The following is a 72,089-nucleotide window of genomic DNA, read 5'->3' as shown; positions in this document are numbered from 1 at the left end:
TCCTCACTTCTTCATGCTGATGTGTCCTTGGACAAGCCGCCAAATCCTCTTGGTAAGCTCCTTGCGTGGCAACTCTGCTGCCATTGTTGAGCAATTGTGTATGGATGCAAGACTTGTATCATATTTTGACCCCAACCATGATGGAGGGAAGCCAAACTTCCAGGTTCTACCTGAGTCCAACCAAGCAGCTCGCCACCTGCCCACACTACTGTGTTTGAAAGACGGCGGTCAGAACATATCAGATGATCCTGGATCCTGATTCTGGATTTGTCACAGCCCGTGGATTCAATACACCGGATTCCTTTGCTCACTCCACTGACCTACTCACCTGGCAATCGGGACCAGTCTGTAGAGAGTCACCCATTGCCATCTCTCTTAGCATCATGTCTATTAGCATAATCTGTCATTGTCGTCTTTGTAATCGACAGCCTCCCCTGTCCTTGTCCCTTGGGATGTGAGACATTCCAGCATTTCTTCTGTCTTCTCCTGCCCCCCTTGTCAGTTTGATATCTTGGACTTTTGCCTCACTAGCTAACTCACTCTTCCCCAGTTGTCTACTCCTGTCCGTTTTAGCCCTCAACCAATAAAAGACGGCGGCCGTCAAGCCACGAGTCCAGAATAATCGCATCATGTGACGGGAACTTCAGGGCTATGTTGCGCCCAGCGCTTGCTTGAAACTCCTTAGACTTTCCCATTTTGTTTTCACAGCTTATACAGGGAGATGACTGTCTTACTCTGACTGGGATTGCCAACCCTTGTCTGCAGTGCCTTTTCTGTTACTTGGTGTGTGTGTGAGTGTGTGGGAGGATTGAGTCTGTATATACAGTTAAAAGACATGTTTCTTCTTCCTCCTTCTGCACGGAGACAGGATAAAAATATCCCACACGATCTTGGGACGTACACATGATATCAAAGTGTCAGACAGCTCACTCTTGAGAGACTTGTTTTAGCGCAGGTTTATGTTTGTTTTGTACATTTACAAAAGACGGTTTGGTTATATAAAGTTAGAGCTACATGTTTTGACCCTTGGAGGTTGCACTGGAAAGTGCTTCTAACCAGACCGTAAACAGACTGTGTGACAATCAGGGGGGTTACATAACGAGGCGCGTACCGCCCAAACTTCCTTGAAGGACAATCTGAACCCGATGGAGATGTCCCATCATTCAGATGCAGAGAGGCTGTTCGGTGTCGCGTGATGGTGAAACTCGTTGGATATTGATGGGCGGCCTCAGGCGCTGTGGGGATGTCAGAGACTTCTGACGCTAATGCTCACTTTAGCTCTCAGCTATTCAAACACTGGAGGAGATCAGACTGTGACCAGACCAAGATGGGAAATGGATGATTTCGCAGGGACTCCAACTCCAGTGACCGACGGTGACTTTGTAGTTCTGTAGTTTGGCCACAGGGATATGAAATCCACAGTTCTAAACTGATTTATGACAGATTACACATAGTTTTAGGTGTCCAACATGCTAATTCCACAATTTTTCCTGGGCGGTATGGCGGTTCATGCTCGCTCCACACAGCAACAAGGATCCTGGTTGGATTCCCAATCCTTCTGTGAGATGTCTTCATGTGCAGCCAGTTAAGTCAGTCAAACTTTATTTATAGAATACAGACCAACTTTATGACAACTCCTATCACTCCCAAAACAAGTTAGTGCATTCACAATATGGTACCGTACGTACCGGTAGGTCTTACCGGTCTTTGCGCCCCTCCGTTGAAACAATGTTTCATAAAACGAAAGCACCAAGTAGGACCGCCTCTAAATTAATTGACATTCATGTTGCTAGCTAGCACTGTTGCCCTCATTCGAATAGTGACTCCAGAGACACTTCTACTTGCTGCTCTCTGTTCAACAAGCCACAGTTCAAGTTTGTCCTTTAACTGTAGCCATCTCGCTTTGTTCCCTCGGAAACTCTGTTTGGTCTTCTTTACTTGGCGCAGGTCATCTTATTGCTTCCTCCACTTCTGCACCATTTTCGTGTTGAATTCTCTTGCTGCTGCTCTATTCCCGTGTTCTACTGCATGACTGATCCCCTTGAGTTTAAACTCCGCGTCGTAAGCATGTCTCTTGAAAGGTGCCATTTGGGGTCTTTATAAACACACCAGGCTAAGTATTTAATGTCAAACCAGTTTTTATCTGCTGGTTTGGGTTTGTCACAGTGAGAGACAGAAATAGGCTGAGCAACATAGTAAAATTGTGGATGGGGATTGCGGGGATCCATCTGGTGGAGCTCTGTGTTCATAGAAGGCCAGAGCCACCAGGAAGGCAAAGGCTGTCCTCTGAATACCGGCTGCTGCCATCAAGTCATCGGTATGTGGTTCCAAAATGTACGACAATGTAGGACTATTGCGTGCAGCTGAATATGAGCCACATATGTGTACATACTGCATACAGACAAGTACTTAGGGTCAATAGTCCAGAGCTTAGGAGGGTGTGGAAAAGAGGTAAAGAAACAGGTTCAAGCAGGTTGGAATGGGTGGAGAAAAGGGACAGTGTCTACAAAAAGTGACAATGACCAAAAGACAGAAGGCAGAGTTGGAGGTTGCAGAGATGAAGATGTTGAGGTTCTCTTTTGGAGTGATAAGGACGAATAGGATCAGAAATGAGTCCATCAGAGGGACAGCACAAGTTAGATGTTTTGGAGAGAAGGTCAGAGAAGCCAGACTGAGATGGTTGGGTCATGTACAGTGGAGGGTTAGTGAATATATTGGTAGACGGATGCTGAAATTGGAGATGTGTACAAAAATAGTGGCCCCGAAAGACACAAATCTTTCATATCTCATATACGATTTTTTTAAGATGTGAAGCGCGATTCAGGCAAATATTATCCTGGAAATATGAATCCATGTCAAGATGACACGAGAGCAGGAAAATCAAAATTGTAAATTTGCGTGGTACATGCCAAGCGAGCTCCCACAACTCAAATATGTTTCATGACACTGCCGCATCTTCTGAATTTGTGCCACTTCCAGCATCCCTCGGCCGCTCGGCTAGTTGGTACAGTATGCACGTCTTGTGACGTGTTCATACCTTGTGTGGCATCATTTTATATCTTCAAGCTTATTTTGTGTATTTTTTTTGATCATCACTATGGGCTTTAAGAAAGGAAGTGGTGAACCCAGAAAGAAGACGTTTTTTATGGAAATTAAGCACAAGATAATAGTGAAGCACGAACATGGTTTACATGTGACCAATATCTCAAGTGAATGTAATCGCAATGCATTCACAATGTGTACCATTTTTTGAGTTTTGGGGGGTTGGAAATAATTATTTGGTTTCCTGTTATTTTGAATGGGGAAAAGTAATTGAAGATGTGATAAAAATCAACATACAAACCCACTTCTGGAATGAATTAAATTTGTATCTTAAGGAACCACTGTATATGATGCTGCTGTCTATAAGCCACAGGTGTCCACGTTGTAAATGTGAGGTATTACCGTATCTTCCAAACTATAAGGCGCACTGCATTATAAGGTGCATAGAATAGAAGCTACAGTAGTGGCTGGGGTTGCATTACGCATACACTAAATGGAGCTGCGCTGAAGGGAATGGCAACAAAACAGTCAGAGAAGTCAGTCAAACTTTATCAATAGAATACAAACCAACATTCTGACGACTCTGTCCACTCCCAAAACAAGTTGGTGCATTCACAATAAGGTACCATACGCACCGGTAGCTCTTACCCAATGACATGCAGTTAGTAGAGGCAGGGGAGGTCGGGCCTCACCTGACATCATGGAAAAAAGATGTAAAATAAAAAAGTAAATGAAATGGTTATATTTATTCAGTGATTTGTACTATAAAGTTATTTTCTACTTCACTTCACCATTTTTAGTTGTTTTTTCTTAAATTGCTGAAAAAAAATTCATATGTACCGTTAAAATATAAAGAAGAGACGTGCAGTGACAAAGCAACCAGCTGAGCCCACTATGGATGGTACAATGATTATTGCTTACTGTGCTGGCATGCTATGCACTGAGACCATATTGCTGTCTCTGTGTATCACACTATTAAAAAAACACTTTTAATATATGAACTCATTTTCCATAGTTTAGCTAATGCGTATAATATTTTTTGTCAACAACTGTAACATCTTTCTTGTGCTGAGCGATCCCAATCTCATTTTTCCCAATCTCATCGGGCTGTATAGGTCACGAACTGTGAGGGACGAATGTAAATCTCCTGGCAGCACAATTGATTCATTAGTGTTGAATTCTCTCGCTGCTGCTCCATTCCATGTTCTACTGCGTGACTGGTAGCCTTGAGTTTAAACTCTGCGTCGTAAGCATGTCACTTGAAAGGAGCCGTTAATGGGTCTTTGCACACACACACACACACACACACACACACACACACACTCACACACACACTCACACACACACACACACACACACACACACACACACACACACACACACACACACACACACACTCACACACACTCACACACACACACACACACACACACACACACACACACAGAAATGAAAATGCACGCTTCGCGCAGTCATATATCCAAGCATGCACTGCATGCTACTTCCTCTACAGGGGAAAATGGAGTTTGCGGCGGCTTCCTGTAGTTGCGAGACCTCTTGCGGCTCAATTTTGATCCATATATAAGGTGCACCGCATCACAAGGCGCACTGTCGGTTTTTGAGAAGATTGTAGTTTTCCGCCTTATAGTGCGGAAAATATAGTACACAGAAACTTTTTTTAAAATCCTGATAACATCCATTACTGGACGCAGTATGTTTGTCTTCTTCCTGCTCAATAAAACCATTAGTCGTCTTCTTCTGGATTTGGATTTGAACGGCCTCAGAATTTCACAGTCATTTCATCAGCCCAATGTGACGAAGCAAAATTTTTTCGTGGCATGAAGCTCGCTAGCCCAAAGAAATGCATAAATTAGCCGCATCATTGTTCAAGCTGCACTGTTCATAGCGTGTGGAAAAAAATAGTGGCTTTTAGTCTGGAAATTAATGCAGCCTCAGGGTGGCACTGGCCCGTGTCTCTCAAAGCCTGCCTTGGGGGGACACGGAGCAGTGTCTCCCTGTGCCGGTCCCAAGCCCGGATAAATGCAGAGGGTTGCGTCAGGAAGGGCATCCGGGGTAAAGCTTTTGCCAAAACCAAATATGCGAGACAACCAAAACTATACCATACCGGATCTGTCGCGGACCGGGTTAACAACGACCGCCATTGGTACTGATGACCTACAGGGTACTAATGGAAATTGGGCTACTGTGGGTCGAAGAACAAGAAGAAGAGGAGGAGTGCGTGTTCGGAAGCAGAGAGAGAGGAGGAAAGGAAAGAGCTTGGGACTGAGAGTAGGGACTTTGAATGTTGGGACTATGACAGGAAAAGGTAGAGAGTTGGTGGACATGATGCAGAGAAGGCAGGTGGATATACTGTGTGTCCAGGAGACTAGGTGGAAAGGTAGTAAGGCTAGAAGCTTAGGAGCAGGCTTTAAGTTGTACTATTATGGTACTGACAAGAAGAGAAATGGAGTAGGAGTTATCTTGAAGGAGTTTGTTAGGAACGTCCTAGAGGTGAAAAGAATGTCAGATAGACTTATGAGTCTGAAACTGGAAATCGAAGGTGTGATGCTCAATGTTGTTAGTGGCTATGCCCCGCAGGTGGGATGTGAATCTGAAGAGAAGGAGAAGTTCTGGAATGAGTTGGATGAAGTGATGCAGAATATTCCCAGAAATGAGAGAGTGGTCATTGGTGCAGACTTCAATGGACATGTCGGTGAAGGCAATAGAGGGGATGAAGAAGTGATGGGCAGATTTGGTATCCAGGATAGGAATGCCGAGGGACAGATGGTGGTAGATTTTGCAAAAAGGATGGAAATGGCTTTAGTGAACACCTTTTTCCAGAAAAAACAGGAACATAGGGAAACTTATAAGAGCGGAGGTAGGAGCACGCAGGTAGACTACATCTTGTATAGACGAGGTAACCTGAAAGAGATCAGTTACTGCAAAGTAGTTGTAGGTGAGAGTGTAGCCAGACAGCATAGGATGGTGGTTTGTAGGATGACTCTGGTGACAAGGAAGATGAAGAGGGCAAAGGCAGAGAAGAAGACAAAATGGTGGAAGCTGAAAAGGGAGGAGTGTTGCATGGTTTTCAGGGAGGAATTGAGAAAGGGTCTGGGTGGTCAGGGTGAGCTTCCAGATGATTGGACAACAACAGCTAGTGTTATCAGGGAGACAGGTAGAAGAGTACTTGGTGTGTCATCTGGAAGGAAAGTAGATAAGGAGACTTGGTGGTGTAATGAGGAAGTGCAGGAGTGTATACAGAGAAAGCGGTTAGCGAAAAAGAAGTGGGATACTGAGAGGACTGAAGAGAACAGACAGGAGTTCAGGGAGGTGTGGCGAAAGGTAAAGATAGAGGTAGCAAAGGCAAAACAAAGGGCTTATGATGACTTGTATGCTCGGTTGGATAGTAAGGAGGGTGAGAATGATCTATACAGGTTGGCGAAACAGAGAGATAAAGATGGAAAGGATGTACAACAGGTCCGGGTGATAAAGGACAAAGAGGGAAATGTATTGACAGATGCTAGAAGAGTGACGGGAAGATGGAAAGAGTACTTTGAAGAACTGATGAATGTGGAAAATGAAAGAGAGGCAAGGGTAGAAGAGGTGATTATCGTAGACCACAAAGTAGCAAAAATTAGTAAAAGTGAAGTGAGGAAGGCATTGAAGAGGATGAAGAGTGGAAAAGCAGTTGGTCCTGATGATGTACCTGTGGAGGTGTGGAAGTGTCTAGGAGAGGCAGCAGTAGATTTTCTGACTAGATTATTCAACAGGATCTTAGAGAGTGAGAAGATGCCTGAAGAATGGAGACAAAGTGTGATGGTGCCTATTTTTAAGAATAAAGGGGATGTGCAGAATTGTGGCAACTACAGAGGGATAAAATTGATGAGCCATACAATGAAGTTATGGGAAAGAGTAGTGGAAACTAGACTGAGAGCAGAAGTCAGCATTTGTGAACAGCAGTATGGCTTCATGCCTAGGAAGAGTACTACAGATGCAGTATTTGCGTTGAGAATGCTAATAGAAAAATACAGAGAAGGCCAAAGGGAGCTGCATTGTGTTTTTGTAGACCTAGAAAAAGCATATGACAGGGTGCCAAGAGAGGAGCTCCGGTATTGTATGAGGAAGTCTTGAGTGGCAGAGAAGTACGTTAGACTGGTGCAGGACATGTATGCTAGCTGTGAGACACTGGTACGGTGTGCTGTAGGGGTAACAGAGAGGTTCAAGGTGGAGGTGGGACTCCATCAGGGATCAGCTCTGAGCCCCTTCTTGTTTGCAATGGTGATGGATAGGCTGACAGATGAGGTTAGACAGGAATCCTCATGGACCATGATGTTTGCAGATGACATTGTGATCTGTAGTGAGAGCAGACAACAGGTAGAGGAAAATCTAGAGAGGTGGAGGTATGCTCTGGAAAGGAGAGGAATGAAAGTTAGTCGCAGCAAGACAGAATATATGTGTGTGAACGAGAGGAACTCGGGTGGAGCGGTGAGGCTACAGGGAGTGGAGATCAAGAAGCTGGAGGATTTCAGGTACTAAGGGTCAACAGTCCAGAGCAACGGAGAGTGCGGAAAAGAGGTGAAGAGACGGGTCCAAGCAGGTTGGAATGGGTGGAGAAAAGTGTCAGGGGTACTATGTGATAGAAGACTATCGGCCAGAATAAAAGGAACGGTGTACAAGACAGTGGTGAGACCAGCGATGATGTATGGACTAGAAACTGTTACAATGACCAAAAGACAGCAGGCAGAACTAGAGGTTGCAGAGATGAAGATGTTGAGGTTTGGGAGTGACCAGGATGGATAGGATCAGGAATGAGTCTATCAGAGGGACAGCACATGTTCGATGTTTTGGAGAGAAGGTCAGAGAAGCCAGACTGAGATGGTTCTGTCATGTACAGAGAAGAGATAGTGAATATATTGGTAGACGGATGCTGGAATTGGAGCTGCCAGGCAAGAGGTCTCGAGGAAGACCAAAGAGAAGATTTATGGATGTAGTGAGAGAGGATATGAAGGTAGTTGGTGTGAGAGAGGAAGATACAGAGAATAGGGTTAGATGGAGAAAGTTGACTCGCTGTGGCGACCCCTAACGGGAAAAGCCGAAAGAAGAAGAAGAAGAAGTCTGGAAATTGCGGTAGGTTCTGACACTCATTTATTACACGTGTCATGCCCTAACTCTGTTGTCTATTTATCCTTGTTGGATAAAAAATAGTATTAGTCGAATTATTGTTTAAGCCGCACTGTTCAAAGGGTGTGGAAAAAATAGCAGCTTTTAGTCTAGAATTTACAGTAGGTGCCAACACTCACATATCACATGTGTAATGCCCTAACTTTGTTGTCTATTTTATACTTGTTGGTATCAGCCCATTCGCATCCTGCTTATTTTTATTTATTAATTTTATTTTTGTCATTGTTACTGTCACTCTGTTTTTTATTGGTGTTTTGGTTGTCTATTTTCAACCTTGCTGTCTTTTCTTTTTCTATTCTGTTGTCCATTCTTATCATTAATATTGTTCTCTCTGCTGTCTAGGGATCTAAGAGCCATACCACTGCCATGCCCAGGCAAGTGTCGTCACTCCTCCCGGAACATTGCATTCACGATGCAGGAGCAAGCGACGCTGCTGGAGCCTCGGAGTTTCATCTGTCTTGCAGATACCATTAGCTCTTTTGGAAGATTTAATGTCTTTACTTGCATGAAATTCGGTTACCTTTCTCAGCCCTGCACTCCCCTCGGTCCCTCCAGGCCAGGCATTATGCTCTGCATCTCCAAATCAAAGTGTGTTTTGATGCACTGTCACATTATTTGTTTACTTTGAAAAAAAAGGAATTAAAAAAAAGTCCTCGCAGCTCCGGACCTGAGCGTTCAGTTGAGGAGCGAGGCCCCCGTGCAATATATCAGGTTTCGTAATTATGGCGGCCCACGCTCTGGTGATTTATGTTGGACCGAAGCGCTGAAAGTTGTAAGAAAATGCTGTTACGCAACACAAAAGGATGTCAAGGGAAAGAAATTGCAGTCGCAAAAAAAAAAAAAAAAAAAAAAAGAATGGGGGAAATGACAGGAAGTTAAAGGACAAGCAGACGGGTTCCAAACCAGCTCACCCCAAAACGAGGTGTCGTCAGTTATCGTAATTAAAGATGGTCTGGAATTTCAGATTGTTGGCTTTGAGAAATTCACCCCAACAAGATAGTTGAGAAAGGAGACCTTGGTGTTTGGTTTGGAGACACTGAGGAGAAGACAAGAGGAAGACCTGGAGCCAGCAGAGATGAAGATGGGGAAGTTCCTCTGGGAATGAGGAAGATGGAGAGGATCAGGAATGAGACCATCAGAGGGACAGCACATGCTAGATGTTCTGGAGATAAAGTCAGCCTGAGATGGTTGGGTATGGTAAAGATCTTGTTAGACGGATGCTGAGGTTGAAACTCTCAGGTAGGAGGTCTTAGGAAGACCACAGAGGTGGTTTATGGATGGAGGGAAAGTGACAGCAAGTTAGTAGGTCTCAGTTGGAGTTAGATGAAGGGAGCAGCCTGAAGGACAAAAAGATTACCTCCTCCTCCGAGCGCAAAAACTCATATATACTTTTATAATACACTTTTGGCTCTTCGTCTATCTGGCAGCGTTAATGGAATTCAAACCAGTAGTATCTTCAACACTAAACTGGAAGCAGACCTCCACCCCCAACCTCTCTTCCTAAGCCAAGGAGTTCTCAGGCTATTTGTTAGTGATGACTATTGGCCCGAAGATGAATGGAAGCTCCTCGCACATCCAGATGTTTTTTCTCCTGTGGCGGTGATGGGGTGGGGCCCTTGTCGGGCGGCAGCAAAGGTCCATTCTCTCATGTCTGCTTGACAGATAGCCCGACCCTTTGAAGCCAAATCCAACTTGGCATGGACACTTTCCGCATTGAATCCATCAATCCCCAAATAAACGAAAGATGGAAAAAAAAACTTCCTTGCTTGCCTGCATTTCTGGAGTTAAATGTGATTCCTATCTTCTGCACTCCTCCTCGGTTCTGTCGCTCTCTCTTTTTCCCTTTTTTTTGGAGCGATGAGATAATTTTTCACTCGTCTTTCAACACCCACGTGCGGACCATGTTTGCCTTTGCGTGCTCGGGGGACCCAAAGGCCTCCAGGCACTTCATCCTTCATTGTTTCATCTGCTATAATTAGCAGACTTCACCGGGAAGGACAAAAAAACAAAAGACAGAGAAGGGAGAACCGCCAGGAACCCAAGTTCCCCGGGCACTTGAAGCACTCCAAGTTGATCGGTATGCCTCGGGAAAAGTGTTAGCTTTCCTTTTTGCTGTTGATTCTCCCATTCTCAGGAGGTCTGGTCCACTTCCTGGTTGTGTGTGGACAGTCTCTCTCTATTTCTACCTCTGAGTTTTAATTATTCTGCCACTCTGGGGCATCACAGGCCTAATTAATGCACCCATTGTGAACGAAAAGTGGGTTTAAATTGGCTGATAGCATCTAGATGGTGCAATCTGTGTTCACACCAAAGAGTTGCCGCCGCAGAGAACCATGTATTTACTGCACGGGAACCCTTTCATTATGAAACTAAATTTACAAACCATCGATAAACGGCTTTGATTTACAGGGCACTTTCAAAACGGCTTTCAAAACGCTTTACACTGGATCACATTCAATCAATTACACATGCACTCGTACAGCTGCTATGCAAGGTGCTCCTACTCGGGGGTTCGCTATGTCCTTATATGAAGTGTCAATCAAAGAGTGCCTAGTTGTATGTCTCTGTACGTGAATGAGAGGGTGAATGTTGTCTGTTTCTATATGATGCGTGAATCGTGGGGTGAATGGTTTGATGTCTCTTTGTGTCAATGACGGGGTGAATGGTTGTATGTCTCAATATGTGAATGAGATGGTGGTGAATGGTTGCAGGTCCCTATATGAAGTGTCTATGACAGTGTGCATCATAGTATGTCTGTCTGTGAATGAGAGGGTGAACGTTTGTCTGTCTCTTTATGACATATGAATGAGAGGGTGAAAGGTTGTAGGTCTCTGCATGAAGTGTCCATGACAGAGTGCAAAGTTGTGCAGGTATGTCTCCATATAAAAATGAGAGGGTGAATGGTTGTCTGTTTCTATATGATGTGTTAATAATGATAATTATTGATCCCCGTGTGGAATGCAGCCTCAGGGTGGCACAAGCCGGCATCTCCCCAAGCCAGCCTCGGGGGGGCTTGAGCCAGTGTCTCCCTGAGCTGGTCCCAAGCCCAGATAAATGCAGAGGGTTGGGTCAGGAAGGGCATCTGTCGTAAAACTTTAGCCAAAACCAAACATCCGAATCAATCATAATAACAAGTTCATTCCGGATTGGTCAAGGCCCGGGTTAACAACGACCGCCATTGGTACCCATGACCTACAGGGAACCAATGGAAATTGGGCTACTGTAGGTCAAAGAAGAAGAGGAAGGCGTGTTTGGAAGCAGAGAGAGAAGAGAAAAGGCAAGAGTCTGGGACTGAGAGTAGGGACTTTGAATATGGGGACTATGACAGGAAAAGGTAGAGTTGTTCGACATGATGCAGAGAAGGAAAGTGGATATACTGTGTGTCCAGGAGACCAGGTGGAAAGGTAGTAAGGCCAGAAGCTTAGGAGCAAGCTTTAAATTGTACTATCATGGTACTGACAGGAAGAGAAATGGAGTGGGAGTTATCTTTGAGGAAGAGTTTGATAGGAACATTCTGGAGGTGAAAAGATAGACTTAAGAGTCCGAAACTGAAAACTAAGGGTGTGATAATCAATGTTATTTGTTTCTGTGCCCCGCAGATGGGATGTGAGTTTGAGGAGAAGGAAAAGTTCTTGAATGAGTTAGATGAAGTGATGCAGAATATCCCTAGAGATCAGAGACTGGTAATTGGAGCAAACTTCAATGGGCATGTTGGTGAAGACAGTTGAGGGATGAAGAGGTGATGGGAAGATTTGGTATACAGGATAGGAACGCAGGGACAGATGGTGGTAGATTTTGCAAAAGGATGGAAATGGCTTTAGTGAATACCTTTCTCCAGAAAAAACAGGAACATAGGGTAACTTATAAGAGCGGAGGTAGGAGCACGCAGGTAGATTACATCTTGTATAGACGAGGTAACCTGAAAGAGATCAGTTACTGCAAAGTACTCATAGGTGAGAGTTAGGGTTTGTAGGTTTGCTGGTTTGTAGGATGACTCTGGTGACAAGGAAGAGCAAGAGGACAAAGGCAGAGCAGAGGACAAAGTGGTGGAAGCTGAAAAAGAGAGGAGTGTTGTATGGTTTTCTGGGAGGAATTGAGAAAGGCTCTGGGTGGTCAGGGAGAGCTTCCAGATGACAGGATAACAATCGCTCGTGTTATCAGGAAGAGTAAGAGAGTACTTGATGCATCATCTGGAAGGAAAGTAGATAATGAGACTTGGTGGTGGAATGAGGAAGTGCAGGAGTATATACAGAGAAAGCAGTTAGCAAAGAAGTGGGATACTGAGAGGACTGAAGAGAACAGACAAGAGTTGGGGACATACAATGTAAGATAAAGATAGAGGTAGCAAAGGCAAAACAAAGGGGGTGCGATGACCTTTATGCTCGTTTAGATAGTAAGGAGGAAGACAATGACCTATACAGGTTGGTGAAACAGAGAGATAAAGATGGAAAGGATGTACAACAGGTCTGGTTGATTAAGGATAAAGAGGGAAATTTGTTGACAGATGCTAGAAGATTGATGTGACAATGGAAAGAGTACTTTGAAGAGCTGATGAGTGTAGAAAATGAAAACAGATGCAAGGGCAAGAGAGTTTACCACTTTTGACAACAAAGTAGCACAGCTTAGTAAAAGTGAAGTAAGGAAGGCATTGAAGAGGATGAAGAGTTAAAAGGCAGTGGGTCCCAATTATATACCTGTGGAGGAATGGATGTGTCTAGGAGAGGCAGCGGTAACATTTCTGACTGGACTTTCTGACTTATTCAACAGGATCTTCAAGGTGAGAAGATGTCTGAAGAATGGAGATGAAGTGTGATGGTGCCCATTTTTAAGAATGAGGGGGATGTGCAGAATTGCGTCAACTATAGAGAGATAAAGTTTATGAGCCACACAATGAAGTTATGGGAAAGAGTAGTGGACACTAGACTGAGGGCAGATGACAGCAGTATGGCTTCATGCCTAGAAAGAGTACTACAGATGCAGTTATTGCTTTGAGAATGCTACTAGAGAAGTACAATGAAGGCCAGAGGGAGGCGCATTGTGTTTTTATAGACCTAGAGAAGGCATATGACAGGATGCCAAGAGAGGAGCTCTGGTTTGTATGAAGAAATTTGGAATGGCAGAGAAGAATGTTAGACTGATGCAGGACATGTATGCTAGCTGTGAGACAGTGTCGTGGTGTGCTGTAGGGGTAACAGAGAAGTTCAAAGTGGTTGTGGGACTCCATCAGGGATCAGCTCTGAGCCCCTTCTTGTTTGCAATGGTGATGGACAGGCTGACATATGAGGTTGGACAGGAATCTCTATGGACCATGATGTTCGCAGATGACATTGTGATCTGTAGTGAGAGCAGAGAACAGGTCGAGGAAAATCTAGAGAGGTGGAGGTATGTGCTGGAAAGGAGAGGAATGAAAGTTAGTCGCAGCAAGACAGAATATATGTGTGTGAATGAGAGGAACTCTGTTGGAACGGTGAGGCTACAGGGAGTGGAGATCAAGATGCTGGAGCATTTCAGGTACTTGTGGTCAACAGTACAGAGCAACGGAGAGTGTGGAAAAGAGGTGAAGAGACAGGTTCAAGCAGGTTGGTATGGGTGGAGAAAAGTGTCAGGGGTACTATGCGATAGAAGACTATCAGCCAGAATGAAAGAAAAGGTGTACAAGACGTTGGTGAGACCAGCGACGCTGTATGGCCTAGAAGCAGTTACAATGATGAAAAGACAGGAGGCAGAGCTAGAGGTCGCAGAGATGAAGATGCTAAGGTTCTCTTTGGGAGTGACCAGGATGGATAGGATCAGGAATGAGTCTTTCAGAGGAACAGCACGTATTAGATGTTTTGGAGAGAAGGTCAGAAAAGCCAGACTGAAATGGTTCCATCACGTACAAAGGAGGGAAAGTGAATATATTGGTAGACGGATGCTGAAATAGGGGCTGCCAGGCAGGAGGTCTCGAGGGAGACCAAAGAGAAGATTTATGGACATAGTGAGAGAGGATGTGAGGGTAGTTAGTGTGAGAGAGGAGGATACAGAGAATAGTGTTCGATGGAGCAGGTTGATTCCCTGTTTCTAACCCTGAAGGAAAAAGCCGAAGGCAGAAAAATAATCCCCATGTGGAAATTTGTTCTCTGCCATTCACCCATCACGGACAAACACGAGCAGTAGTCTGCCGTCCACCAGTATCAGGGGAGCAGTTACAGGTTCGGTTTCTTGCTCAATAACACTTCAACACACTAAGCGGAGTGGGGAATTGAACCAGGAATATTCGATTCCAAAGACAATTGTTCTATCTCCTACACCAAGCTAACCTCAAGAGCGGGAGGCTGTGGCCCTGTGACTGGTCCAGGGAGAATCCTACCTCTAACCTAATGGAGCTGTGCACAGGAGGCGACACCATTCTGTCACCGTGCTTGTTATGAGTTGAGCTCAGCTCAGTGACGAGCACTACGATGGGAAAAAAAACCACCAAAAAACATAGCAATCATTAAATTTAATGAGATGCTTCATTTCCCAGGTCTGTTAAAAGACGGGCAGAGATATCTAATGAAATTAACTTCAGAAACCCACAATTCTCTGTCGGAAAAACTTAAGTGTAATTTCTGTTTTAATGAGCCTGGACGTAAAGCACTCCTCTGGGATGCCAGACGAGATCCGGGGTTTGATTGGAAAATGAAATGTGATGCCTAATCAAATTAGAAATTAAAAATTGCACATTTAAGGACAATGCGAAGGGTAGCATCACGAAAGTAGCCTGTCAATATGATAAAAATCAAAAATCGATATAATAAAAATCAAATAAGACAAAATTTGACAAAACGCGAGGCTTCTGTTCTCTACTTCCACCTGTCACAAGACACTTAGGGGAAGATATTCCAAATTCTGATCATTCCGAATATTTCATAACTTCATTTTCATAATCCTTGACATATATTGTTTCTTGTGTATATTACTTTCTGTCACATTTGTAAGTACTGCAGTCAGACATGGACATTGGGTCCATATCATTCATCTAGTCCATATATGTCAAACTCATACAAAGAGTACTACAGATGCAGGATTGGGTTGGAGAATGCTATTAGAGAAGTACAGTGAAGGCCAGAGGGAGCTGCCTTGTGTTTTTGTAGACCTAGAAAAAGCATATGACAGGGTGCAGAGAGAGGAACTCCGCTATTGTATGAGCTATTGTATGGAGTAGCAGAGAAGTATGCTAGACTGGTGCAGGACATGTATGCAAGCTGTGAAACAGTGGTGAGGTGTGCTGTAGGGGTAACAGAGAAGTTCAAGGTGGAGCTGGGACTTCATCAGGGATCAGATCTGAGCCGCTTCTTGTTTGCAGTGGTGATGGAAAGGCTGACAGATGAGGTTAGGAATCTCCATTGACCATGATGTTTGCAGATGACATTGGGATCTCTGGAGAGCAGAAAACATGTAGAGGAAAATCTAGAGAGGCGAAGGTATGCGCTGGAAAGGAGAGGAATGAAGGTTAGTCGCAGCGAGACAGAGTATATGTGTGTGAATGAGAGAAACAAGAGTAGAACGGTGAGGCTACAGAGAGTGGAGATCAAGAAGACGGGGAATATCAGGTACTTAGGGTCAACAGTCCAGTGTAGTGGAGAGTGTAGAAAAGAGGTGAAGAGACAGGCTCAAGCAGGTTGGATTAGGTGGAGAAAAGTGTCAGGGGTACTATGAGAAAGAAGACTATCACCCAGAAGGAATGGAAAGGTGGACAAGAAAGTGATGCTGTATGGCCTCGAAAAAGTAACAATGACCAAAAGACAGGAGGCAGAGCTAGAGGTCGCATGATGCTGAGGTTGTCTTTGGGAGTGACCAGGATGGATAGCTTCAGGACTGAGTCTATCAGAGGGAGAGCACATGTTAGATGTTTTGGAGAGAAGGGTGGACTTTGAAAACAGGGGGTTGGAGGTGGGAGGCAGAGTATATTTTGTGGGGTGAGCAGCGTCACTCCTGATATTGCACAGCTGTGGATTTTTATCTGTCGAGCGGACTCAGATGTGTGTTGTAACAGAGGAACTTTTAATGTTAAGAGGAGTACATGGCACAATGACGGCAAATTAGGTCTTTGAAGCAGTATGCGTACATGAAATGGGCCCACCTTGGAATGAACTTGGAGCACTAACAACAGATGGAGCACCAGCAATATGCTGTCAAGGGTGGACTGGTGGGCATGATACGAGAGAAAATGTGCTAGGAATTCCTCAGCAAAAGCTTCTTTTTGCAGCTCATTCTCTTCCCGATGCGTCAGTCGCCTCACCAATGTCGAAGGCTTTCTTTTGTGTCACATTCTGATGCATTTCTCATCATTTTTCGACGGACCCAGCGCGTCAAATGTACATCGACACTTGTATTTCTCTCTAGACCGAAATAAAATAAAAGTGGAGTTGGTATTTTGCTAATTTTTGTGTTCTAAAGGAGAAATCGCGTCACTCCACTGACGAGAAAGGGGGCCAGAATGTGGAATGTGGCCAGGATGTGGCCAGGAATGTGAAGTTGAAAAATAAAAATTATACGCTTCTCCGGATTCATCAAAAATGACAAAAAAGGGGCACCAAATGCACCAGTATGTGACATAAAGGGAAGCTTCACAATTCATCAGGTGGTTGACACATTGGCATGTGGATTTGTTGTTTATAGAGCCATAACAAATACACACAACATATTTTTCTTGTGTTTAATGTTTAATGTTTAATGTTTAATGTTTAATGTTTATAGGCAAGAACTTATAGGAGTTGTGAGGTCAAGGTTCTGGCTTCAGAGAGCAGAAAACTAAGCTGTAATTCTTTCCTTTTTGCCCTTTTTTCTTGTTACAAGGCATGTTGGATTTTTCTATAAAGAAAATTCTTTTTTGGCTTTGGAAAAATAGTTTAAGGGACAACACGTCTTCAAGTGAAGAAATTCATGACAAGAAGATTTTGACAAGAATACAACTTTTCACTCTTTGATTCTCGCGCCATATTTGAATCCAACCAGGAACCTTATTGTGAGGCAGATGGGCTAACTACTACCACCACCCATGAAATGACGATGAATTTTGATAAACAACTGCTGGCTGACAGCTCGCCAATATACATACATCAGCTGGTTGCTAGCTAGCATTGTGACTGTTAGCTTGCACATCCATCCAAGAACAACATGGTGTTTATTTAAGGTTTTGTGTCTGATCTGCTGAATTAAAAAGTGAAAAAAAGGAAGGCGTCTGACGAGAAGTTGTCTCAATCTTGCATTCTGAAACTGAAACTTGTTTGAACGTCCAGCCGAGGTGTCGTTGTGACTGATCACCACAGATGATGGGCTTTTTTTCCGTCAGGAAACACTGCAGGACCTGTTATGTAAGAAAGTGCATACTTCCACAGACACAACAGGGAAATTTGTTTCATCAAGCAGTTCTGGCTTCATTAGAGAAGGTTGAACTGACGTGAGCGAGGCTTCGTTCCTGCTCCTCCATCGTCCTTCAAAGTTTCTGAAGATCCGGCCCTGATGCAACGTTCCACCATTTTTTTGTAGGCTCTGAAAACATTTGAGTCACATCGAGGAGACAAGAAATCCAACAGAGGCGTCGGTTAATTAAGGAGAGATGAGATGGAGAAGCTGGAGACGAGGATCCCAGACAAAAGCTTCTGCAGTGGTCAGCAGAATAACAACAAAAAAGAAAAAGGGGAAAGGAAAGACGGCTGTTGGATCAAAGAAGGTAAGGAAAGGTAAGGAGGATGAGAAGCATTTCCCCGCATCAAAGAGACGCAGCGTTTAGGGAAATAATAGAAGGGACGGACTTGTGGGTTCCTTTTTGATCGAAGGTTGAAGAAAAGACGATTACAAAAGAGGAAATAATACATCTTATTCCCTTTTCATTGAAAGTGAGCTATAATAGGCAGTTTATTGTACCATATTTTTCGGACCATAAGTCGCAGTTTTTTGTCATAGTTTTGCCGGGGGTGTGACTTATACTCTGGAGCGACTTATGTGTGAAATAATTGAGCTCTCTTGCTCTGATATGTGTGCGTCTGTGTCTGCGTGTGTGTCTTTAATATAACAGCGATCCTCACACACACACGCCAACCAATCAAAATTCAGCGGGGGTGGGTCATGGCAGAAGCGTGTTGTGAAAAAAGATGCTACCAGCGACTTCTGTACCTATGAAAATTGATCATTTCAACATTCGCGCTAACTTATAAAAACAACTGAGAAGGGCTGAACAAAAATGGCACCGAAAAGAAAATCATATTCTGCAGGTCACAAGCTGGAAGTAGTGAAATATGCAGCCGAAAATGGCGATCGAGCAGCAGAGAGAAAGTTTAAGGTTAGTGAGAAACTTGTAAGGGACTGGCGAAAAGCGGAGGTTTTTTTCAGGCCTGAGGGTTCCACACTGCAATTCTCTATTACTGAAATGAAGAAAACTAAAAAAGCTTATCGCGGGCTAAAAGCTAGCTGGCCACGGCTAGAGGAACGAGTTCACGCTTGGGTGCTTGAACAACGTGCTGCCGGGAGAGGCTTGTCAACAGTACAGTTGCGTCTGCCAAGGAGATGAATAGAAATGACTCTGCGGGGGGACCTTCCTGGTGTTACCGCTTCAATTGCCTCTCTATCAGAGCAAGGACACCATCCTGTCGGGATCCAAAAAGGCTGGAATAATTGGAACTGCAAACGACGATGACTCTGACGTAAACGACGTACCGGTAGATGAGGAAGCGGCGCACTGTCTACCTTCGGAGCTGGCAGAGTTGTTCAGAAATGACACAGAAGAAGAAGATTTCGTTGGATTTAGTGATTAAGAGTGACACCGATTGTTTGGTTGAAGCATGTGCTATATGCTATCGTTATTTGAATGACTCGTACCGTAATATGTTACGTTAACATAGCCTACCAGGCACATTCTCAGTTCATTGTTTATGCATTATACAGGCTATACTTGTTCAAGCCTGTTGTTCTCTATTCTATTTTCATTTTAAATTGCCTTTCAAGATGAAATGTCTATTCTTGCTGTTGGATTTTATTAAATAAATTTCCCTCCCAAAAATGCGACTTATACTCCAGTGCGACTTATATATGTTTTCTTCGTTCTTATGGAATTTTGGCTGGTGCGACTTATAATCCGGATCGACCTATAGTCCGAAAAATACGGTACGTGCCATTTGATTATTTGGAACACCTGAAACTCAGGAGTTAGGAACTATGGGAGACAGTTAAGAGACTTGGTTAACAGAGTCGGTAGTCTTGATGGACAGAGTTGGGTGCCTTGGTTGACAGAGTGGGGAACCTCGTTGGACAGAGTTGGGAACCTCAATGAACGGAGTTAGGAATATTGGTGGACAGAGTTGGGTGTCTTGGACAGATTTGGAGCCAGGGTGGACTGTTTGGATACCTGTTGTACCCATTGAACGAGTGTCTTCTTTCGATCTTCGTATCAAAGATGTCACCAGGACCTTCATCCTTCTCAGAAACATCTCTAAGACCAAGCTTGTCTTGGCTTTAAAGGAAACAGAGATCCCAGCCAATGCATTTGTGACCTCACTGGATTATTATAAGGTCGGGATGGCCTCGATTCCTGGCTCCTCGCGGCTCCGAAGTGTTGTTGAGCAAGACACTGAACCCCTAACTGCTCCCCTGGAGCTGGTGGAGGGCAGCATCATGCCATCTGCTCATGGTTCATCCGTGATGGGTTAATTGCAGAGAACGAATTTCCCCACGGGGACTAATAAGGGGTAAATTATTAAATTACTGTTATTATTATTGTCAAGAGGGAGCAGCTGAGGCCTGCAAATTGTCAAGAATGTGACAGCACATGTTCTGACAAGTGCATTAGAACATGTGACTCAGGAGACACCAGCTTCCTGTTTGTTTGAGAACAGACTTTCAGGTGTTGCTCCACACCAAAACAAGAATAAATGTCTTTCTGCCTTGGTGAACACATACATGCCTGGAAATACATTCCACTCCAGGGGTTACAGACTTTTGTGTCCCCAAAGTCTTGTGAGGGACTCTTGGCAAAAATACCTTTTCTTCTTATGCATCAACTCTGTGGAACAGTCTGACACTTGACATCAGGCAGGCCTGCTCTGTGCATACAGGTCATGAGTGCTGCAGTGGCTGGCACTTTCAGCTCACAGCCAGAGGGTCCCATGTTGGATTTCCACAGGGGGCCTTTCAGTGTGGAGTGTCCAAGTTCTCCCCATGTCTGTTTGGGGTTCCTCAGGGTTCTCTGGTTTTCTTCCTACAGACCTAACAGTTGTAGGAGGTTCATTGTAGACCCTACATTGCCCATACGTGTGAGTGAGAGAGTGTACGGTTGTATGTCTCTAAATGTGGTGTGAATCAGGGTCAATAGTTGTATGCCTCTGTATGATTTGGGAATGAGAGGGTGAATGGTTCCTCCTACAGTCCAAACACATGCAGGAGATTCACTGAAAACCCTACATTGTCCATTGTGTGTCTATTTTAAGGTATGGATGAGGGGGTGAATGAGGGGGAGGTGGTCGTACGATAGACCGGTCCAGGGTGAACCTCCTCCTATCTCTTCTTCTTTGCACAGCACTTTGATGGAAAATGCTCTATAAATATATTAATTCTTATAATCATCAAGCCAATGCTTGCTCATTATCCATGGCTTCCTGTCAGATGTCCTTTGCCTCCGCGTTCTCTTTTTTACTCGCTTTTTTACCTGCACTCCCATGTTCTCCCACTCATTTCATCAACGCGAGCGACACAAAAATAAAAAAAAAATACGATTCAGCTTCTAACACGGGAACATCTCAGAGGACCAGCCTTGGGTTTATGATTCGCAGAATTGCAGTGTGGAACCCTCAGGCCAAGTCGCACATGAAAGATACTTGGGGAGAGGGAGAAAGGTGGGAAGCAAACTGGTAATTCAGAACCAGCCGTTTTAATTATTCATCCTGCTCTTAACTGTTTGGCAAATCAGCTCGGAAGGCATACGAGGCCTGGCGGTGACCCACTAAGACCCACCAAGACCTTAAAACACTTTATAGCCTTAACTTTGACACTTAATATTTTATTCGTATGTCTTATTCTCCCTCCTTCCTACTATTATCTATTATTGTCATGTTTTCCTTGAAACTCTGGCACAACAATTTCCTTCGGGATAAATAAAGTTGTTCTTATTCTTATTCTTATTCATATTCTGAAGAATACCCGGTCAGATCAGGACCAGAACAAGAACACAGCATGTAAACTGGGGTAATTAAATCACTCTCTGGAGGCTTTGTTTATTCCCTACCGACTGACTGACCTGAGGTGGGGAAAGGTTTTTGGGGTGTTTCCTTTAGTCCAAAGATAAATATTGGGAGATTTGTCCGTCACATCTTTAATTTTAACACCCAGATAAGCTTGTTGTTTATTTGGCTTACAAACATTACAGTTGCTACAACCCAGACAGAGAGCTTGTGACTTCAGATTTCGTAGTATCGCCAGAAAACACTCAAACCACTGACGGGGAATGGCCGCTTTGTTTGTAACATTTTGTGTTGCTATGGCGATGCGATCGTGCTGCTCTATAATTCACAAGAGAGGAGGTGGCGATGCAGTGATGGAGGTCATGTACTACATTTTAGATTATTTTAATGAATGAATGAGAGCATGGATCTCCGGATTTGCCAACATCTTCTGGTGTGATTCACCTCCTGTATGATCTGGAGAAGATCCAGAACTTCTTTAAAAGGGACGCCGTCATGTCCTCCGCTTGGATATTCACCTCTAGTCCTTCATTTTAGTAACATGATGACATCTGATTGTAAACATCTACAAACTGTCCTTGAAAGCTGCAGATAAGTTATCGATAAAACATAAATCATGTTTACAAATACTGCATCTGAAAAGAAGTCCCTCCGAGTCTATGAGAAGAAAGTAAACCAACCACTAAGCTAAAAATCAAAGAATTCCATTAGCGGCTACATTTTACCATCGTTGACTTCTACTCTGGCAGCCATTGCCTGCCATTTTTCCATCTTTGGCCAAGTCATTGTTTCACCCGCCCCTACCTGTGATCTAGCAAGGACAGCACAAGTGTTAGCGCTACTATTGGTTGCAGTGGGGAGCACATGGCTCGCATTTTACAAGAAAGTCAAAATGGTTTTTTGACCAGCATGAAGAGAAAGTGTCTCCTGATTTAATCAGGACAGCAGGAAAGGTACAGCACCTGGCCCAGCAGGTCCCTAAAACAAAAGTAAGGGTCATACATGTTCAGTGCAAATACTTCTTGCAATCATCCAAAAAGAGTGAAATTACCAAATCCAATTCATCAATTTGTGATAGGAAATAGTCTCCACTAACTTCACGCTAGATTCTTCTCACCCATTTGCTGGTCGATGACGGCGGGGTTGCAATGAACTGTACGAACCAAACTATCGGGAACAGACAGAGCTTCAGTGTCTTGCCAAAGGACAGATCAGCATGCAGACAAGAGGAACTGCTAACCTTCCAATTGGAGGAGTGCCTTCTCTTCCTATTCCTTCTCCAACTGAGCCACAGCCCCCCTCAAACTCTTTTAAGTCAAGAAGACACCACAAGAGCTTCAAAGAGACCATAACTGTGATCTGAAGCTCCCCCTTGAGGCCCAAACCTCAACCCCTACCAGCACTCCCATGCAGTGTTTCCTCTAGCATCGCCTCAGCTCAGGTTGTGAGCAGGATCTGGAAGGAGTTTTGAGAGTCAGAGATCACCTTTACCACTTCATCTGGCCGCTCTGTGTCTAACTAGGTTGCCAGCTGCGCTACGGAATTTTCTCTTAGATTTAATGGATAATGCTCAAGCTTAAAGTGACACTGCAGTTATCTCCCGGGGCAGTGGCCGCCCTGGGTTTTGGAAAAAAATTTATTACAGCCGAGAGAGGACGGCATTTATTCCGCTCAGCAGTCTTCCTCCATTGTTATCAGTTACGAGTGATGAAAAGCTTGAAATGAATCAGAGAGTAATCTCCCCGTACCCAAGGGGGCAAAATGACAAAAGCGAAATTTTAATCTTTAATAATGGCAGTATAGTTTAGATGGTGGATATTTTTAAAGGAGCCCGCAGACAGTGTGCAAAGGGGACCGCCATCCTCGTTTAACAACAGACTACATCAAGGTTCATTTCCAATTAGAGGGAAACAGGAAAATTTGCTTTTCTGTACTGGGAACAGTTTTGGAACGGCACACTGGATCCATAAATCACATGATTGTGACAAACACTGCGGATAAATCTTCGGTAGTGGTGAGAAAAAAGGGCCATTTTCAGTGTCCACTGGTCACCCGCACCAACCATCTCCCCCTAACCAGCATTGATCTGCAGATGAGGGGACTCGCAGCGCTTACAGGGCCGATGAATTTATCGGGTATTGCGGGCAGAGGAGCTGAATAGTGGATGAATTGTTTGGCTTTGCTGCGGCATGGAGGACGACAATGACTGGGTATAACAAAGCAAATACTCCCAGGAGAAGGCAGAGACGATGGGCAGTGTTGGCGAGGGGTGGCGGAGACAAGGGGCAGCATTAATGGCATGATTTCCACAATCTTGTCAAAATCTTCTTGTCTTGGCAATTCAACTTGACTTTCTTCACCTGAAGACATTTCATTCCTCATCTGAGAGGCTTCTTCAGTTCTAATGACCTATGGGGAGTTTCCAAATATAACTGCCAGGTTTTTGGCCTGGATGACTAAGAACCTCCACAGACAGAATTCCACGATTATGTTGTGAAGCAATGAGTTCCAGGAAAAAAGGTTCAGCCCCTTGTGCAAGGACACTTCGGTCTGCACAGCTGGGGGATCCTCTGCACACTTTACCAAATGAGTCGCAAGCCATATTAGCTGAAATATGATAATTTCAGTCTTGTTTTTCTGAAACCAGAATGTCTTTATTGACAAATGAACACAGGAATTCATCGTGGAAATGCTGAGTAAGCAATAAATAAAACAAAAATATACACAATGAGAAGGATAGCTTTTTTGTGACCGTTGGGGGATGGTGGACATACTTTTGGTATGGTAGGTGAGTCGAATTGCTTTCCTGCCATGGCCTTCTTGAAAACCTTCTAGGGAAGCTGCGTTGCTCTTCCGAAGGCCCGCCCAACCTCTGCCCAGGGCAGTTTGACGGCACCAGCTCTTCAAAATGCTGCTGATCTCAAAGAAAATCCGGCTTCATCCACCCATTAGCTCCGAACTGCGGCGAAAGTGAGTTCCAGGATCAATATCTCTGGGTGGTGTTTTGGCCACGTCTCGCTTTTCAATCAGAGCCCTATTTTGAAAGTATTGCCTTCGAAAGAATTGTACTTATGAAGTAATGACATCAATCCCGACACACAAAGAAGGTCTTATTGTCGGTGTTGAAGGACATCTACTTCCATGAACAACAGAAATGCAGAAATTCTACAGTGCATTCAATATCCAAACCCTATACAGATTCTGTGATTTTTAAGGTATTTAAGAGAATATTTGATTTCGGTATCTTGATTAAATTTTCCTTTTATTAGATCAGCCCTTCTCTGTAAATTTAATGAGTTTTGCCGTAACTAAGACTTTTAAGTAAAGACCAACACGCATCCTTTCAATTACAATTTTAGGCCTGGAACAAACCCAGAAGAAAGTTTCATGGTCAATAAATCTTTCAGTGGAACAGTACTAAGTCATTATACGGCAGTGTGTCTTCTCATCCTACTTAATTCATTCAATTTCTGGGAGATTGATCATAGTTGTCACGAGGACGTGGGGTCGGACTCGGGCAGGGAACCACACCTCAGAGCAGGAATCTGGGTTGAAGCGCTTTATTGAGTAGAACGGCAGGTAGGGTGTTGCTGGTAAGCCCCTGGCCCCAAGACAGAGTTGCACAGGGCTGGGTCTCACCAGGACAGGCCCCAGGCGGGGTGAAGGCAGGGCCAGAGGTTGGGCAGGGCAGGGCAGGGCAGGGCAGGGCAGGGCAGGGCAGGGCAGGGCAGGGCAGGGCAGGGCAGGGCAGGGCAGGGCAGGGCAGGGCAGGGCAGGGGTCTGGGACATCCACAATCCCCCGGCCCCAGGCATAGCGTGCCGCTGCCCTTTATAGGGCTCTTGATTAGCGGCAGCTGCTGCATCTGGCGCCGATTGCGAATTAATCCCAGCCGTGTCTACTCTCGGCTGCCGAGAGGAGATCCTGACAATAGTTTCCTTACACGTTTTTGGCAGCAGATTCACAGACCCCCGCTAAATTCATTCATTCATTCATTCATTCATTCACCTGCTTATCCTGTAATAAGCAGGTCAGGTAATAAGCCAGGGTTGCCAAGGTGGCTGGAGCCCATCCTAGAGGTTCGCCCTGGACCGGTCTGTCATACAACCAGCTGCCACCAGCCATTTATCTCATCATTTATACCTTAAAATACAAAAATAATGGATAATGTAGGGTCTCCGGTGAACCTCCTGTGGTGTCTACTCTGTGGAGGTCCTCAGTCACCCAGGTGGTGAATTCTTGTCAAAACCTTCTTGTCATGGTAACTGGACTGGACTTTCTTCATCTGAGACATATCACCAATGTTCCCTCTAAGCTGCGCAATTGCGCAATGCTCGCACACTCAATGCTCGCACACAAGAAAACCTATCCAGCGCAGTGAGCGCACTGCAAATGATTAGATATATAATTGTTTTTCCTGTATCATTTGTTGTGTAATTCAGTGAGCGACAGGTGTCCAGCCAATCGTATGACACGATGCAATTAAGCTACACAGCCAATCACAGCATTAACAGTACTTGCACATGTGCTCTGCCCATACACGCTATATAACAATGATAACAGTGTGGTGGAGTTTAGTGACGCAAATGCTAACCCCTTATTATGGTCAAATGAGCAGTGAATGTGATACGTCCACTCACCAAACCAAAGTAAAAAAGAAATGTCATTCTTTTAAGTTGGAATGACTGTTGGAGTATGTGCAAATAGAAGAACAAGCGGTGAAACTGGGTTAGATTTTTTCTTTTGCAAGTGAAAAGGGTCTGCTCTGTAAAACAGTGAAGCTAGTGAAGCTAAAGTAGTAAGCAAAGATTTCTGATGGAAAAATATGGACTAAATGGAAGCTATGATCCTAGGTGTGATACTGATGTAGGGCCACAGCGTGCATATCTAATGTTGCCCACAGTGGTCCTCAGTGTGCTCAGGGAGGTTGTCTGTATGCCCAGACATATGAAAAATTAGACGGAACATTGCATGTCACCCTGATCCCAGAGACTTCTTCACTGCTGATGAACTGTGGGGAGTTTCCAGGGTTGTGGGTGGGTCTAGGTTATGTTGGCCTGTTGAGAAAATGTAGGAGTTGATGGGCAGAAACTAGGTCTAAAAAGCTTGCTATGCTAAAGGGAGTGTCCTTCATTGGAGACAGAGGAGCAACTTTTGGGGATTACCTGGACTTGAATGTGAAAAGGTGAAGTGAAACAAAGGAGTGAAACCTGTTAGATCACATGGACTGAGGCTGAAGTGGATGTGACCGGGGGTTGCTTTTGGTTGTGGATCCTTCCGGGTTGTTTAGGGGGTGCAGAAAAAGGTCCTGGTCTGCGTGTGCGAATCCGTCTTGATATTGATCCCTGTACAGCGTTCTAGGTCTGTGAAAGATTGTGTCTGAGGCACACCTCGTCTGTTCAGATAAAATTTTTCTGTTTTGACAAAAAATGTTTCTTTGACGTTTCTGGAGCTACCTATCTTCTCTGGCCAGAATACAGACATTACTGCCTTCAAAACAATAAAACCTTGTCCTTCAGGTATTTGGACCATGGGAGGAACCATTAACCCTTCTTCTTCTTTTCCTTTTGGCCTCAACATCTTCATCTTTGCGACCTCCAGCTCTGCCTCCTGTCTTTTGATTATTGTCACTGTTTGGAGACCATACTGCATCGCTGGTCTCACCACTGTCTTGTCCACCATTCCTTTCATTCTGGCTTCTATTCTAGTCTTCTATTGCATAATGTGAGGAACTATTCACCCTATTCACAAACCATTTTAAGGCATGCAATTATTGATCCATACTCACACCTCAAATAGAGGCATACAACCATTCACTCTCTCTTTCAAATGTTTGGACAATGTAGAGTCTCCAATGAGCCTCCTGCATGTGTTTGGACTGTGGAAGGAACCAAGAGAACCCTGAAGAACCCAACACAGACACGGGCAGAACATTCAGACCCCACACAGAAAGGACTCCTACGGGAATCCACCCAGGGACCTTCTGGTTATGAGGTGAAAGCACCAACCGCTGTGCCACTGCCACGATAATTCCATGCCATGATACATGGTATATCGTATTTTTCCATATTTCCAAGGGAAATACACTTCATTCTTTTTTGTTGTAAACGTTTGAGATGATGATATAGCATGGTGTACAGAGGTCTCAAGGCCAGAGTGTGTGTTCGGTCCTCATACTGACAAAAACAGGATTGATGAGAATCTGCTGAGATGTCTAGTTTGTTTAACATCAAACGTAGAAATAAAGATTTTTCGTTTTCCTCCCTTGCACTTTATCCCCTGACCTACATATCAAAAAAAATCTCTTGAAAATAAATGGAGCAAGTAAATACAGTCACGGTGGAGTGTCTTTTCGAAGGGCCATTACAGCAGTGAGACGCTCTTGGGCTTCATTAAATCAATTTCACTGAGGACCACATGACAGGAAGTGAGGAAAACTTGAGCTGTTTCGGTTGCCTTCCTTCTGTGCCAAGCGAGAGTTCTCGCTGGCACACATGCACCTGTATCACTGTGCCATCTTGACAGTAACCACTCCGACGGGGTAATCTGGAATCAGTATTCCAGCTTCCCCTTTTTGGCCCCTCTTTATTGGGGAGATGATGGCAGGAAATGCAAAGACACGAGGCTGGAAATTGCACTTGACATCAAGGCAGAGCCTTTCCTGTTAGATTGTGACTCAAAATGAAGTAAGAAAGAAAGGGGAGGGGAAAAAAAAGTGATTGGTGAGGTGCTGGGGGGAATATCCCAGGTCCCGGCGTTGTCGTAATGGACTTCCTGACATTGGAGCCACGGCAGTGGGCCTTGCATTATGTATTATTTGGGGCCATCTGCACAGCTCTCTGCTTTGATGCACTGCTCATTATGCTGCGGGAGTCCTGGACACTTGTCACAGTGAGTGTGTGTGTTGGGACGGTGAAAGCACTGATCTAATATTACATTAGATATTACAATATTGCAAGTCTTTACAAAGTTTGCTCACGTGCCAAATGGGGCTACACCGCGGGCGACCGCTGCCAGGAGATGCCTGAGTGTGGACGTGATGATACTGGCTGATGCGAAGCTTCAAGCTCTCTGGCTTGTAGGGAGGTGACGGCAGATCGCCATAGTCCTCACCCCATTTTATTTTTAATGTAGTACATTGCAAAGGCAACGCTGCGCTAATCTGTATTATGAGTCCCATGGACACACCACTGCATCCTGGCGCCGCAGTAACTAGAAGCTGCACTTGTGAACTGGACCCAGTCCAGAAGTCAGACACGCCGCTTTGCCTTAATCACGTTAAACTGCAGTTTCTTGGCTGGAAAAGCAATTAGCCAATGGGGCACTGGAGGGATTAGCCAATCAGCGCCACGGGGCAAAGGTTTGATGTGTCGCCATGATGGTGCTGAGCAAGGCGGTGTTGATGCTAATACTCCCCAGTGGACCCCCCTTGATTGGTCTTCTGGCCAAATAGGAGTCCAATCACAAGTCTAGTCCGGGAAAGTGTCCTACCTCCTATAACTTTAATTCGTCACTTTGAAACCATCATTAGCATTTTGCTGGCAGCGCGGTTAGCCCTTCCTCCTCACAGCCAAAAGGTGCCTGCTTGGATTCCAACAGGAGGCTTTTCTTTATGGAGTCTACATGTTTTCCCCGTGTCTGCATGGATTTCCTCAGGGGTCTCCGGGTTCCTCCCACAGTCCAAACACATGCAGGAGGTTCACAGATGACTGTGAATTGTCCAAATGTGTGAATGAGAGTGAATTGTAGGATGAATGAACAAATGAATGTTTTTTCCCCAAATTAAACATGTTTAAGCTGGAGAGAGAATGAATGAATGAATCAATCAATCAATGGATGAAGGATTTTTCCAAAAACTAAATGGTGTAGAGAATGAATGAAGACAAAAAAGAATGAATTAATGAATTTCCTAAAACTACACATTTGAGCAGTGTAGCAAATGAATAAATGGATGGTTTGTACCAAAACTACACGTTTGAGGGGTGTGGAGAATGGATGAGTGAATGGGTTATCCTGAAATTAAATATTTTTGAGGGGTCCAGAGAATGAAGTATTTTTCCACCACTGAGCAGATCAGCAATGTATGATCAATCCAGATCCTCAGTCTTGTGATTAATCAAACTGTTTCACTGTTTCCTTCAGTCATTGTCACAGGTGTACATCTTTAGATAATGCACAAGCAATTAATTGGACTAATAAATCATATGGCATGGGGTCTGCACACATGAATGCATGATGATTATTAAGCCTACGCATCCAACCAACCTGTGTCAGGATCTCCTCTCGGCAGCCGAGAGGAGACACGGCTGGGCTCAATTCGTAATCAGCGCCAGCTGCAGCAGCGGCCGCTAATCCAGAGCCCTATAAAGGGCAGCGGCACGCTCTGCCTGGCGCCGGGGGATTGTCCCTGACCACTGCGGAGCCCCGCCCCGCCCCGCCCCGCCCTACCCCTACCCCCACCCCCACCCCCCCCCCCACCCCCCACCCCCCACCCCCCACCCCCCACCCCCACCCCCACCCTGCCTGGGGGCCCGTCCTAGTGAGACCCAGCCCTGTGCGACTCTGTCTCGGGGCCAGGGACTTGCCGGCGACACCCTACCTGCCTGTCTACCCAAATAAAGCGCTTCAACCCTGATTCCTACCTCCAAGGTGTGGCTCCCTGCTCGAGTGCGCCCCGTGACAACCTGAACCCTCCATTTGCGAAAAAAAAACTAAACCAATAAGAAACCCCTCAGGGGTTGCAACAAGTTAGTTAAAACTCAAGGAAATTAACAGCAGAGGAACGGGAATAGTATAGTCAATGACGGGAGGGGAATATTAGCGAGGCTGCACCACGGAGACGCATTAATATTTCAAACCAGTGTTTGCATATACATATACAGAATATATGTGTGTGAATGAGAGGAGTCCGGATGTACCTGTGAGCCTAAAGGGAGGGGAGATCAAGAAGTAGGAGGATTTCAAGTACTTAGGATCAACAGTCCAGAGTGTAGGAGAGTGTGCTGAAGAAGTGGAGAAACAGGTTCGAGCAGGTTGGAAAGAAAAATGTCAGGGGTACCATGAGATAAACGGCTATCAGCCAGAATGAAAGGAAAATTGGTGGAGACAGTGGTGAGACCACCCATGCTGTATGGTCTCCAAACAGTGACAATGACCCAAAGACAGGAGGCAGAGCAGGAGGTTACAGAGATGAAGATGTTGAGGTTCTCTTTGGGAATGACCAGAATAGATAGGATCAGGAATGAGTACATCAGACAGATAGCACATATTAGATGTTTTGGAGTGAAGGTTAGAGAAGCCAGACTGAGATGGTTGAGTCATATACAGAAGACAGATAGTGAATATATTTGTAGATAGGTGCTGGAATTCTAGGTCTAGAGGAGGACGAAAGAGAAGATTTATGGATGTAGTGAGAGAGGATATGAAATCAGTTGTCAGAGAGAAGGATACAGAGAATAGGGTTGGATGGAGAAGGTTGATTTGACCCCTGAGGGGAAAAGCCCAAAGGAGAAAAAGAAGGGGTTGACTACCCTGCCTACATGATGAGCCAGAAAATACAGCGCACCCTTACAAAGAGCCATGCCACCAGATGGTACAGTAACTTGGGACAGCCTGTTATCTTGCATTTTCTGAATGAAAAGAAAAAGAAGGTAGCATACATATATATACATCTGTATATACACATATATATACACAAAAATATATATCCCTTTGTTTACTTTGAAAGAATCTCCAGGTGATTTATCACCACCAATGGGAGTCCGCCACTGCCCCACGAACGAGTAAAGCTGCAGGGGAGTTGCCAGAGTCCAAACAGACTCGTCTGGATTTATCTGGTTCAGGCAATAAAATCAGGAGATGCAGAACGCAGGGGAAAGAAGCCCATGCCCATCACCCAGGGGGAGTTTAGGCCGTTCTCCCCATATATTCTCTTTTTTATGGTACAGTCCGGCTGGTGCTCTTTGTAGTAACAGGCATTTTCCAAACAAAAGTACACATTGCAGAACCTGCTTTCTGAGCTCTGCTTCCAATCATTACGAATTCCCTCTCGTTCTGTTCAAGGATTCAAAATATGTACTTTCATATTCAGGGTTTCCCTGCAAAATGAAATTCTTACTTTGCTTTCCGCAGGGAATTCGAGGTACTGTCGTATAAGTGCAACATAAATAGGTAAAAGTACCCGATAAAAGGCAGCATATAGAAGGTACAGCAGAAGTGTTCACAATGCAGAAATGAAAACAATCCAGATTGGGCTACGCATCACTTTCTCCACAAATGCCAGGGTAAGCAGCGTTTGTGTATATTTAACTGGCTCCACTTCATTCATTCATTCATTCATTTATTCATTCATTCATTATCTACACTGCTTATCCTGCGCCCAGGGTTGCAGGTTGCAGATAGACGGCTGGAATCTATCCCCACTGTCAGTGGGTGAGAGGCGAGTCTACCCTGGAACCAGTCCATCCCTCACAGGGCCAAATATGGAGACATACAACCATTCACCCTCTTATTCACACCTCATATAGAGCATACAACTACTGATCCTCATTGACGTCATATAGAGGCAGACAACCATTCGCCCTCTGATTCACCCCGCGCAGAGAACATGGAGACTCACAAAGAAAGGCCCCCGGTGGGAATCTAACCAGGGACCTTCTTGCTGTGAGGAGGAAGCACTGACCACCGTGCTGCCCGGGCGCCAATTGAATTGTGCTAATTGAAAAGCTAACAAGTCAAGTGCAGACAGTCGGTGGGAGTAATTCGGGGATGTGTTGGCGAGCTTGACCGTTGCCATGTGCCTTCAGCAGAGAGTGTGCCGATTTCAATGTCTGTTGTTGTGCATTTAGGCAGAATCTGAGTGGAGTCAAAGAAAAGCAATTGCTTGACTGATTGGTTAGAAAGAAAGATCTTCGGTAAGAACCAAAGTCAATTTGTCCCGGCACTCTTTAGTTGATTGCCAATGTGTTGACTGCTGCAAATTTGCTGCAAAGACTTGTAGGAAGTCAGAGCTTTGAACAAAGTAATTCCCATCAATTACTTTGGCTGCATCACCACTGGTGGAGTAAGCATCCCCTCCAATCGAGCATTTAGCGATTCAATCCCGGCTTCACACCAAAGTATCCTTGGGCAAGATGCTAAGCTCCCAGTTGCTCCCAGTGGTCCGGTTAGCACCTTTCAGAGATGAGTAGGAGGAAGTTCTCAGGATCAAGATCAGTCCATCAAAGGGACAGCATGTGTTAGATGGTCTGGAGATAAAGTCACACTGAGACAGTTTGGTCATGGACAGAGGACGGATGGAGAAGATCTAGGTAGGAGGATGCTGAGGTTGGAGCTGAGAAAGGGGTTTATGGATGAAGGGAAGTATGACAGGATGATAGCTGGTATGAGAGTAGAGGGTTAGACATTTGGCTGTGGAGATTCCTGAAGTGAACAGCCCCAAGGGGAAGAAGAGGAACTGACTTGTATGAGTTTCTGGATGGGGTGAAGTCCGCAGCCAGAGTGGAGACCAGATGTACGATTTTTATACGATTTAATAAATCCACCTCAAAGCAGACAGAAGGTTCCTCAATGTTTTCTGGGGAACATCAATGTAGGACATGTTTAGAAGTTCGACCAAAGCAGGATGAACAGCTGACAGGTTCTCCTTTCATCTCAAAGCTCATTGACGCCTCTGACTGAAGCGGATCTGAAGCAGATAAACAGATCCTACAATCACCACACCCATCAGAAAGCAGTATTGCCTTTAAAACTGTGATTGTTTGTCACTTTCATTTCTGCTGCCTGATAAAAGTTCCTCTTGGTGTGATGGAGGCAGACAGGATCCAGGGTGATGGGACCAGCAGGCCTTTGAACTCAGCAACTGATGAATGAGAGCTTCAGTTTAACCTCTTTTACTGCCACGCATAGACGGACAAGCATTCACCCTCTCATTCAAGTCATAAAGACATACAACATTCTCTCCCGCATTCACATGTCATATAAAGAATGCATGCAGTCACCATCTCATTTAAGTCATATAAAAACAGTCACTCACAAAGTCACTTGTCATATAAAGACATACAACCATTCAGCCTCTCATTCACAATACATTTAGACCTACAACCTTTTACCCTTTCATTTAAGTCACATAGAGACACCCATTCACTCGCAAATTCATGTCATATAAAGACATACAACCATTCACCCTTTCATCCAAGTCATGTAGAGACATTCACCCATTCACTCCCACGTTTATATCATATATAGACATACAGTGGAGAAAGGGTCAACCGTTTTTTCCGCTCATGCCGAAAAACAATCGTGGCCGATCCTCCTGTCAGTAGGGGCTGCGGGAGCGGCCTGCTGATTTCATTATGCCGAAAATGGAAAAGCGTTAAACAAAGCTATGTTTTTGTTGTGTTTTTTTTTCGGTTATCTCAATGGCCCAAGCCTGGGGTGATTAGCGGCATGTCGTTGGATTTCCCAGCCATGGCCCACAACAAACGAATTAATGACTTCTACTAGGACTTAGCAAATGGCTGCTGTCGAGGAACAGCAGCCAAGGAGTGTGTGTTTGTATGTAACGGTGAATTTGCGCCATTAATCACTTGACAATTTTTAATTGAAGGACTGCAAGATTACCTCAGGTGGAGTAAAACTCAGTGACACTTCATTTCAAGCCATGCTGTTTCACCGATATCAAAATGAGTCCCCCTCCCGAGAAGATGTGGAGGAAGTTGATGAAAATTGACATCCTTCATCTTCTCCGTTGTGAACAAGTGTTTCTGTCACAAGGACAATTTTTCTGGAGCCACTTGCAGCTCGGATCTTTCTTTCTCAGTTAGCGGATTTAAGCAGACAGACATAGACAGTTGGTGAAGTCCAAACAGGAGAGAAGTGGAGTTACCAGGAGAGCCAGAAGTCTGAGAGATCTGTGGGAAGAGAGGAGTGGGAAAGGCATCCTGATCTCCAGGATCAGAAGCAGGAGATCAAGGTGGAGAATACTGGAAGGTCTTGCATCACAGGGAACAAGGAACTAAGCTGGCCATGGGTTCAAGCAAGGGGAGTTAGGGAAAGTGGTATCTCAGGGGAATGTGGAACTCATCTGGAAATGATAAAGACAAAGTCAACAAGATGATGCAGATAGGCGATGACGCTAACAGAGATGACAGTTTTGCACAGCAAAGTTTTTTTGGTGAAGACGCAAAACTTCATCTCATCTTGGCTGTCCGTCGTTCACACAGAAAATGGGGTCTCCGGAGTATATGGGTGAGGAAATGCCTCATGGAGATGGGGAAATGCAGCACTTTTTGATAATGGGTCATGCACTAGGGTGATAGTCAACTGCCTTGTGTGGGTTTTGTCAGCGATAAAAACAATTCCAGATGCCAGAGTACTTGGGGGTACTCCAGAGTACTTGGACAACCATGACTCCCAGTCTGCATTCTTCTGGAACTGACCATCCTTGTAGTTCAGAGTCTTCAATCAGGTACTCCAGTTCCATTTCAGTATGTACAAACATTTTACTGCTCGCCATTGTTGAAGTTCCCACATTGATTGCTGTGCTGAAACAGAAAGTGTGTCCTCTAGGCATCCAAGTTTAAGCACATGAAAACATCATAGCACCAACTAAAGGCCTGACATGGGTACTACAGTCATTCTACTGTTTCCCGTTTCTAATTAGCACCACTTGCAGGTGGACCTGTTTTGAAAACAACAACTGAAAACAAAACAACACCATTTATTACAATTTACTCATTTACACCATATAGAAGACTATCAGCTAGAGTGAAAGGAATGTGGTACAAGAAAGTGGTGAGACCAGCCATGCTGTATAATCTACAAATAGTGACAATGACCAAAAGACAGGAGATAGAGCTGCAGGTCACAGAGAAGAGGATGTTGTCCTTTGGAAGTGACCAGAATGGATAGGATCAGGAATGAGTACATCAGAAGGATAGCATACGCTAGATGTTTCGGAGTGAAGGTTAGAGAAGCCAGACTGAGATGGTTGAGTCATATACAGAAGACGGATAGTAATATATTTGTAGATAGGTGCTGGAATGGGAGGTCTAGAGGAAAACCAAAGAGAACATTTATGGACGCAGTGAGAGAGGATATGAAATCAGTTGTTGTGAGAGAGAAGGATACAGAGAATAGGGTTAGATGGAGAAGGTTGATTTGCTGTGGAGACCCCTGAAAGAAAAGCCAAAGGAAAAGAAGAAGACATCATATACTCAATAGGTCTTTCCCATCCTGCAAATTTCCTGTGAAAATCATAAGTGGTTCTCATGTCATGAAAGGTTGACATTTCAAATCTTTACAGAGGATATTGTCCATACTTCTGATATGTTCCTTTTTATTTTTGTATACCGGACAAACCCGCTGCCATTCTATTGCTCTTTTATTTCAAGCTCAGATGCAGCCTTGTTGCAAGAGCTCTGACAAACCTCTGACAGAACTGACCGTTCCAGTTCGGAGCTTTGGTGAATTAGCCGAACCATGCTCGGGTTTCTGTGTTGCAGGACATCCAGGAGATGACTGTTTTGGCCTGTAACAAGTGGACCAGGAGCGGATTTGGGCTTCTCTGTGTCTCTGCACAGGGAGTGAAAAACAACCGCGAACCGCAGGGCTGAATAATTGGTGTTGACATGCAGTTTTCAGATCCGCTGCCTTTGCCGGTGACAAGACAGAATCTGAAAACATGAACGCCGGCCTGGGTGCTCCGGCCGGTCCTGGGGCCTCAAGCTAGTCCCAGGTACTGCTGAGTCACCACAAACAGGAACATGACTCAGGCTTCACCACGCGTAAATAATGCGATCCGTCAGATTTGGAGTCTCCGTCAGCTGGACAGATTATGAGTGGATTGCTTTTCTGCCGGGCGATCCGCCGCCTCTCTCGGCCCTTGAACTTGCCATCTGGTCATGAAGGGCATTCAGATCCTGTCGATGGCAGAGTGGAGCGTCTCCCAGACCTCCTTGTGCAGGTATCTGTGCATCCAGTTGCGTTCCGGGGCTTTTTTTTTTCCACCCTGCTGTCAATATGTCCTGTTCCATCCTGGGTCAATACGTTTATGGGACTTACCATGGCTCAGTGAGCATTGCAGCAGGCTGGTAATTGGAAGGTTCTGGTTCAATTCCTACTCCCATGAGACCTTCTTGGTGTATCTTGGTGGATAAATACCATTTCTTTGCTCAGAGGTTATCCTTGATTGCGGCTTACAAGGCAGAAATGGCGGAACAGATTTGTAAAATCGAGTTAAAGTGTGCAGGGCATGGACTCGTATTGATGCGTCTGTGACCTTTGACCCAGAGAGGGTCTTCAGACGCTCTGTCCATGAGTTCACAAACCTTTGTGTTGGAGTTTGGTCAAGCAAGATGCTAAGTGGCTCCTGGAGTGAGATTGGATTGGTTCCAATGACATTATGTCATGTTGAGAAGCTCCAATACGTTGTCAACATGGTTTTAAAGGTTGCGCAATAACCTTTGTGTTACGCGCTTTGCCATGGATTGCTGTCTGGCTTGTTCTAACTCTCGGCTTGCCTTCAACGCCCACCACTGTCCGAATCCCTGGGCGCTCTGGCAGCTGAGGAGATTTGCTGCCTGTGTGATATCCAGGCTGGTCGTAGGTGGTTCCGGGGATCTGCTGACAAATTAGCCATTCTCATACTGTAATCTTTCAAGTGCTCCATTCCAACAAGTGTTCAGCCCGAATTTGTAACTAGCCTCCTCGAGGGGAAACCTGTGGCTTTGCATTTGCACATGCGGTGAAGGACTGTGATAGGGTAAGGTGTGACGTGCACCTTCAGCTCCATACACAAAAACAAACCTTCAAAGATGAAGTAGAAGGTGGACATGGACAACATGGAAGTGGAAGCTGTCACAGCATTCATAGAATAACAGACTATCAGAGGGATGAATTGTTGTTATTTTTTCCCTGCAATGTGAAGAACCCTGCAAGCCATTAGCACTCTGCACTAATTCTGGTCCAAAATGTTGATGTTCCTCTGCGAGACCTGCAAACCCCTCCAGAGGTGTAGCGGGCCAGAAGAGCTTGGACCTCTTTGCTGCTCCACTTCTTTCTACTTCTGTCCATTTTGTCCTAAAAGAGCATCTTGGCAGTGACCACAGTATTTTTTACTATGTTCCTATGGAACAGTAAAAACCTCCTGCCTTGGAGCAGGAGTTCTCGGAGCCAAGGTCCAGGGTCTCTGAAGGCACCAAGAAACCACCTCGTTCTTGAAAAAGCTCTTAGAACTGTGACACGTTCCTGCAGTGAGAAAGGAGCTGATGTTAAGGCAAACAAACTCCACCATGGCCACCATCCCTCTTTCTCCAGGTGCAAAGGTGACTCTGGTTCCTGCGTTACCCCTTGTCAGTGTTTGGCTGATAATCCCCTCCGCGTCCCAAGCCTCCAACTTGAGCTGTATTTTCACCTTTGCTCCTCACCTTTTCTTCTCAAGCTTGGTGCAAAGACATCCTCCTTATCGTGTCAGAGAACAAGAGGTTTTGGGCAACCATGTGGAGAAGCCCTCAAGGGCCCGTTTTTTTTTTTTTTTTTAAATCCGAGGTATCTGGCTTTGTACATCAAACCGACTGGATAATGGTGAACAGCTGTTCCTGGCCCGCCTTACTGAAGAGCCTATGCACGCCTTTTAACCAGTAGGAGGGCGCCGTGACAGCTGATGTCCCACATGCCGCGGATGACATGAATAAATAAAAATCTTACATGTTGTGTGGGACAAAAAAAACTCCCATTCCCCGGTGAATGAAGGCCTAAACCACCGCGCTGAAAATGCCATATCAACATCGTACATCCATGGTGAGACAGATTTTTATTTCCCACGCTGTGATTCTTCCCCCGTCCCCGCCAAGGCAAAACCTAATTGATTTAGTTCGGTGAGGAGATGACTCGCTTTGCTTTGCAGCCTCTGAGATTGCGCAATGGGAACCTACACGTGCATGTTTTTTTTTCTTCTGCTTCCCAGTCTTTTTGGCAATGCTGCCTCAGGGTGGCACTGGCCCGTGTCTCCCCAAGCCTGCCTTTGGGGGGGCACGGAGCAGTGTCTCCCTGAGCCGGTCCCAAGCCCATATAAATGCAGAGGGTTGCGTCAGGAAGGGCATCCGCCGTAAAACTTTTGCCAAAACCAAACATGCGAGTCAACCATAATAACCAGATCATACTGGATCGGTCAAGGACTGGGTTAACAACGACCGCAATTGGTGCTGATGACCAACAGGGTACCAGTGGAAATTGGGCTTCTGTGGGTCGAAAAAGAAGAGGAGGAGGAGAGTGTGTTCAGAAGCAGAGAGAAAGGAGGAAAGGAGAGAGCCTGGGACTGAGAATAGGGACTTTAAATAGTGGGATAATGACAAGAAAAGGTAGGGAGTTGGTCGACATGATAAAGAGAAGGAAGGTGGATATACTGTGTGTCTGGGAGACCAGATGTAAAGGTAGTAAGGCTAGAAGCTTAGGAGCAGGCTTTAAGTTGTACTATTGTGTAACTGTCAAGAAGAGAAATGAAGTAGGTGTTATCTTGAAGGAGGAGTTTGTTAGGAATGTTCTGGAGGTGTCAGATAGACTTATGAGTCTGAAGCTGGAAATTGAAGGTGTGACGCTCAATGTTGTTAGTGGCTATGCCCTGCAGGTGGGATGTGAAGAGAAGGAGAAGTCCTGGAATGAGTTACATGAAGTGATGAAGAATATTCCCAGAAATGAGAGTGGTAATTGGTGCAGACTTGAATGGACATGTTGGTGAAGGCAATAGAGGGGATGAAGAAGTGATGAGAAGATTTGGTATACAGGATAGGAATGCAGGGGGACAGATAGTAGTAGATTTTCCAAAAAGGATGGAAATGGCTGTTGTGAACACCTTTTTCCAGAAAAGACAGGAACATAGGGTAACTTATAAGAGCGGAGGTAGGCGCACGCAGGTAGACAACATCTTGCATAGACGAGGTAACCTGAAAGAAATCAGTGACTGTAAAGTAACCCGTAGGTGAGAGTGTAGCCAGACAGCATAGGTTGGTGGTTTGTAGAATGACTCCGGTGACAAGGAAGATCAAGAGGACAAAGGCAGAGCAGAGGACAAAGTGGTGGAAGCTGAAAAGGGAGGGGTATTGTATGGTTTTCAGGGAAGAGTTAAAAAAGGGTCTGGGTGGTCAGGGTGAGCTTCCAGATGACAGGACAACAACAGCTAGTGTTATCAGAGAGAAAGGTAGAAGAGTACTTGGTGTGTCATCTGGAAGGAAAGTAGATAAGGAGACTTGGTGGTGGAATGAGGAAGTGCAGGAGTATGTACAGAGAAAGCGGTTAGCAAAGAAGTGGGATACTGAGAGGACTGAAGAGAACTGACAGGAGTTCAGGGAGATACAACGTAAGGTAAAGATACAGGTAGCAAAGGCAAAACAAAGGGCGCACGATGACTTGTATGGTGGATTGCATAGTATGGAGGGAAAGAATGAGCTCTACAGGTTGGCGTAACACAGAGATAATGATGGTAGGGATGTAAAACAATTCCGGGTGATTAAGGATGGAGAGGGAAATCTATCGACGGATGCTAGTAGAGTGATGGGAAGATGGAAAGAGTACTTTGAAGAGCTTATGAAAGTGGAAAATGAGAGAGGAGAGGGTAGAAGACGGGACGACTGTAGATCACAAAGTAGCACAAATAAGAAAAAGTGAAGTGAGGTAGGTGTGAAGAGGATGAAGAGTGGAAAAGCAGGTGGTCCAGATGATATACCTGTGAAGGTGTGGAAGTGTCTGGGAGAGGCAGCAGTAGATTTTCTGACCATTATTCAATTATTTTCTATTCGATTATTCAACAGGATCTGGGAGAGTGATAAGATGCCTGAAGAATGGAGACAAAGTTTGATGGTGCCTATTTTTAAGAATAAAGGGGATGTGATGAATTGCGGCAACTAGGGAGGGATAAAGTTGATGAGCCACACAATGAAGTTATGGGAGAGAGTAGTGAAAACTAGTCTGAGACCAGAAGTCAGCAATTGTGAACAGCAGTATGGCATGATGCCTAGAAAGAGTACTACAGATGCAGTCTTTGCTTTGAGAATGGTAATAGAGAAGTACAGAGAAGGGCAGAGGGAGCTGCATTTTGTTTTGTAGACCTTTTATAGAAAAGCATATGACAGGGTGCCAAAAGAGGAGCTCTGGTATTGTATGAGGAAGTCTGGAGTGGCAGAGAAGTGTGTTAAACTGGTACAGGACATGTATGTTAGCTGTGACACAGTGGTAAGGTGTGCCGTAGGGGTAACAAAGAAGTTCAAGGTGGAGGTGGGATTCCATCAGTGATCAGCTCTGAGCCCCTTCTTGTTCGCAATGGTGATGGATAGGCTGACAGATGAGGTTAGACAGGAATCCCAATGGACCATGACGTTTGCGGATGACGTGATCTGTAGCGAGAGCAGAAAACAGGTGGAGAAAATTCTGGAGAGGTGGAGGTATGCGCTGGAAAGGAGAGGAATGAAGGTTAGTCGGGTAGGAACTCGGGTGGAACGGTGAGGCTCCAGGGAGTGGAGATCAAGAAGTTGGAGGATTTCAGGTACTTGGGGTCAACAGTCCAGAGCAACGGAGAGTGTGGAAAAGAGGCGAAGAGGCTGGTCCAAGCAGGTTGGAATGGGTGGAGAAAGGTGTAAGGGTTACTATGTGATAGAAGACTATCGGCCACAATGAAAGGAAAGGTGCACAAGACAGTGGTGAGACCAGCGATGCTGTATGGCCGAGAAACTGTTACAATGACGAAAAGACAGGAGGCAGAACTAGAGGTTGCAGGGATGAAGATGTTGAGGTTCTCTTTGGGAGTGACCAGGATGGATAGGATCAGGAATGAGTCTATCAGAGGAACAGCACATATTAAATGTTTTGGAGAGAAGGTCAGGGAAGCCAGACTGAGATGGTTTGGTCAAAGGAGGGATAGTGAATATATTGGTAGACGGATGCTGGAATTGGAGCTGCCAGGCAGGAGGTCTTGAGGAAGACCAAAGAGAAGATTCATGGACGTAGTGAGAGAGGATATGAAGGTCCCTGGTGTGAGAGAGGAGGATACAGACAATAGGGTAAGATTGAGAAAGTTGATTCGCTGTGGCAACCCCTGAAGGAAAAGCCGAAAGGAGAAGAAGAATAACATCCTCGTCTGTTCGTCATTTGCTCAATCATGTGGCAGGAGCAGGGTTTCGCTTCTTGGTGCTGCTACCCTGGAGCAGCTAGCACCCTGTCGGAAACAAGAAACTGCCGTTTTAATGACCACATTTAATTGTTGCAGTTCAAAGGATGGTCAATCCCCAATTTTGTTCCTGGATATACCCTTAGTTCCTGGATGTACCCTCCTTGTCACGAGTTCCTATGGAAGCATAAAAATAACCTACTGAGAGTAGGAGCTAAGATGGTTCTAGCAGTTCCAATGTACTGTGAAATGGCCTCATCCCTGAGAGGGTTCCGGGAAAGTTCCCCCCCTTCAACAGTTTCCTGTCAAACAGGACTCAGAACTGTCCAATTTCATATTTGGTTCCAGGAACTACCCTTCAGTTTCCTCAGTATGGAGGCATAAGAAGAACCTGCTGAGAGAAGGAGCTAAGATGGTTCCAGCAGCTGAGGTCCAAGGCCCCTGGTTCCTCTACTGTCCAAGTGCAAAGAGTAACAGCTTCGTCCCTGAGAATGTTCTGGGACCTCAGAAAGTTTCTGCATTTAATTGTTTCCTGCCAAGTTGCCCTAAGAACTGTCTATCTTAAATTTGGCTCCAGGATATACCCTCCTTGTCACAAGTTCCCATGGAACTGCAGAAACACCCTGCTAAGAGTAGGAGCCAACACAGATCTAGGAGCTGGAGGTCCATGGTCCCTGGTTCCTCTGCTGTTCCAGTGCACGGAGAAACAATCAGGCTCCTGAAAAGGTTCCAGGACCTGCTCTCCAGTTCCTCTAGAGTCAAAAAGGCTGACACCTGCTCAGTCACCGTCACCCATCAAAGCAGCTCCTCCCTGAAAACCCCAGCTTTGAGCGGCGGATGGGAAACCCTCCGCTTTTTGCTGAACCCCTTCGCTCCAACCTGCTGAGACAAGCAAAGGCAAACTGAATTTCTGAGCATTGCATTATGGTAAGTGAGACACGAGCAACCGGAGGGAGGACAGCGGGTGGGGGGTCAGTCTAACTTTTCTTTTCATTTTATTATCGTTTTTATTCTAAGCAGAACTGCTTTATATTTATTGCATCTCTCACAAAACCCCTCCTCACTCGCGAGAATACTCCAGTGAAATACGGCTGTTTAAATTCATGTATGCAGATTGGGACTTGACTCTATCGCCAGTAACTGTGGCACAGAATCGGTCAAAGCTATCCTTCAACTCCTGCTATGTATTCAAGTGTGTGTTAGTGTGTGAAGGGGGGAGGTCAACACACAGACACTTCTTAGACATTTGCCTTACGTCCTACTTTACATGCTGGCCACATGGAAAACAAAGACCACCCCATTGAAGACGTGTTGAAATACCACTGGGCCGCTAGCTAAACTGGGCGATCCACACACCGAGGGGGTTGCAGAGAGGTATCCATTTTCTCTCAAACACACACGGCTTTGTGTGTGTGTCTTTGTGTGTGTGTGTGTCTCAATCTGCAGCCATTGTGGACGCCGTCAGGAGTTGAATTACAATGTGGCGGTCTGGGACGTGGCAGAAAAATGAAATTTGAAATGTGCTAGGAGAGATATGGTGCAAGCAGAATGCACATACACATACACATACACGCACACACACACACACACACACACACACACACACACACACACACACCAGATGGATTGGCCCCTGACGTTCACAGACGTGAGGTGGTGCAGATGGCAAGGAGCAAGGAACAGCTATGGCGAGGGACTGGTTGCAGTCAGTTGCAAGGATGGAGCGGCAAGGCCTCCTCTGGTTGACCTCGCTCCAAGACTGGAGTTAATTCTCCCCATTACCGCCCACACACAACCACACACTTACAGCACATTATTTCTACCTTTCATCCATTTTTAACAGTCCATTAAATCTGTAAACTCCAGCTAATCACCAAATTAAGTCCACCTCTCTCTGACATGATACATGTTTGGGAATTGTTGCTCTAAGATTAAAAAAAAAACAACACAATTATGGAGATTAAAACAACAGCAGCGATAATACCAGGGCGTTGTTTGGTCTCAGAGAACCACCCCCGCCCTGGCAAACTCTCTCTATCCACTCTGTTGTTTTGCATTGTTTAATCTTGCGTTGTTTTCCTCCTCCTTAATCCCGGCACCTTTGGGATTTGTTTTGTATCTGTCAAAACATTACAAAGGAGAAGTACACTGGCAACAACTTTGACCACTATTATGGCCCAGCAACAAGTTGAGGACTATAGTGCACTGGCAACGTGTTGGGCCACCATTGAGCATTGGCAACGAGTTACATGACTATAGCACACTGTCCAGTAGTTTGACCATTATTGTACACCGGCAACTAGTTTGGCAACGAAGGTAAGCTGACAACAAGTCCAACTACTTTTTTAGCGCCAGCAATGGGTTCGACAATGATAGTACAGTGGCAATTAATCTGACCCCTATTGTATGCTGAGAACTAGTTTGACCACTGTTGCACACTGGCAAGGACTTTGACTACTATAGTACAATGGTGATAATATTAAAAATAATAATACATTTTATTTCAGGGAAACTGTACAGACATATACATTTACACAAGACTCAGATTTAAAAGAACCAAAAAGATAAAGATATGAAAGTGACGGAGCAGTTGGAATCAGATGTGCTTCAATACAAGTCTGATAATGGCAATGAGTTTCATGACTATTGTACACTCACAACTAATTGGACCATTATAGTGTGATGGCAACAAGTTTGGCCACTTTTGTACACTGGCAACCAGTTTCCCACTGTAGTATACTGTCAACAAGGTTGACCCCTATAGTATACTGGGAAGTAATTTCATGACTATTGCACGTTGACTACTACTGCAGCTTGACCTCTACTGTTCACTCGCAACAAGTTTGACCATAATTGTAGAATAGCAACAAGTTTTTCACCATGTTGTACAAAGGCAGTGATTTTTCTTCAATGGCAAACTAAACATGCAAGTTGGAATGTAAACAGCAGTGTAGCTTCTACCATTGCAGTGTCATAATTGCGGTGTTTGTGTCATAACTGTTTCCCCACACAACAAGCCTTTCCCAGTCTGACTCATTGAAGTTACCCTGAGAATTACTGTTGTCTAGAAGAAACATCTGCTGCACAACATCACTTTATTTAGTGACCAAAATGCTGCAACAGAGGACATACCTGGGCAGTCTGGGGGGTAATTATTCCATTCTATTAAAAGCTTACTGTGGCGTCTTGGCGTCTCCAGGGATGCTTAATGGGAATTTGGCGGCGGGGGGGACAAGGACTGACGAAGATCCGCCTCCCTGGTGGAGGATGGAACTGATACCTCTATGCTTTGCTAACAACGGGTTGACCAACCCTGTTAGCATCTGTTACAACGTGAACAAAGCGCCTGTTTTTCTGCTTTCTCCTTCAGGGATAGACGCTACCGCTTGGGCTTCTGGAACCCCCTTGAAGCTGTCCCAAATTCAAGTTCGCTCCCAGTTTCCCGTCAGTTCAGAGCAGGAATCTCTGATTGCTTTTTCCCAAGTTTTCAAAAACTTACAGTTTTGATGAGTGACTCTGGTGCATGACACTCAAGTTTGAACTGTCAAACTGATTCAGCTCTCTCTATGACTTTCAAAGGGAGATTGGAACAGCTGAAAGGGACCCGGCCTAAATATATCATCAAGGCCGATCAATCCACATTGGCGCTGGCAGCAGACAAACGGCTCCAGGAACAGCTCCGCCGCTGGCTGGTCCCCCTCCGAGTTTGTGGTCTGCGCTGCCATCTCCAAAGAGCGACGTGGGACCGAATGGGAGCTCCAGGCTACTGGAGGCTGAGATGAAATTTGAGACCACCAGACTTGTCCCGTTGCCAGGCAACATATCAGTCAGATTGAGCCGCGAGCGGCGCCCACAGGACCGGAAGCCACGTCAGAGGATGGATAAGTGGAGACTTAGTCCCAGGCTCAGAGGGCCGTCTATCCTCTGAGCTTAGGACTTGAAAAGGTCGAGATGTCAAATCAATTAGCTGGGTTGGGAGAAGGAAGAGAACAGAAGTTGCGGGCCAGATTCCTCTGCCTTCAAACAGCCTAATTGCATCAGGGCACCTCTGCAGCCACACAGAACGCACTACAGCTGCGCAGCTGCAAGGACCCCGACATTCAATCCACATCAGATGCGCCACACAAACACACACACACACACTGACTGTGCACGCCGGGATATAACATGTCTTTGTTGCAGCAGATTCATGTCAGTGGTGGTTTTCCCAGTCTGCCCTGACACAGCGAGCGCAGCCTCATACATACTTTCATGAATATTACTCCCAGGTGCTCATATTGACTTGCTAAAATGAGATATGTCCTCCATGCTGCAATAAAGCTGCCTCTTTTTTTTGTTTGTTTGTTTTACACACATGGCTTCACACACACACGCACACACACACACACACACACACACACACACACACACACACACACACACACAGGCCTAACTGAATGTAATTTACCAGCTGCTTTCTAATGGGGCTTCATCTTTCAATATAAATGTTAATAATCTATGATTACACTCAGTGCCGCTGCAACACATGGGGGCTGAGGGTTTCTTTCATGTGTTTGTATAAGTTTCTTGTTCTTTCTCTCTCTCTCTCTCTCTCTCTCTCTCTCTCTCTCTCTCTCTCTCTCTTTCTCTCTCTCTCTCTCTCTCCCTCCCTTTTTTATTGCAAATATAGACATCAAGAGAAAAATGTTCTTCTTTTTGTTTTCAGCAGCGCATAACTGGGATCACACCTCGGCGCACTGTTAACCTCCACCCTTCCGACTTAATGTTGCTTTTATTGCCTTGTCTCTTGTTTTTTTGATTTTGGGCAAACTGGGAAAAGAAATAACAGATGCGGTAAAGAAATCGGGGAAGAAGAAATGTTCAGACCCAGTGCTATTAATCGCAGCCGTTACACTCATAATTAGACATTTGCTCACCAGCCCTGGCGTTTCTCGGCAGCTCATCAACCCATCATGTGCTAATCCGCCCCGCCACCGAGGTCATTCTACGTTGATGAAGCCGTGTTGCGGCAAAACACGCAAGAGTCAAAAACAGTCACAAGTGCAATTTTTCCGGCTTAAGGACCACAGCATCTTTCTTTTTCAGTCTTTTATAGGTTGGCAGTACAGGTGGATATGAGTCAGCAGCCGGTGAAGTCTTAACAGGAAGTAATGAGTTAGCAATACCCTCCTTGTAGTTCAAGGTCATTTTAAGAAGAACCTCATCGTTCAAAAAGTTCACTGCTCGCCATTGTTGAAGTTTCCACTCCGGGGAGCTCCAGACTTTGTGATAGCACGACGAGGGTCTTTTAGTTAATCATATAATCACAGCCCCAATGACTGGCCAAGCATGGGTACTGCAGCCTTTCTAGTGCCTCCTTCAGTCTGATGGTCTGCATTTGGAACTGTTTGAAAGTGTTGCAATCCATTGGCAATGGCGGACTCCAGAGTTCTGTTTGCAGATGACATTGTGATGTGTAGCAACAGCAGGATACAGGTTGAGGAAAATCTAGAGAGGTGGAGGTATGCTCTGTAAAGGAGAGGAATGAAGGTTAGTTTCAGCAAGACCGAATATATGTGTGTGAATGAGAGGAACCCGGGTGGAACGGTGAGGCTACAAGGAGTGGAGCTCAAGAAGTTGGAGGATTTCAAGTACTTAGAGTCAACAGTCCAGAGCGCAGGAGAGTGTGGAAAAGACGTAAAGAAACTGGTTCAAGCAGGTCAGAATGGGTGGAGAAAAGAGTCGGGGTACTATGAGATAAAAGACTATCAGCCAGAATGAAAAGAGAGGTGGAGCAAACTGTATGCTCTACAAATGGTTACAATGACCAAAAGATAGGTGGCATAGCAGGAGGTCACGGAGATGAGAATGTTGAGGTTCTCTTTGGGAGTGAGGATGATGGAGTCCGTCAAAGGGACAGCACATATTACATGTTTTGGTAAGAAGGTAGAGATAGTGAAAGATAATGAATATACTGGTAGCTGGAATTGGAGGTCTAGAGGAAGACCAAGGAGAAGATATAGGGATGTAGTGAGAGAGGATATGAAGTTAGTTGGTGTGAGAGAGGAGGATACAGAGAATAGGGTTAGATGGAGAAGGTTGATTTGCTGTGGCGACCCCTGAAGAGAAAAGCCCGAAGGAAAGAAGAGGACTCCAGAGTTCTGCTCATGCTGTTGAAGCCTGTTGGATGAGAGGAGGAACATCTTCAAGGAAGAGATGTCCAGTTGCTACCGCAAGATCTAACAAGGACTACTTACCAGATGTTTAACGTCCTTATTTTTCATCCACTCTGCTGTTAGTGACCCACCCTTCTTCTCAGGGCGAGCAAACCGGGTCACGTTTTGTACCTTCGATATGTTGTGATGAATTCTGTGAAACTTTTCCAAGTCTGTATTTGGGTCTAATATCAGCCACTTTTAGAAATGGTAACCCAGGTTAAACAAGGACAGGGTGTTTTTGGGAGCACCGTACCTCAGGGACAACCCCCTCAGAATTCTTCCGCTATTTCACTCTCTGTGACAAATTGGCTCAGAGGTCAAAGTCATTGGATGCATTAAACATATTTTTGGGGCCCAGAACTCAACAATTCACATGCTAATCGTGAAGCAATGGAGGCTAATGTCCAAAAGGTCCTGGGTCAATGTCTAAATATTCCCAGAAATGCTTTTCTGGGAATTTGATTGACCATCTCATTTAAAAGATTCAGGGGAATGTTCAGTATCTCCATCGGTTATCCAGCAGTCGGGGTCATGGGATTGTCTCCGCATTTGGAGAAACAACTGTTCACTCGCTCATTCACAAGTCAGATAAATAGTTAGATAAATACTTGCAACCATTCACTCTTCACACATCACAGAGACATGCAATACAGTCATTTCTGGACAAGCCGCTACTTTGAACACTGCAGCTTAAACAACAATGCGGCCAATTTATGGATTTTGTTTTGGGCTAACAAGCTTTACGCCACGAAACATTTAGTCCTGTCACATCAGACCAATAAAAGTTCCATGAAATTCCGAGACTGTTCAATTCTGTAGTAGGAGTAGGACAAAGCAGGGACAGAAAATGAATGATGGATGGACTTTTCCATGTGTTATTTATTATTCATGTTTTTCATCAGCCGTATTGGAGACCCTGTTCGGAAAAAGCATTTCCAGTATCTGTTTGTGGATGTTACTGGTATGTATTTGATTATAAGTTAAAAAAATGTTTCTGTGTCAATTTTCATGTTAAAACTTTCATGTTACAATGTGGGCACCCTATACACAAGTGCGGCCTGCATATGTACACATGGATTTATTGAGTTATTTTTAGCCCGTACAGCTTATATTCAGGTGCACTCAGTACTCCAAAAATTACAGTTATTCACCTGGGTCTCACACGCCAAATAGAGATGTTCAACCATTCTTCCTGTCATGGACAATTTAGGGTCTCCAGTGAACCTTCTGTATATGTTTGGACTGAGGGAGGAACCGGGAGGAACCCCACACAGACATGGGGAGAACATAAAGATTTGAACCAAGAACTTTCTGGTTGTGATGGACTGAGCTCTGTGTCATGATGCCACTGTCATGTTCAACTCCAACAGCACTTAAAGCTAAACCCCCTTAAAGCAAGTGATCGAACTAACTGCCGTGACACGGTGAAGACCTTCTCCTAACGCCTTGGCTGAGGCCTTTAGAGAACTTAAAAAAAAAAAAAAAACGCAGGATAAACCCGTCTGTCCCTGCCATGGAGCCAATATGTAGCCTATCTCCATCTCATTTATTTTCCATTTGTCAGTGTCTGAGTGAAGTTATAATGGCTCTGTAAAGAGCCACATTAGTGGGCTGCAGCGCTGCGGCGCTATGGATTAACGCTCTCTGATCCCTCGCTGTCACGCCTGTTAAAAATGTGCGCAATTTGGTTTTTCTTTATCTCCGCAGCACCATGCTTTCCCGCCTCCTCCTGGCATCGGAGGGGGTTATTAAAATTAAAGAGAATATACATTTCCAATGTATCTGTGGCTCATTTGCGGTGGGTTATGAGTCACCCTTCCACCCTCCTCTTCCTCTCCTCTGGTACAAACTGGAGATAAAACATGCCCATCACTCCGCTGTGCCTGTCAATCACCATTCACTGCAGAATTTATCCCCCTGCTACTGTCATTGGGCCCTTTTTGCCAGGCAGGTATTCTGCTCCTGTCGGCACAACATTTCTGTCCCTCGCCTATATTTTCTCCCTCCAAACAAGCTGTTGTTGAGGACTTCGCACCCAAATAAGGCGGTATTGATTTCGCATATTGCCGGGGTCTGCACACAGCATGTTTAATTTTTTTTTTGTTACAGCAAAATACTATTTGAAGCGTCTCGGACCGCCGTCAGATTCCTGCTGGCATGGATATGAGTGGCTTTTAAAGAACCCTGATTTCGTTCAGTCGGCCCGACCGGATCCTCTGGACTTTGGCGTGGGAATGATGAGAACCCACCCTCGGCATTGGAACAGTGTGATTGCATTCCTGAGCACTTTTTGTCAGCACTGAAGCCCCTGCATTATCAAAATGCAGGAAGAGAATCAAGAGGGTTTCTTCTTCTTCTTCTTCTTTGTCTTCCCTTTTCAGCGGCTCCCTTTAAGGGGTCACCACAGCCAGTCACCTGCCTCCATCTCACCCACCAACTAACTTCCTGTCTTCTGTCACTCCATCTATAAACCACCTCTCTGGTCTTCCTCTAGACCTCCTGCCTAGAAGCTGCAACCTCAGCCCCATTCAACCCAGATCTTCACCATCCCTTCTCTGTCCACATCCATGAGCCTCTCCATCCTCCTCACTCCTAAGGAGGAACCTCCACACCTTCATCTCTGCTGCCTCTTGTCTTCTCCTCAGTGTCTCCCAACCAGACAGAATTGCTGCTCTTGAATTGGGAGATGGAGTGGCTGGTAGAGATTTCAGATGGTAGAGGTACTCTACCTCCAATCTGGAGGTTGGCTCCTTGTGCCTGCCGAAGTGTCCTTCTGGCAGGACACCTGTGTGAGGGAAATCAAATTTGGCAAAATGAAACGGGATTCCTGCAGAAGCAGGTGTTTGACCAATTAGATCTCTGTTTGTCGTTAGCGACTTCCTGCTCCCACTTAGAGGATTGTTAGCTTGTCAGAGAGAAAGCAAACACCAAAAGCCGTTGGGCAAACACGGGGGTGGTGTCCACAATATATACATATGAGGGGATGCTAAGGTAACATTAGCCGAGAGCGGCGTTCCCAGATAAGGGAGGCTAGCGCAAGCTTTGGATCTTCTCCACCTCTGCCAAAGGACAAGCTCAAACATAATTTAATCCTGATATATTTCCAATATATTTTCAAGACAGCTCACATCCTTGCACTTTGTAAAAGCAAATTTGTTGAAATTTTACCATTCTTATTGATCAGTGTGGCTGTAGCCCGCTGCCACTTCCACCAATCCTCGGGTCATTAATTAGAAGATCACAATAAATAGATAAAAATTATGTAAAAAAAAATAAAAAAGCCGATAGTCGATAGCAAAGGGTAGCCATAAAAGGCTACCCTTTGTCATCCTTTCCTTTCATAACCATTCTGGACAGAACTTGTAGGTGCTGCCGGGGTTCGTTAGCCTCAGGATCAGGTCCTGCTCTTTGCAGATGATTCTCTTGGCTGCGTCTGGTTGTCTGAAACCACTGGAATCAGAATCAGCAGCTCCAAAGCCGAGGCTGTGGTCCTCAGCTTGAAGAAGGTGGAATATCGTCTCTGCGGGGTAGGGATCCTGCCCCAAGTGGAGGAGCTCAAGTCAGTGTCTTGAGTGGAAGACTGGAGCTGGAGATTGATGATTCCTCAACAGTCTGTTGCATCGTCAAAGGAGCAGAGCTGAGAGAAGAAGCTCTCCATCTCCTGGTAGATCTATATCCCCAACCTCATCTCTGGCCAGAAGCTGTGGGCAGTGACCTGAATAACAGGATCACAGATGCAAGTGGCCGAAATGAGCTTCTTACTCAGGGTGTCCTGTTTGCCCTTAGAGATAGGGTGAGGAGCTCCGTCATACAGGAGGAGCTCAGAGGAGACCCACTGCTCCTCCTAATCCAGAGGTGCCAGATGAGGAGGCTCCATCTGGTCAGGATGTCCAACTAAGAACGAGGCCCATTAAGGACTACGTCGCCGAACTAGACTGGGAACGCCTTGGGATTGAGAGCTGAAACAAGAAGCCTTGGAGAGGAGAGGCTAAAGCCCCTGAGACCCTGTGCCCTGTAAGAGATTGGCTGAAAAGAAAAATAACAAACACGTTTTGAAGCCATTGGCAGCGTATTTTCCTTTTTTGCCAAAATAAAGGATCTCTGCTCGCCCACACGCCCGCTATGGGGAAAAAGGTTATATAGGAACAACGAGCTGTGACTGGAGTTGTCAACCAAATCTGCTTCAGCCAATATGCAGATCAGGTTAAACATTTCAGACTCACATAGAAAAAGTTAAAGTCAGGTGTTTTTTTTAAATGTGTCTGTCTTTCACAAAATATCTAATTCTCTGCTTCTCGTTTTAGACACTGAATGAAAATGATGTTTGGATTTCTGATAAATAAAGAATCGATGTCAGAAGGATGAGACGTGTCTTTAGTCACGATAGACGTTCAGAGTTTTGTTACACTAAATTTTCCTCTTGATGCTAAAAGATCTGCCGGTTTGAGTGAATGCAAAAGTTAGAAAGAACACGTGTTGAAAAGTCGCCAAGGCCAGGGACAAGCAGCTCGGGGCAGGGTAGGCCAGGGGAGAAGAGCGCTCCTGGTTCCTGGTTGGAGCTCCTCCTGGCCTGCTGAAGTGTTGTTGCTCTACCACTGTGTTGGAGAAGGTCCAGGCAAATGCAAATGCAGTGCTCGCCCTCCATCCCTGCATTGCTTCCTTTTTGAAGCATAGATGATGATTCATGGAGCAGCTCTGTCACAAACAGCAGTAGAGAAACTGGGTTACCATAGCAACACATAACATATTCATCCGAAAGCAAGAAATGAAACAAATCAAAATGCTACTGTGTTCTCTGCACAAGTAAATTTTACACAATGGCACTTCTCTTCAGGGGTCACCACACCCTCCATCTAGCCGACCGGCAAACTTCACGTCCACTTTCCCTCCATCCATAAACCCCCGCTAGACCTCCTGCCTGGCAGCTCAGAACTGAGCATCCTTCTTCTCCTTCCCTCCCCCATCCATGTCCAAAGCATCTCAGTGTGACATCATCTCCAACGCCCCAGCTGCTGCTAATTGGCTGCCTGCTGCTCAGGGTTCATCCACGATAGGTGGATGCAGGGGACGGTTTGATTCAGGACATTTGCTGCGCAACAGCACAGTGACAGACCTTACCAAAGTCTAAACACAGAGCCTTGATAACGAACTCATACTCAAGCCCTGATTATTGCAACATCTGCTCATTATCTGGACCTGGAAAAAAATAAACCTTCCCCGTGTCAAATTGATGTGACGCTGGAGGCCAGCTGGATGATCAGGGTATGGAAAATCCCATGGTGGAGCAGATAGAAGATCTGCGTCAGAAGAGCTGACAGTTCCCTCAGCCTCCTTCACAGTGAGTGTCTCATCTTGAATGTATTCAGCTGCCGGAAAATACCCGCTCAAGTTTCCCTTCCCAGCTCAGACTCAAACCATTTCAATTGATTTGTGTTGTGCAAGAGGGACAAAAAATAAAATCTTGCAATCACAAGTGTCTGCTGCTCCCGTGTTCAACTTGACCCGCCATCTGTAAGCACAAACTAGCGTTGACAAGCTGCATGGCTCTGTCATTTTTCCAGCGCTCAAGGTGAGAGCTCGTCAACATAAGATTTCCAGAGGGTTTCCTATCTCTGCAGATGGCTCAGCGTCTGACAACCACAAGCATCTGCATGTCTCTGCAGGACTCAGACTCGGGGTCTAGCGTGTATTTGTACTCCGGTGTATTTGGAGTCCTCCATGTTTGCACAAGTGGAGATTGTGTTGAAGTGAAAAATGTTGTGGGGATGCAGCAGATGCTGTCAAGGAAGGCTGTGACAGCCAAAGTTGGACTTGGGGCAGATTACATCCTGGTTGGTTTTTAGATGATGTGGACAGTCTGAAAAAAATTTTTTTTTTTTAAATTTGATAGTATTATTTTGACAGTATGCAAACAGTATGCCTTCTGTCCCCATGGAGATTGGCCAACCCCAGATTTGCAGTCGACACAACTCTAATCTGTGACGGCAAGAATGAGCTGCTGGACATGGTATGCTCAGCTCGGGACACACATACAGATTAATATCTCCTTCTGAATGTGAACTATGAAGATGGTTAACAAAGACAGGGAGAACATGAGTCCAGAGCACATGGAGGAAGCAGATAAGTTTGTCAACCTCGGGTCCGAAAGATCACACACACACAAGATCAGAAGGTTATTAGCGATGGTGAGGAAGGCAGCACAGAAAAGGGCAAACATCTGGAAATGCAAAGGAAGACTACTTTATGATACCTCCATAGCTATTGCTATTTTTGGAAGTGAGTCCCGGACCACGCGTGACGCTGAAAATCTGAGAGTGGACCACAGAGTCCTGGAGATACCATGGACAGAAAGACGGGCACTCTGGTAGTCCGTAGTCCTACTTTTTGGACTCGTCATTTGAATCGGCCTCCCCTTTGAGTCATTGTAGACACGACAGGGTCGAATCTAGCAGAGAAAACATGGGCAGCAGAAGACGGTAAGGAATGGTAAAGAATCACGGGAACTGCAGCTGCGGCGTAAATGACAGTACAAACTGCCATCTTTGTTAGTCCCCCCCAGGTTGGGGTCAGAAGGGGCAAAGGGGGAAAGAGAGAGGCCACAGACCATGAGAGCACACTATGGGCAAGAAGCAGACTACTAAAACAAAGAGGGACACGCTAGGAGCACAGAAAGAACCTGATGAACAACACTTGGGAGCCAGAAGAGAACGTGGATTATCTGGAGCTGATCTTGGCGTTCCTGGAGGCGCAGAAAAACGCTAAGGAGAAGCCCACTCCTGTGAAGAGTAAGTCGCCGACAGAATAGTTAGAAAATGAAGTCAAGAAAGAAGAAGTTTGCAAGGCTTTGCAAGAAACCTTGAGCCAGAGAGGTTCATTGGTGCCATAGACAGTTAATGTTTCTGTTGAAATAGAAGGATTCCCACAAAGCAGACCTCGTGCTGCCCACAGGTGCTTATCTCCTACTACTAGGGGAGATGAACATGGCACTCCTGTCCTGAAGATGGGTAGTTGTATTTCCCTCCAGTCGCTGCACCTCCTGTACCCATTTCCTCAGGATAGTTTTCTTTGGCTTTCCTTCTCGCTTTGGCTGCTTTAGTTAAAGTTTCAAACATTCATTGGGTGTTATTCAAGAAGAGCTGCCATGTGTGGTATGATGAGCTGGAAGGAGGACCTGATCGTGTTGTGAGGAGTCTTCCATTGTTGTACACTTTACAATTGATGTGATTGTAGCTATACTCCCATTAAACCTGCCATTTCCTGCATTTTATTGTTTGTTATATCTGAACGGCTGCTTTGGTGTGTTTGTTAGATCGCCCATTCTCGCCTTCATTTACAAAAGTACAACATTATTGTAAACCCCTGTTCCATTCACATTACTGCTTATATTGTCGTGTTTTGGTAAACTAATTTTTGGATGTTTTGTTTAAGCTCAATCAAGGCGAGAGAGATGTCATCAAATCTGGACATGCCAATTTGAGTTTGATAGAGTGGGTGTGGGACTTGTGCGGCCCCACCCCACCATTTATTTCGTGATTGCTTCACGAGCAGGTGAAGTTCTACATCCTGGAACTTTCTGGGTCTCATAGTTTTTATCCATTTTCCATCTGGATATCACCAGTCTGGAACAATGCTAATACTAAAATTAACTTTGGCTTTGCCTCGCTCACAGACCAAAAGTTTGGTCTGGCGGTAAATCTTTCTTCTGTTGGTGTTTTTCACGGCCGTTGAGATGCTGGGACTCCACTTTATCATTTTAAGTAAGGCTGACTTCCCGTTGCGCTGCGTTCACCCTTCCATTCAGGCACAGGAAGTGCTGCCAGATATTGTTGGTACAGCTAGAAAATACCCCAACTCTGCGAGAGCAACCTTTCAAAGTGTAGTTTTTCTTTACCCCGGCTGCAGCTTTGTCAGCGGGGAGTCTGCAATCTCGTACATCTGACCTACCGAACTCCGGTCTGATAAGCGAGCATGCCGAGCTGAGCGGACTGCCTCAGAGAGTAACGGTAATGCGAGTTTGCTTCGGCCAGGCAGCGCATTCGAAGACAAACTGAGAGCCGTGAAAGCTCGCTTGCAAACTAAATAAACTTGGGCTTATGTGGGAAAACAGCGGCTCATTAAGTACATTGTGCACGGACATCATTTATAGATTGCGATCTTAGTTACCGCAAGATGCTATGGAATGCATGGAATTGTTCAGGGACAGCGAATCCTCACGGGAGGCCAGATAATTAATATCAATCCCTTAATAAGCTCAGAGTGCCCTTGTGATGAATTTTAAGTGTCATGTTTTTGCCACATGATTATATTGTAATCACTTAAGCGGCGCACATTATCTGTGGGCTAACGCATAGGAGAGGAGCTCTCCTGGTTGTGTTAAGACTCAGGATAGTAATCTGGTTGGTAATTACTCAGGGTAATCTTGGAGGGATTACCGTCATCGCAGAGGGGTTGAATATAAATCAGGTTGATGATTAGCTGCCCAAACTGTCTTTTTCTACTTATTGTGAGGATGTAATAGACTTACCTGGAATTTCTTCCAGTTTCTACGTCCTTGATGGCAATGCCTCAGTGCAAAGTCCCTTGCTCCTTATTACACCCGTGAATTCTAAAATTGATGCAGCCTCAGAACAGCTGGCGTGGCGGCGGTCTAAAGCATGGAAAGCAGCTCCGAATCAGGTGCTGGAAATTAGGATGAAGCGCTCACATCAGGAACAATCTTGTCTGCAGAGGTTCTCAGCCATCCAGTTCATGGTGAGTGCTTGGGAAATCAAGTTGTCGTGAAAACTGGACTTAAATTTCGTCACTTGAAGACGTTTCAGCCCTCATCCCAGAGGCTTCTTGTCTTCTGAATCTTACATACTGAGTCTGGCTTTCAGACATTCGGGTCCAGCAGTTGCATAAGTTGGCTGTGATGTCCACTGTTTGAGGACGATCTGGATGAGCTGCAGCTACTTAACAGTAAAGTGCATTGTTACATGAAACAGTAAACATCAAACTGTGAGGTATAATAGCAGCATGATGGTTTTTTTTTTGTTTTATAATAGCAGCATTATATTTTTTCTTTTTTTGACAATGGTAGCATGATGTTTTTCTCTTTTTTACAATAGCAGCATGATGTTTTTTTCTTTTTTTTTCTCAATAGCAGCATGATATTTTTTTTCATTTTTCAATAGCAGCATGATTTTTTTTCTTATTTACAATAGCAGCATGATGTTTTTTTCTTTTTTTTACAACAGCAGCATGATATTATTTCTTATTTTACAATAGCAGCATGATGTTTTTTTCTTTTTTTACAATAGCAGCATGATATTTTTTTCTCAATTTACAATAGCAACATAATGTTTTTTTTTCTGACAGTGCAAAAGAGCAGGATTGCAAAAAAAAGGTAATATTATGAAATATTGTCAGACAAATCCCCCGCGTCATTCAGGTCTGAACAATGTACCCTCATATCCTCCCTCACTACATCCATAAATCTTCTCTTTGGTCTTCCTCGAGACCTCTTGCCTGGCAGCTCCAATTCAAGGATCAGTCTACCAATATATTCTCTGTCTCTCCTCTGTATATGACAGAACCATCTTAGTCTGGCTTCTCTGACCTTCCTTCTAAAACATCTCACATGTGCTGTTCCTCTGATAGACTCATTCCTGATCCTATCCATCCTGGTCACTCCCAAAGAGAACCTCAACATCCTCATCTCTGCAACCTCTAGTTCTGCCTCCTGTCTTTCCGTCATTGTAACAGTTTCTCGGCCATACAGCATCACTGGTCTCACCACTGTCTTGTATACCTTTCCCTTTATTCTGGCCAATAGTTTACTATCACATAATACCCCTGACACTTTTCTCCACCCATTCCAACCTGCTTGGACCCGTCTCTTCACCTCTTTCTACACTCTCCGTTGCACTGTACTGTTGACCCCAAGTACCTGAAATCCTCCAGCATCTTGATCTCCACTCCCTGTAGCCTCATTGTTCCACCAGAGTTCCTCTCATTCACACACATATATTCTGTCTTGCTGCGACTAACTTTCATTTCTCTCCTTTCCAGCACATACCTCCAACTCTCAAGATTTTCCTCTACCTGTTTTCTGCTCTGACTACAGATCACAATATCATCTACAAACATCATGGTCCATGGGGATTTCTGTCTAACCTCATCTGTCAGCCTATCCATCACCATTGCGAACAAGAAGGGGCTCAGAGCTGATACCTGATGGAGTCCCACCTCCACCTTGAACTTCTCTGTTACCCCTACAGCACACCGTACCAGTGTCTCACAGCTAGCACACATGTCCTGCACAAGTTTAACATACTTTCCTGCCATTCTAGACTTCCTCATACAATACCAGAGTTCCTCTCTTGGCACCCTGTCATATGCTTTTTCTAGGTCTACAAAAACACAATGCAGCTCCCTCTGCCCTTATCTGTACTTCTCTATTAGCATTCTCAATGCAAATACTGCAACTGTAGTACTCTACCTAGGCATGAAGCCATACTGCTGTTCACAAATGCTGACTCCTGCTCTCAGTCTAGTTTCCACATTGTATCTCCCTGTACTCCTGTCTGTTCTCTTCAGTCTTCTCAGTATCCCACTTCTTCTTTGCTAACCGCTTTCTCTGTATATACTCCTGCACTTCCTCATTCAACCAACAAGTCTCCTTATCCACTTTCCTTCCGGGTGACACACCAAGTACTCCTCTACCTGTCTTCCTGATAACACTAGCTGTTGTTGTCAAATCATCTGGAAGTTCACCCTGACCACCCAGACCCTTTCTCAACTCCTCCCTGAAAACCCTACAACACTCCTCCCTTTTCAGAGTCATCCTACAAACCACAGTCCTATGCTGTCTGGCTACACTCTCACCTACAACCACTTTGCAGTCACTGATCTCTTTCAGATTACCTCATCTATACAAGATGTAATCTACCTGCAGCCTCCTACCTCTTCTCTTATAAGTTACCCTATGTATCTGTATTTTTCTGGAAAAAGGTGTTCACAACAGCCATTGCCATCCTTTTTCAAAATCTACCACCATCTGTCCCTCTGCATTCCTATCCTGTATACCAAATCTGTCCATCACTTCTTCATCCCCCTCTATTACCTTCACCAACATGTCCATTGAAGTCTGCACCAATTACCAATCATTCATTGTGGGAATATTCTGCATCACTTCATCCAACCCATTCCAGAACTTCTCCTCTTCAAATTCACATCCCACCTGTGGGGTATGGCCACTAACAACACTCTGAGCCCCTTCTTGTTCGCAATGGTGATGGATAGGCTGACAGATGAGGTTAGACAGAAATCCCCATGGACCATGATGTTTGTAGATGATATTGTGATCTGTAGTCAGAGCAGAAAACAGGTAGAGGAAAATCTTGAGAGTTGGAGGTATGTGCTGGAAAGGAGAGGAATGAAAGTTAGTCGCAGCAAGACTGAATATTTGTGTGTGTGAATGTGAGGAACTCTGGTGGAACAATGAGGCTACAGGGAGTGGAGATCAAGAAGATGGAGGATTTCGGGTACTTGGGGTCAACAATTCAGAATAACGGAGAGTGTGGAAAAGAGGTGAAGAGACGGGTCCAAGCAGGTTGGAATGGGTGGAGAAAAGTGTCAGGGGTATTATGTGATAGAAGACTATCGGCCAGAATAAAGGGAAAGGTGTACAAGACAGTGGTGAGACCAGTGATGCTGTATGGCCGAGAAACTGTTACAATGACGGAAAGACAGGAGGCAGAACTAGAGGTTGCAGAGATGAAGATGTTGAGGTTTTCTGTGGGAGTGACCAGGATGGATAGGATCAGGAATTAGTCCATCAGAGGAAAAGCACATGTTAGATGTTTTGGAGGGAAGGTCAGAGAAGCCAGACTGAGATGGTTCTGTCATGTACAGAGGAGGGATGGAGAATATATTGGTAGACGGATGCTTGAATTGGAGCTGCCAGGCAAGGGGTCTTGAGGAAGACCAAATAGAAGATTTATGGACGTAGTGAGGGAGGATATGAAGGTAGTTGGTGTGAAAGAGGAGGATACGGAGAATAGGGTTAGATGGAGAAAGTTGATTCGCTGTGGCGATCCCTGAAGGGAAAAGCCGAAAGAAGAAGAAGAAGAAGAAGAAGAAGAAGAAGAAGAAGAAGAAGTCGTTACTTCCTGCTCTCTTGGGTCATCACCCCTCCTCATTCTGCCAATTGGCATTTCACCCAACAACCAGCAAGTCTGTTTGAACAGTCTTCGCTAATGGTTTTGGTAGGGGTCTTGGTATCGGGATGCAAAGGTGCATACCATTGGCTTGTCCAACGGGGTTGAGCGGCAGCGGGGAAAACACTGGCGGCCTCCTGGGTGTCTTTTCTGAACCCTGATGAGTTCACCTGCTGTCTAAGGACGGCAGATGGCTATGAAGTGTGTTCTTCACAGAGTGTGCTTGAGCTTTGTTTGCTGTGCATTGTTTGCAACGCGGTCCGACAGAAAGGGGCGTGAGTGATAAAACAGTGCCCCGAGGCTGTGCTAATTTAAAAACAGAGAACGGCAGAAGAAAGAAAGCTCCTTGTCCCTTGACTTGTGATTTTCTATCTTCTTCCCCTTCTTCATAATGACATCCCCCTCCTCCCTCTTCCTGTGCCGTCCCTGGACTGTCTCCTCCAGTGCTCTAAACACCCGATGGAAAAGTTCCCACGCGCCTCTTGTAGATAATTGGCACTACTGGGTTTTATTTAGCGAACAGATGTTTGAATGAACTTGACGGAGAACTGGATTTGGGAAGGTAAAAAAAAGAACAAAACAGATGTCCACATTGAGGAGGAACTTGTTGCTGATCATACAGAAACCCAAGCCCAGCCTCTGGGACGGCCTCGTTCTGCGAGACAGCAGTAGTTGTTGCGGTATCTCAGGTCTTCCACTCTGCTTTTTCTTTGGAGGCACTTATGTTGGTCTTAATCCAGGGTTTTTCCACCCTCAGTACCCCCACCTGGAAGCCTTCTCTGCCCCCTGCTGCCATGAGATGTTCAACGTCTGATTGTCCACAGCAAACCCCACTTCTCCAAAAGGGTGTTTTCGGCATCTCCAGTTCAACCATAAATCCATCAACACGTGCACTTCTTCAACTGGACCGCCACTGGAAGATCTTCGGAGGCTAAGCCGGTGTTGCTCAAGTCGGTCAACACTTGGGCCAATGAGCCTATGGCTAGTTCTGGAGTTGTAACTTTTAATCCCACTGCACTTCATCATTCCCAGTCGTACAGATGTCAAAAGATGTTTCCAAGTTTCCTAGAGATTCTCATTGGATTGCATTCGTCTGTTCACATAAACCAATGGCGTGGAGCTGTGATGTAAGACGCTAACCAGGGGAGCAACTCAAGGGGTGGTGACTCACCGAAGGACACTATGCATACAGGAAGGAGGAGTCAGGAATTGAACAGCCAACCACTCAACCAACTGAGCCAGGACCAAACCAAGTATGATTTCAGTTTGGCAGTGTGGCATCCTGGAGAAGCTGGGAGCATACGGGCAATCACTCTGTTGCCCTTCACCACTTCCGAAGATTCAATCAGGAAACGATCTCCAGTGCGGAGGCAGTTTCAGGGGGGGATTAAACAGTTTTAACTGCCACCTTGTGGCCAATCTGGAGCATCATTGCCACGGGTGACCAAATGAAAGTCAAAAGGCAACGCCTCCCACTTTAATGACAAAACTATATGAAGTTAGGCTACAACGATTCCCTTGGGCGATGAGTGATTACTCGATGATCAGCCCTCTGATGGGAAGCGGTTAAGAAGCACATCGCAATCACGCGTTTCCACACCTCCATTTTATTTGAGAATTGCATTCCCGCTGGAATGATTATTACATTTCTCCCTCTTCATGATTGCAGAATCAAAGCCTCCCCCCTCTGCCCTGCAATACGCCGCCCACATAAGTTTTTCTTCTCTTGCAGGAGAAATTACTGGTGAAATTAGATTTCTCCTGATAATATCAAACAGCGCTTTCCCATCCATCCATGCATACATCTGTTCAGGTCTTCCGTTGGATCCCCAATGTGTTCCCGGTCCAGCCCTGTCCTGGATCTTCTCCAGAGTCTCCTCCTTGGTGGACACCTCCTCCATAAGGTGTCCTAACCAGATGAAGCCTCCTCATCTGGTTCCTCTGGGTGCTGGAGGAGAAGCAGAGAGCCTGGACACCTTGAGGGGCAACTCCCTCTGGCCTCCTGTATCCTTCTTTGGGTGTCCACCCACAGCTCCTGACCGGAGGTTAGGGCAGCAACGAAGATCCACCGATACGTCGATACTTACCAGCTCCATTAGCAGGCCTTCCTCGGAGAACCAGGGTTGGAAGGTCATGGAGATCAACAAGGGTCATGCAAAGCTGAGCAGAAGCGACTTCCCCATCGATCAAATGCAACGTTTGTGTGTAGGGGGGGGGGGGGGTCAGGAACAGAAAAGGTCACCATCAGCCCATGCTTTCCAATCCCACTGTCACGTCATTTCTCCATTTCCATTTCCATCATCTCACCTTCAATCTCAAAGGCACCTCCTGCCTCCCAACCCACCTGGAAATGTACAACAACAAACCCACCGATGTTTGACTGCTGAGAAGAAAACCCTGCACCTGTGCTTTATACTTCCCCTCCTCATGGCCGACATTAGTGAGCTGGTAATATATATGTAATAAAACTTTTTTTTTTTTTTACTTCTTCCAAATTCCTAATAATCAAATGGAGTTTTACTGAAAATTTTAATTGGTTGATTTGTTAGTTTCATTTTTAAACCCAATCATTAATCAGTCCGTCCTCTATTAATACTAAATTTAACCATAAATGCATTTTAATTAGATTAATTGTCGATTAATTGTTTAGATTGATTTGTCAGATTGATTAGTTAATCGTTTAGATTAATGAATTAGATAATCCATGACATGACTTTTAAATACCCAACGATTTCATCGTAAGTGGTGGAATAACAAGCATCTTTAAGCGTTCTTACCATGTTTTAAAGGAGTTGGTCTTGTGATGTTTGGATCCAGTGGAGACACCAATGTTCTGGGATGTTCTGAGGTGGATCGCATTCACACACTCACTGACAATGGCTCAGTGTCTTCATCGGGGACACCTTGGTATGCAGATAGTGACCCGGATCAAACCGCCAATCTTCAGATGGAGAGATGGTGGTCTACCAGCTGGGCCTGGAATTGGTGGAGCATCATGGAGTCACGTCAGGATTAACGTTACATCTCCAGAACCCACGCAATCATGCCAAGACCAGCTTTAGGAGACATCAGCGGGTCTCTGGCCCAACTGCTGATCAGATGTAGCAAAGCTATCGACCTCTACAGACATTTTCATGTCCAGCGGTTGGTTCATTCCTCTGACGTCTGACGTGAACCTGACTCCTTCAACTCTTTGGGTGTGAAAGTGGCGATGGAGATCTCCATCTCCACCTCCACTTCCACCCACGTCTGCCCGGAGGCCTCCCTGGTGTTGGCGTGTCAGGTCCAATCAGAGGAGACTCCTCCTTCTCTTCGTCTGAAGCAAATCTTCTTACAGAAGCATCTCCATCTCCAGACCTCGAAATTACCTCACAGGACACTGGAGTCTGACAAGGTCCGCATGTTCTCCATACGTTCTCCTGACAGCCCGCCAACCAGGGGGAACACACATACACACACACATCCTGTTATAGCCTTTTTTCACCACTCTAAGAAACCCAACTCTCTTTCTCTCTCTCTCGCACATACACACATCCACAAGCAGGCAGGAATACTTCACAAAGGTTCACACATTGACACTGATAGCAAAGAAAGTCCTGCTGACTTCTATCACTGACTAACGAGATAGACTGTTGTGTGTGTGTGTGTATCTGTGTGTGTGTGTGTGTGTGTGTGTGTGTGTGTGTGTGTGTGTGTGTGTTTGTGTGTGTGTGTGTGTGTGTGTGTGTGTGTGTGTGTGTGTGTGTGTGTGTGTGTGTGTTTGTGTGTGTGTGTGTGTGTGTGTGTGTGTGTGTGTGTGTGTGTGCCACTTCCATCCATCATTAGCACTAGCAAAGCTCTGCATCAGCTTGACAGGTCTTTCTTCTTCCCTTCCCTCTTTTCTTCCTTCCTCCCTTCCTTCCTCCTCTCCTTCCTCCCCTCTTCCTTCCTTCATTCCTTCACATCTTCCTTCCTTCACTCTTTCACATCTTCCCACCTTCCTCCCTTCCTTCTATCCTCTCCTCCTTACTCATCTCCCTCCTTCCTTCCTTCCTTCCTTCCTTCCTTCCTTCCTTCATTCCTTCCTTCCCCCATCTTCACATCCCCCGACCTACTTTCTTTCCCTCTATCCTCCCTTCCTTCCTCCCCTCCTTCCCTCCTTCCTTCTGTTTTTAGACCAGATGTCTGGCTGATGGGACACACACCTCAGAATCATCAGTCCTGTTCATGTTTGTAAGAACAAGGTATCCGATTTAGGTCACAGAAAAGGATGATGACCAACATCTCCTCCATCCTGCACCAATGTTTACAATGCATTTTCTAACCCGCTAACGCCTCATTGGGCTAATCCAGATTGTGTATGTGTGTGTGTGACGTATTTTATCAGGGAACAATTATGCGATTAATCCAGGAGACTCAAATCAATTATGGTGAAGGGATTAGGGGTTCAGGGGGTTTAATCCAGTCAGGTTACAGATTAGGCTGGGATTAACTTCAGGATCTTTCCAGAAGGTCTGGCAGCAAACCTTGGCTTTTTCTAAGGAGGTCAATGGAAGGTCTCATTTGAGGCCGGATTACCGACGTCTGGATTAAAACACCGGCAAAGCAGAAGAAATGTGGGCCAGCGATACTTCTCAAAGGTGTGTGTGTGTGTGTGTGTGTGTGTGTGTGTGTGTGTGTGTGTGTGTGTGTGTGTGTGTGTGTGTGTGTGTGTGTGTGTTAGGTGTTGTGACACCTCTTGTACAATAGATAGAGGGAAGGTCCAAGCCTACTTCCTGGCTGCTTGCTACTTTTCGCTTTCAGACCTGCCGCTGGTTAGCCCTTGTGGTGAATGAAGAAGCAACTCATACATCAGTCTTCTTCTGCCAGTGCAAAGCCTCTGCATCGCTGAGACTCCTGCCAGCCCTCCTCATGACACACTGGGTAACTGGGCCCTTGGGTAGCCCCAGGCTACCTTGGTGGGGGATCTGGGAGTAGCAGTGGGCCCGATAGATATAGTGCACAGGCTCACCATAGTGGATACGCCCTGGCACCTATCAACCTCTACCCCACTGCCTTGTTGGTGAGTCTGGGAGAACGAAAGGCTAAAAGAGCACACACTGACACTCAAGCATCATGTTGGAGGCACACGATAGGCAGTACTCCTGAAAAATGAGCTCTGGCAGCCCCCTGCAACTGCTAGAGTGCCAGTTGTCTTGAACCCTCCTCACCACAGGATTACCTGGAGCAGAGAGGTCCTTTTTAGGAGCCACACCGCTTACCCCAATTGGGGAAGGGCCTACAAAAAGTGGCCTAAAAATTGTCCACTCAGAACATCCCTGATAGGGAACTGCATCTATTGGAAAAATCCACCCAGTGGCCAAAATAAACAGAAGAAAATAATCTCTCTCAAACTGGCTACATGTAACAAACCAACCCTCCTGGACACTGATGGAGTCAGTGACATACCACAGAGGACAACTGCACTCATTGCAGCAGAACTTAACTGCTACAATGTTGACATTGCGGCTCCGAGTGAAACCAGGCTCCTTGATGAAGGCTCCCTGAAGGAAGTATGGCAGGGTCGGGATAATCTTCGACGTTCCCTGGCTTGAAACCTGAGAGACATTGAGTCTTTACCGCATATAGGTGGTCTTGTATCAGTCTCAGACCCTATGAGGCGGCAGCCCAATCCATTGGCCACCGGAGCAGAAAACACCAGGACTGATTTAACGATAACACAGGTGTAATAACCATCATGCTTGAGCAAAAGCATGCTTTACCCAGCAACCCCAGATCAGCTGCACTTCGACAGAGTTGACTGTGCGCCCTGCAGAATGAGCGGCGGACATCGAAGGCTAATGAGATACAATCCATATTTGCCAATAACCATGATACACACAACTTTTATGATGCAGTGAAAAATCATATATAGCCCAAGAAACTGCTCAATCTCTCCCTTGAAGGCCTCTGATTGTACAACCCTCCTCAAAGACCAGAAGCTCATCATCAACAGATGGGCATAAAACTTTGAAGCCCTTTTGAACCAGCCTTCCCCACCAGATCCATCAGTGTTGGATGAGTTGCCTGACCACCCCACTGTTGAAGACCTCAATCTCCCACTAACCTTTGAGGAGGTTAGACATGCGGTAACATTGCTGAAGAACAGCAATGCCCCTGGCCATCCATACTGAGATCTTCAAATGTGCGGGCTACCTTTGCATTCACACACTCTTTATTGCAGTCCGTCAACAGTGGTGGGACACAAACATCATCAACATCTACAAAGGCAAAGGAGATAAGTCCATCAGTGGCAACAGCCATGGCATTTCACTTCTTGCAGTTGCTGGAAAAGTCCTGGCCAAAGTCATGCTGCGCAGACTGGTGGATAACATCTCGGAGCAGCTGTTGCCTGAATTACCGTGTGGATTCAGAGGGAACAAAACCAGGACTTTTTCATGACGTTCATTGATCAAAAGTTCTCAAGACCATCAACGGGGAGCTCCTATGGAGTATCCTCATGAAATTCGGCTGCAGAAGAAAATTTGTTTACACTACTTCAGCAGTTCCATACCGGGATGATGTTACGTGTCACACCTGGAGGTCAGGAATCTGCCCCTTTCAGGGTCTGTACTGGTGTGTGTCAGAAATGGGTCTTTGCTCCAGTACTTTTTTATATCTTCCTGCTATCTGTGACATTGCTGCTACGCAAAAAATCAAGGACTGTGGGATTACGGTGGACTTCAGGCTCGACAGAAACCTTTTTATCATCAAAAGGCTTCAGGCTGTCACAAAAGTAACCTCTCAGCACATCATCAAGCTACAGTATGCAGACGGTTGTGCAGTTGTGGCCCACTCACCAGAAGCACTTCAAGCTGTACTCACAGCTGCTGCAAGTGCCCATGGTAGACTGGGTTTCTCTGTAAATGTGGCTAAGACCAAGGTACTGCACCAGTAGCCAGCAACTCCCCCACCTCACCCACCAACCTTAACCATCTCAGACCAGGCCCTTGCAATTAGGGAATATCTTAAATACCTCGGCAGCTTCCTCTCCAGCAACTGTAGCATGGAAAGGGAGATACAAAACCAGATCAACCAAGCATCATCTTCTTTTGGATGACTCAGACATAGGGTCTTTCAGAACAAACACCTCAACCTCCACACTAAAGTATCTGTTTACAAGGCAGTAGTCCTAACAATACTCCTCTACACTTGTGAAACATGGACACTGCACACACGACACATAAGGATACTCGAGGATACTCGCACAAGGAGACACAAAACTAGCATTATATCTACAGCCCCAGCCTGTGCATTCACTTGCAGACAGTGTGCATCAAGGATTGCACTCTATAGCCACAGCAAGACTCACATGTAGCAGAGGCAGGATTGTCATCATTGGACACAATGGACCATAGTGTGTGTGTGTGTGTGTGTGTGTGTGCTCTGCCTGACAGATCTTTCCTTTTTCTTTGAATTCATCCCTCCACCCACCTTCCCTCCATCTTCCATTCTTCCCTTCTTCCAATATTCCTTCCACCTTCTTTCCTTCCCCTCTTCATTCCTTGCATCCTTCCTTCCCTCACACCTTCCTCTCTTCAACCCTTCCCTCCTCCCTTCCTTCCTTCTTTCCTTCATTCACTCCTCCCATCTTCTTCCTCCTTCCATCACTTCTTCCCACATTCCTTACCTTCCCCAGCTTCCTCCTTCAACCCATCCCATCTCCCATCCATCCCATCTTCTTCCCTTCCTTCCTTCCTTCTTTCCTTCCTTCCTTCTCATCTTCCTTCCTTCCATCCTTGCTTCCTTCCTTCTTTCACTCCTTGCATCTTTCCTTCCTTCCCACCTGCCCTTCCCTGCAATCCTACCCTCCTTCCTTCACTCCTTCACACCTCCATCCTTCCCATCTTCCTTCCATCTTCCATTCTTCCATTCTTCCTTCCTTCCCATCTTCCTTCCATCTTCCATCTTCTATCCTTCCACCTTTCCTTGCCATCTTTCCCATCAGGGCTATCCATTCTGTGCACGGCGTTCCCGGGCGTTACTTATGGGATGTGAAATCATCTTTTCTAGACAAAAACAGCGAATGGAGGAAGGAAATGACATAATTTATTGAAATGTGCCGTCGCTCTCTCCCTCTATGCCAGTCAGTGCTGCACACACACACACACACACACACACAAAGAACACACACACACACACATTCCAAGACCTTATCGCTAAGTGCTCCAGGTGAGTCAGTGATTTAGACCAGTCATTTCCTGCGCCCTTGTCTGGCTGTGAAGACTCCATTCTGGGCTTGCTGGCCGCTAAAGATACCAGGGGGGTGAGGTGCTCTCCACTGATCTTCGTATCTGACAGGGTTTTGGAACAAAGCTCCTCTTTGAGTAAATGTTTCTTCATCTTCTGCCAGCTGGGAAGGGTCCAACCCCTCGCCAGACCCTCCCTTTTCACTAAGTCCGGGATCCCGATGGCACTTAGTTGGCCTAGACGTTCAGGCTCGGAGACTGTCTCCAGACGGTCACCGAAGGCTTATTGCAAATTACTTATTATTACTCTGTTGATCACCTGTTTGACAAGAAGCTGATGGTGCCTTTCCACCTCACCTGGTTCATCTACCAAACCCCTTGAACCTGTGGCTACAGGTGGATCTCCTACAGTGTCAAGGTTACACATCATGCTCTTCTTGGGCATCCAGGTCTGAGCCTACCATTGTGGTTCCAAATGGAGATCTTCTCGTGTGAAGCATGCGGCTACCTGGGTCTTCATCAGGATGCAGGCCGAAGCTGGTCCTTCTGGTACAGTGCCTCCTTACTGATCTTGTTTGGCCAGAAGATCTGACAGATCCTTGTAAGGCAGGTTACTGTGAAATGCCCCGACTCTATGAGCAAGACTCCAAAATCCAGCAACATTGTCATAGATGTTCTTCCTAGTTCTGATTGAGTAATGTCTGACCTTCCAAAGAAGGTCTTTGCTGGTGCCCTGGTCTTCACCCATTGTGTGATTGTACACTTTATCTTCTGAGAGATTGAAATGATTACTTATGTAGGAACCTCAACATCCTCAACTGACACAGCTATCATCTCCCTCCCGGTAAAACATCACGGCCCATCTGTTTTGGGGATGATGTGGCCATACCAACAAACTCGCCGCATTGCTGCGAGGCGAGATGCTGGGGGCTGCTGGGTTCAATCCCTTAGGGTCTTGTTGGTGACATGCTGGGTCCAGCTGATGCCTTCTAGTGTCCCCAGGGCCCTGGAGTCAAATCCATCAAGCCTGGCTGCCAGCGTGTTGTTCAGCAGCCAGGTTTCGGAGCCATAGAGAAGGACAGAGATGACTGAGGCATTGTAGACCCGGAGCTTTGTCACCCGGGATATGTGCCGGTGTCGCCACAATGGTCTCCACAGGGACCGCATGACTGACGCCGCAAGGGCACGGCACCGGTCAATCTCAACTTTGAGATCTCCGGTGTTTGATAGGGTTGAGCCGAGGTACTTGAAGGAAGCGACAAAGTGGACAGGGGTGCCGTCGAAGAGGAGCGGTGGTGGATCAGGTCCCTCTCCTATGTGCATAAGCTCGGTTTTTGGCCAGCTTATCTTCAGGCCGAGTTTCCTGGACTCCTCATCAAAAACATGGAGGGCTTCACGAAGCTGGTCAGCGGTCTCACTGAACAGCGTGGTGTCGTCTGCGTACTCGAGATCCCTGAGGGTGTAGCTGTGAAACATGGGATCCGCTCAGAGACTTTTGTCATCAGATGGTTGATGACACAATTTAAAAGTTCTGGCGCAGCGACACAGCCCTGCCTCACCCCGCTGTTGATGGGGAACCACTCAGAGTCCCTGCCATTCACACGCACACAGCTTTCGGCTTCTTGGTAGAGCTGCTTAAACAGTGTGGTTATTTTGGCTGGGACTCCGAGGGATGTCAGGATGTTCCAGAGAGAGCCGTGGTCCACCGTGTCGAAGGCCGCTTTCAGGTCGATGAAGGCGATGTAAAGGTGCCGATCCTTCCTGAACTCCTGGGCCTTTTCAATTATGAGCCGGAGGGCAGAGATGTGATCTGTGGTGGACCGATTGGTCATGAAACCGGCTTGCTGTTGGCGGCGTCTGCTTTGGGTTGCAGGTAAAGCACGGGTTAGTAGGACGCAGGTGAATAGTTTTCCGGGGATGGAGAGGAGGGTGATTGCTCTGTGGTTGCTGCAGGTCAGCTGATCGCCCTTATGCTTCCAGAAGGGAAGTATAATGCCCCGCCTCCAGTCATCAGGCAGCGACTCAGTGACCCACACATGGTTGATGATTTGTGTGAGCCAAAGGGTGATGTTGTTACCTCCGGCCTTCAGCATCTCAGCTGTGATGGAACATAGGCCAGGGGCTTTGCCGTTTTTGAGCTTTGACAAGGCTGCCTTCACTTCAGCTGGGGTGACCCTTCCAGGGGCATGAAGCCCCCGACAACATAGCTCCCAGGATCACTGGGACACGCAAACCCTCCACCACGGTAAGGTGGCAGCTCACGGAGGGAGTCTACAGGTGAAGAGGATAATTGCTGTGATTACTGAGCCACTGGTCCGGGGACCCGAGAAATCGTGACATCGTGGTAACTGGACTTGAATTTCTTCAGCCCTCATCCCAGAGGCTTCTTCTATTCTGATGACCTGTGGGAATTTCCAGGGTTGTTGGTGGGTATGACTTGATCATCAGAAACTAGGTCTAAAGGGATTGTTATGCTAATGGTTGTGTTGTTTGTTGGGACAAAAGAGCAACTTTTGGTGGACTGGAATTTGAATGGTGAAGCTAAACAAAGGAGTGGAACCTGTTAGATTACTGTACTGTAACTCATGTGGACGTTACTGGGGGCTGCTTCTGGTGTTCGATTCTTCCTGGTTGGGTGGAGGGTGCAGAAGGTCATGGTCCATCTTGGTATTGATTCCATTATGGCGTTATAGGTCTCTGAAAGGTTGTGTCTGAGGCTCCCTCTGCTCAGAGATGTTTTTTCTGTTTTTAAAAAGGTGACTTCTTTGACTCCTCTGGAACCATCTGTCTTCTCTGCCCAGAATACAGACATTACTGTCTTAAAAGGAATGTCCCTTGTCCTTTAAGTGTAGGTGGACTGTGGAGTCCTGTCCTGAATTAGTGGCAGATGTTATTTGGTCTTTCCAATGTAGACATCATCACAATCCTCAGTGCAGGTGACAGCAGACACCACAATCTCAATCTCCACTATATCTCCACTGTACCATTATATGGTGTTTGTTGAACACCCTACAGAGTTTCTCTGAAACACCAGCAACATATAATATGAACTGAAGAAGCCTCTAGGATGAGGGCAAGAAGATTTTGACAAGGTAACCTGGATGACTCAAAACCTCCATAGACATATCCATGAGAACATTCATATCTATGCCGTGAGATGCTGGAGCCTATCTCCACTGGGTGGGACAGGGAGCTCATCCTGGAACTGTCACAGGGCCACGAATGGAAACATGCATTCAGGATTGCCATGGAATTGTGAGCACATGGCTGGTTCAGTGAGGGGTTAAAAGGCTGACATTTGAGCCTCTCTGGTTGCCAGGTCATTGTCAATTTCCATTGGCCTTCCCCATTTTGCTCCTTCCCCTGGCAGCGTTGACCCCTGCACCTCGCCGGTGTATGCTTTTCTCATAGGTGTGTTCTAACGCCGTTCATCTAGCTGCCCGTGACCCGACCGAGCTTCCATCGTTGAAGAAAGGCACCTTCCGTGGAAAGGCGGAAGGTGCTGGGATTGCTGTGAAATCAAGCAATGAAAGAATCTGATGTTTCCTTCTCCCGCCTCGCTGTGACCTTGTTTAAAGTCATCATTGAAAAGCGCTCCATTGGATTTGTGCTTCTGGCCAGCGATTCTTCCACTGCGTGCTCTCCGTCTGCGTTTTGGCCGCCGCAATGAACCACAGCTCACCGGATCCCGAGTCATCCCTGGAAGCAAATTACTGTCATCTGACAAAGCCGAGCACCTGCGCTGGACCCCTGTAATCACAGCGTGCAAGACTCCGACCAATAGGTGTGTGTGTGTGTGTGTGTGTGTGTGTGTGTGTGTGTGTGTGTGTGTGTGTGTGTTTGATACAAAGGGTCAACTTGCAGAATACACTGACACGGTGAGGCATTTAACAGCAATCAGAGACCGCTA

At 45.7% G+C, this 72,089-nt stretch overlaps 2 pseudogenes; both read left to right on the top strand.

Annotated features, from left to right (window-relative positions):
* The first annotated feature begins 39,426 nt into the window (after positions 1-39,426).
* On the top strand, positions 39,427-44,951 carry LOC147223096 (uncharacterized; annotated as a pseudogene).
* Positions 44,952-54,390: 9,439 nt separating this feature from the next.
* Positions 54,391-54,780, top strand: LOC147223095 (chromobox protein homolog 3 pseudogene; annotated as a pseudogene).
* The last annotated feature ends 17,309 nt before the right edge of the window (positions 54,781-72,089 follow it).

The sequence above is a fragment of the Fistularia commersonii genome, chromosome 20 (assembly GCF_037954325.1).
Source record: "Fistularia commersonii isolate RoL2024-O1a breed Wild chromosome 20, RoL_Fcom_v1.0, whole genome shotgun sequence".
In the NCBI taxonomy this organism is placed as follows: Eukaryota; Metazoa; Chordata; class Actinopteri; order Syngnathiformes; family Fistulariidae; genus Fistularia; species Fistularia commersonii.
The sequence above is the reverse complement of the archived record's forward strand: the minus strand, read 5'-3'. Positions and strand labels throughout refer to the sequence as shown.